Source organism: Apteryx rowi, unplaced genomic scaffold, assembly GCF_003343035.1.
Source record: "Apteryx rowi isolate R43461 unplaced genomic scaffold, aptRow1 scaffold_81, whole genome shotgun sequence".
NCBI lineage: Eukaryota > Metazoa > Chordata > Aves > Apterygiformes > Apterygidae > Apteryx > Apteryx rowi.
Genome location: NW_020451105.1, coordinates 1,339,454 through 1,411,542, shown reverse-complemented (window position 1 = coordinate 1,411,542; position 72,089 = coordinate 1,339,454). Strand labels below are relative to the sequence as shown.

At 38.8% G+C, this 72,089-nt stretch overlaps 1 protein-coding gene across 2 annotated transcripts; it reads left to right on the top strand.

The window, feature by feature from the left end:
- The first annotated feature begins 13,637 nt into the window (after positions 1–13,637).
- ANO1 (anoctamin 1) lies at positions 13,638–64,347 on the top strand. Of its 2 annotated transcripts, XM_026089368.1 has the most exons (26): positions 13,638–13,745; positions 18,001–18,327; positions 20,559–20,657; positions 22,270–22,421; positions 23,744–23,798; positions 26,787–26,838; positions 30,056–30,111; positions 31,709–31,750; positions 36,976–37,040; positions 38,292–38,426; positions 39,951–40,111; positions 43,856–43,938; positions 45,784–45,795; positions 46,642–46,713; positions 48,953–49,030; positions 50,167–50,241; positions 51,869–52,070; positions 52,787–52,898; positions 53,620–53,677; positions 53,783–53,883; positions 54,347–54,492; positions 56,452–56,604; positions 58,580–58,632; positions 60,751–60,935; positions 62,737–62,842; positions 63,826–64,347. In XM_026089368.1, exons 1-26 carry the CDS (start codon positions 13,638–13,640, stop codon positions 64,084–64,086), a joined length of 2,949 nt encoding a protein of 982 aa, XP_025945153.1. In that variant the 3' UTR covers positions 64,087–64,347. The 2 variants fall into 2 exon arrangements, with proteins under 2 accessions (XP_025945153.1, XP_025945154.1); XM_026089369.1 differs by lacking the exon at positions 48,953–49,030.
- Positions 64,348–72,089: the final 7,742 nt, after the last annotated feature.

Sequence of the window (72,089 nt, the reverse complement as noted above, 5' to 3'; positions counted from 1 at the left end):
AGTGGCACCTGGCTGTGCTGTAATGCCAGGGAGGCAAAACGGTGGTGGTGACCGTCCTGCATGTCCTGGCGCGTGGGACGCAGATCGGCGCTGCCGCGTGCGCCCGGCCGTGCTGTGAGATGGGACAGAGGTGCTCGCGTGGCRCCACCGTGGGAATGCAGTTGGGCTCGCAGCGTGTGACTGCGTCTGTATGTCTTGACAAGGCAGCTAGTGTAAAGATGCCTTGATCTTGAGTTGGGCTGAAGAGTGACAGTGTAAAAATAATAATTTACACTTAACCCCTTGGAATTTTTTCAACCACTGTGACTGGTTCAAATATTTTAAATATCGTATGTCTCCCAAATTAATGCACTGTGCAATAGCTGATCCAGCGTTATGACACCTGTTCACTCTAAGTGCCGTTGCTCTATCACATCACTTCACAGAATATCTCCAATACATAGCCAGTCGTAATAAAAAATAGCAACAGTTATGGGTTCCAGAAATCCAGAAGGTTAATAAAACAAACAGTTCAAGGACGTTACTAGCAAACTATCTCCATTAGACTTGAAGTCAGTCAGAATTGCACCACCTTCATTTATATTTATCTAGTTGCCATCTAATCCTTTAAATACTGGTATTGACATAATTATTGTGGCCAGAGAGAAGAACTTTTTTTTTTTTTTCCCTTAAGCAACACCAAATTTATTGCAGCTTTAAAAGCCTTCGTGTCATGGTAATTTCTGGAGAGCCTGAGTAATTTTTTAATCTAAAAAGCAAATATTCATGAGAATAGAAACCTAGCTGGCAAAAATGCATCATGCTTTTTGTAAACCATTTAAACTTACCAACCAACTTAGTGTGTGTTATAAAGAGTGATAAAGTTTGCAGATTGCAGTTTACAATATATTTTTGAAATGTTTATGGAATAACAGATATGCTAAAGGACAGTATCCAAATAAATTTCTAAATATTTTGGTAAAATAAAAACTTTCTTTTATATGGAATATTGTTTTTCTAAATGTTTCTATGCTTGAAGATAAGCAATATATTAAAGTTTAATTCCATTTTATTCCACTGTTTAGTTTTTTTCACTGAACTGATAAACATTTACCAGATAAATGAACAGAACATTTTCCTTTAAAAAAAGAAAAAAAGACAGCAAGTGAATTGTTTTTCTATTAAACAAAACAGAAAAAAAACAATAAAACTTTGCCTTAAGCTTATAAACTTAATCACACATTGGAGGAAAATAAATTCCTCTTTTAAATGCTAGAATGAAACTTTGGCCCTCTACGAAAAACAAAGCTACAACATCTTCAACGTCTTCGTCAGGAAATATGAAAATAAATTATGTTTTCTCTCCCTCTTTGTATCTGCATTTTTGTCAAATGCTTGCTCTTGGGTGCAGGTACTGTTCCCTTTCTCACCCAGTTTCTCTCCCTTCAGAGGGATCATCACAGTGCTCATGGCTGTGGTACAGTTTGGTCTGCTTCATGAGTACATCTCAGTGAAGATTTGTGGTGGTTAAAATACCTTTTGACCATTAATAATTTTGAGTGACTCCTTGCTCTCTGATGGGGAGCAGTAAGTTTTCTGTACACTGTAAACATTGTTTAAACACTTTGTGTCAGAGATGTAGAAATAAAATAAGAGAAAGCCATATTTTGGTGAAGCCTTACATTGTACCACATGGGAGCTACTGATACCATTTATTTGCTAAGGACAAACTGTTCCATAGTGGAAGAGTTACAGTTTGGGAATTAACGAAATCTGTGTCTACAAAAGAGATGCACTGTTTGAAATTGAAGGCATCATTTTTAGTTTGTGTTTCAGTGGGTCATATGTTTAAGGTACCCACAGTTGGTTGTTTTCTCAAGGAAAGATGATTTGCTCGTAGTACTAAATATACAGAATATTGAGAATATGTCATATGAAGACTGATGTCTCCCTGCTGATACTTGTAGTTGTGGGTCTGTCTCTATGGATAATTTCTTAAAGAATAATAAGCAAGATAAACAGCAATAGGGAGAGCTGCTTTTATCTGGCACTTTTTTGAAATAAAATACTGGACAACAGTTGCCTTTTATTAGTTCTGGTTTCATTAGTGTTCATATAAAGTGTATAAAATGATCATCTTGCTGACTACAACAATTTTCTTTTTTTCTTTGAGGCTATCGCTTAGCTTCTGCCCAAAGATGTCCTTGTTTATACACAGATTGAACATGACGATCTTTCTAAATATGATATCTGTCTTATGTTCTGATTATGTGAACTCACAGGGTTTTTTGCTGGGGGCGGGTGGGAATGTTAAGTGTCTATATGCTGGCTGTGGACAAAACTGCCTTAATGCAGAAATATGCTTCTTTAAGGGTCATACATTTTGTATGGATTCTGATCTCCTTTTGGGAAGGTACTGCTGCGGAGCAAACAAATAAGGGCAAGCTGGGAATAGAGCCTGGAGATGTGAGATTTTTGGCACAGTTGCCTTTAGCCACCTGCAGCCCCCACAGAGTCCTCCATATCCTGCTGGCTATACTGCTTACAATTTTACTGGAAACTTCATGGCAGTTTCCTCTCCTTTAATCTTTTCAGTGTGGATTGAGTAGCATCCCTTCAAATAATCCAGGCTTTTTAGTGAGTTTGTCTCACTAAACCTAACAGGACAGCAGTGTACACTTAGACTGGGTCTTGACTGCTCATTTGCTCTGAAGATGTAATACAAAGATTGTCAAAGGCTTGTTAAGGAGGAGACCTGGTGAGTGCAGGCTTGTGTCTGCTGTCACTCTCAGCTACCCAGGAGAAGGTATGAAGAACATACCTGTCTGCTCAAACATGTCAAGTGTGCCTTTCACTGGGGGTCTCCAAATGCCTTACAAATGCGCTGGCCCGCTCCTTGCCCTTGCCAGTGCTGAGGCGAAGCTGGCTATGGTGACAGATTCGTTTTCTGCTCCACGAATTTTGCTGCCCAAGACGGGACCACCAAGAATGCCAAGCAGGAGTATCTGGTTTTCCCGTAGTGCGTGTCACTGTGCCTTCTGGGACCAGGCAAGCTCGTTGTTGGCGCAGGGCACCTTACTGGAGCATCTCGTCTCTGTGGCAGTCAAATACCTCAGCACTGTCCTAAAAGCAAAGAAGAGATGGCCTGGTTGCATAGTTGCTTCATAGGTCTTCTGCCTCCTGTGAGCCTAAGCTTAGTCTGGTAAGGCTGGAGAATGCAGAGAATGGTCTCAGACAGACAAGACTTAATAGTTCTTTTCCCCCTTACGGTTTTATGTTTTCTTCCTCAGTGAGAGATAGTGAGAGATCATTTCAATCACCAGTGAAATTTAAAAGTTTGTTATTATATAGGAATGCTGCTCTGCATCCAAATTAAAACTGCAGGCCTGTGGAGAAAACTTACTACAACTTGGGCAGCATAACATGACTAAAACTCTTCCCCTTTATAAAAGTTACTTTCAAGCCTTGCTTAGCATAGGATTTTAGTTTTATTTTCTGTGGAAAGGTACCTCAGCACAGAGCTGGAGACTGCACCAGGACCTGGGTTGAATACCAACTACCGCCATCTCCTTATCAGATCAGCTCCACCAGTTCTGCACACCCAAAAACCATATATAATGTGGAACTCTGCCAGACAAATCCTGACGCCACCCAGACTGGCAGAGGGCCCTGGCTGTTGCCATGCAAAGGTAGAGGAGCTGCAGTTCCTGCACATGGTGATTCTAGTCAAAAGTCTCTTCAACAAGTTAACAAAACCTTCCAAGACACTGGGACTTGTGATGAGGTCCAAGGAATTGTAGCATCTCAAGAGATGTCCTGTACAGTAATGATTATCGTAAAAGTATCATTTCTGATAAGACCTATCCTCTATTGGTAGGTGTCCTCAGACTTAAGTCTATGCAGTCTGAATGCCCTAGTGACTTTGATGTGTGGAAATTTAAGCAGGAGTGCGAATGTTTGAAGATTAGAACTTTAAATTGGAAACCTCTTGGATCAATAACAGCTTTACTGGTCAGTATATGCTATGACTTCAAACCCAGATTGCTGTCCATGACTAATATTTTAAATTTATTTGGATATCTTTAAAAAGCAGCTGTGAGAGTTTAGCTATGCATTGCCCCAATGTATACCTCAAATCTGCTGAAAATAACTTTCCACTACAAATGACCCATTATTTTTTTCCTTCCTTCTTACTGCACCCATTAGGAACAACAGCCTTCCCTTGGAACATACAAACAAAAATAATTAACATCAAAACGTCCTTCATAATGTACCTAACAGGATTCATAGAGCACAGATGCTTCCTTACCTAATCCATCCTTTTGTTCCCATGGTATGTGTATCAGGACCTGACATTACAGAGTGCATTCAAGAAGGTCATCTTTAGCTGTTTTGGAAGTCAAAGGTAACTCACATAAGTCAGAGGATTACAGCCTTCAGTTTCAATGAATTTTGTGTTGAGACTCCAGTGGTTCTGTTTTCATTACACTTAATATAAATACAAATAATGTTGCAAGAATTATTCTATATGTATATCAAAGTAACTAGGAGCAGGATTTGGCTCATTTTTTTCTATTTTGTTGTAAAGTGCAATCAAGTTATGGAAGTAAAAGAATAATTTATGATACTGTAATCACGGTTTGCAAAGAACAATCTGCCATGGATTTTAACATGGCTTTAATGCTACTTTGTGTGGAATGGAAAAAGTAGCAAATCTGAAATATTTTCCCAATGTCTGGCGATAGAAGAATGCTTCACTTTTATATTTTGCACAGTTACAGTAATTATCTGAAAACAGATGTGCCTAATAAACCATGAAATAGTTGTTGGTAATTGGAAAATATCAAATGTATTTGTCTTAGGTGCGTGTGGGGGAGTGGGTTTTTTTTTTGATCTTGTAAAATATGGAATTTTGCTGAGTCTAGATAAACTGGTAGTATGAGTCCTGTTACTTACATTAGAACTTATATTTGCAGGTCCTTTATGTCATTCCACCCAAAATGTGAATTAAGTATCATTAAATTTTTTAGGTAAAGTGGCTCTTTGTTTTCAGATTTCACATTTCACAAGCTGTTGCATCATATTACAGATGTGTTCAAATCTAGGGCTTAATACTGTAAACAGGGTAAATTAATCTTTAAAAACAAAAATAGAAGGGCAGAAATAGAAATGATGTCATAGCTATGTGTCCTTCTAGCCTTCTTTTAACATGTCACTGATGATAATAGATCAATAAGTTTAAAGCTGTGGACAGCCTTCCGGGAAAGCTCTAGTCCCACCCTAGAGACCTACTGTTGATAAGGCAGTACTGAGAAATAGAAGCAAGTAAGCCAATGTTTCAAATAATCCTGCCAGGAGCTGGATTTTCTCCACCTATGTGTCAGGAGTTGGTTTTTCAGGCTCCCAAATGCTGGACACAGTCTCTGAATGGGCTCTGCCACTGAGTATAATTTGAAGGGCTAACAGAGCTGTCAGCTTCAGCTATATTAAGGTTGTCCTCCATTAAAAGTATTTCTGTTCTGTAAAGAAAACTGTCCTTGGAATCCCATTTTATTTCACTGTTTGATACTTTTTTTAATGGATTGGATCATAACTTCCTTTCTGTTCACTTCATTAAGGTAATATTCTGTACAGATCTAAGCTACAGCCAAGTTTTAAAATAAATGCCAAAGCAAGGAGCTGGGCAAGTTCTGTAATGTCCTACGCAGCCCGTTGCTGCGAAAGATCAAAGGGCCTGGGACCCGTGACGGCAGGCGGGCGACAGAAGAGGTCAGTGTTGCTGGAAGCATTAATCATGTCTGGGGGTAGATCAGTTGTCTTTTACAGCAGTCCTGTGCCTTCCAGGTCAATTAGTGCTATTACTGCAACCTCCTGCATCTACCAAAGTAATGCAACTCGAGGGAGCATCTGGCTATTAGCAAATGGAGATGCAAGAGAAAATTTAAATCATATGATCCAGATGTGGATCTAATCAGTTCTTAACTTCTGGACTTCTTACAGAACAAAGTTCAGGACATGTAAGAGTGCCCCGAGGGGAGCACTGTAATTCCTGACCAGGCTGCTGGTCTCAGGCCAGTGCCTTGTAAACAGGTGTCAGGGTCCCAGAAAAGATCTCCGTGTTTGCCAGCAGTGGGTATCCTCGCTGGCATTCTCCGTGCAGAATTTAATGGGTCAGGAGGAACGACCCATAGGTCAGAGAGGAGGCGCACTGGTGTGGCGGGATACTGAGGTTTCCTTGAAATTTGCCTTGCCTTATTTTTCTGAGGGCAAAGCAGGGATTTTAGGCTCCAGATCTGACAACCTAGGCCTTTTTATGTTTAAGAGAAAGCAAAGAAGGGAAGGAAGTGATAGGTGAATCACTTGTGAGAAGTGTTTTTTTTTCTTTCTTTTTTTTTCTCTCTTTAGCCCAAGAATTAACCTGTAACTTTGAATTTAGAAGAGATATAGAAAGTAAAGAAATGGTAAGAATGTGCAAAAGGAGGATTCTGCTGCTAGGGGGCAATATATATTAAGCAAAAGCACACCGAAGAGATTTTTCTCAGTATCTAGCAAAGTTTAAAAAAAAATCAAAAAAGCTGACATTTTGCTACAATAGTGTTTCTTCTGCAGGAACAGCATAGTTGCAAAACAAAAAATGCTTTATATACATATTTACATACATAAATACATACACACATATGTAGGTATGTACATACGTATATGTGTATGTGTGTTACAGGCTTCCAGCAGCTTTCTTAATATGTTCACTCCCCACCACAGTAGGATCATAATCAGTTCTGGGGCCTGTGCACAGCACTTTTCCGTGATAATTGATATGAAACAAATATCTTGAGTTTTAGGATTCTAAAAAATAAATGCTAGTACTTCAGAAGCTTTTGTGAAGTACAGGTTCTATGACTCCTTTAAAATGGTTAGCTCATATAACTAGGAACATCTCTTATACTGCATGATTCTCAAATTTTCTAAGTTCTATCACATTTCATATAAGGCAAAAAGATAACTCTTTGTTTGGAGATTTTAAAGTCTTCATTTGCATGGTCATGTAAATGTCCTCCTTTTTCCTCTCTGAGAACAACTGGGACATCTAACTTAGATGTCTTTACGAGTTTTTTGTTCCAGCTGGTTTCTTAAACATAATTCTTAAAAAGAAAACAAAGGGAGTTGAGAGAAACCAGCTTCAACTAAACTATTGGTTTCAGGTTGAGGAGCAAAATAGCTGTTGGTTTGTTTATGCATACTCATGCTGACTTTATGATGCTCATTTTAGTGCTGGTGGACATTTCTGTAAAACTGCATTGTTTGAATGCAATTTTCCATTTATTTTAAAGAAAAACCCATTGCCTGAGAATATTCAGTAGTTGTAAGTAGTTATGACTATAATGTTAATAAGCTGGTTGATCCAGTCTGAGACTAGGGGTGGAAAAAAATACCCAATTGTAGAGCAGATTTGCAGTGCTTGTTCACATGGTCACCTTCAGACCACCAAAGTCAAATGAAGAAGCATTACCTAAATAAGTAATGGTCACAGCACCATGTGCCAGGTTTCTGTGGTAGAAAAGCTGTTGTTAATTAGTGTTAATTATTGCAAGAGGAGTTTGCCTGAGAATGTTTTACAGCTGCATCTGAAGACTGAACAAAGAAACAGATATTTGCCAGTTTGTTTGGTTTTTTTTTCTGAATTGAATCTTGTTTCCTGTATTATTCAGAGAGAGAGAGACATATTGGAGATTCAGGAGGAGAATTAACTGGAGAAAAGACACAAGACATGCACACACCCTCCTACTTATTGTTATAATGCAGTTGTCTGTTCTGATCTTCGTATTCACCAGTTTTTGCCCTCAGGTTCCCACCTTTGTGGTTCATATAAGTTTATCTCTTTCAGCTGAATATAGAGCTTGCTTGTTTTCTGTGTGTGTTTTTGTTTGTTTTCATAGCAACTGTTTTTTTTTACTTTTTTTTTTTTTTTAATGTAAGTGAGTCCATCATCCCTGTGGGAAATCTGGGAGAACTGATAATTACCTGTATGGTATTCTTTACAACAATGTGCACCCTACATTTGCTGTTAAGCTTGGCTGTATGGCAGATTTGGAGGATGATTAGGACATCACATTTTCTTTCCTTCCCATCTTTTCCTTTTGAAAGGGATGGGGGGGAGGGGGGGGAGGAATTAAAAAAAGAAAACAATGAATTAAAGGATGGGGTACAACCTCAGTTTTGTTCCACCTTTTATGAGTAATGCAACTTTTCTCCGCATGTGCTACTCTCTACTGGTAGTCACTTTCTTGAGAACAAATAATTGCTGGGTGTCCAGAGAATCATAAATTTACTTCAGGTTAGTGACTAAGGGCTTTTCATGGGGCTAGGATTACTGAAGGATTCTGCTGTGGTTTTTTTTTTTTCTTTTTTTCTCCCCCCACCTCCAAACAGGTCAGAACTTGTCACAGTTTATTAAAGGTATTGGGTAACATCTCTAGAGAGTAAGGTTGGAGTAAGACAGCAGATTATGTTTAATGGCTGGTGCAGGACATTGGCAAGTTCCTCCCCAAGCAAAAGAACCAGAAGAGGACTTTGCCCAAAAGATGTGTCTCACTGCCAGGCGTGAGCTGGCTGTAAGGTTGCTGCCTGGGTGCTGGGAGCAGTACAGGGCTCATTGCAACTGATGCGTCCTGCAGAGAAATAATTTCAGACTGGCCTGGGTATCCCTAACTTGTCTGCAGTTTGCAAGGCCATTATGGCTCCTGAGCCGCTGCACCTCTGGCTCTGCGCATGTGCAAAACCCTGTGCTCAGCACGGTAACTGATGGCTCAGTCTTGTCCATCGCATCCCGAGGTCTGTGGGAAAACTCCAAGGGAGGGAAAAGAGAGCAGACAGGTAGCTTGAGAGCTGCTACAAAGATCAGTAGCAGCTTCATCTTTTTTTGCTCTCCCAAGTTACCTCACTCCTAGCAAGAAAGGGACTGCTGTCAACATATGCGTGTGATCTGTTACCCTGTGGAGCTGTTCCTAAACGTAAGGGCTGCCTAAGAGCCTGTCCTTCTCTACTAGCTGTGAAAATACAGGGTTGTTGATAGGTATTGGAATTAGCTGGCAATGCCTGACCTAAGGTACGTGGAAGTTATTCACGTATGACATTAACCAAATACTCTCTCAAGCCTAGTTCACCAATACTATTGAAATCGGTATCAAATGCTGTTTAGCCACGTGTTCTGCATGCATACAGAATCTGTATGCTTCAAGACAGGCAAGGAATACTTTGAAGTATTTCATTGTATTTTGCATGCTTGGTGGGTTCTTTGAGATGCATACCAAACATTAGGGAATATCAAAGCAATAGATAATAAGGTGTAGAAGAAGGATTGGGTGGGTCTGAGTTTACCTTCCATGAGTATTAGGAACTTCTTCTGTCTTGAAATCCACGGGTTTCAGAACAACATCAGTTGTGAATATAGAGAGGAAGCAGCTGGTTGTTTATATGGCTATGTTGAGATATGCTGAATACTTCTTTAAGTCTTTGTCTTAGTGTTTTCTGCTAAGCAAATAGAAAAGAGTAGGTTAGCTGAAGGACTTTGTGGCTAGAAGGCAGCAAAGCTACTGTTTTCACAGTATTCCTCCTCTCTCAACTCCCAGCAAAGAGATGAGCATATGTCTGTAGCTGAAACAGGATGTTAAGATCCTGTTTGTGCTCTTCATATTATGTCTACTAACTTTACATAATTCTGAATATGAATTGTTTTAAGATTAAATTATTTTCCTTGTTTAATATGATTAACAAAAAATACAGTTTTACATTTTTAAAGTCTTTAAAATACTCTATTCCATACCAAAGAAAGATGTTTTGTGTTCTGCAACAGAATGCCCTTACCTTCTCTGCCAAATCAGCATATGTGAACTAGTTATAATCTCTATATGTTTGTAATTACCAAAGTGGCTTGGATTGCTTTACTTAGTATTAAATCCTGACATCATCTTTAAGTAGAGAAATTACTTCAAACTTGTTGTAATTAAGATTGTATCAATAAAGCTCTCACATTTCACATCTTTTCCATAGTCATCATAAGCTGGAGTTTTATGATTCATTGCCTACCTTATGTATTTGTTCTTCCAGATATTGCCACGATACTGATGTGTAAACAGAGATGTAAATATATACTTGCAGATGGGTGATTGTTTGAGCTTGCACAGTAGCACTGAATCATTTGGACAGGTCTCCTTGCTCTGTACTGTAGACTTAACAAATGCTGTTCAGAAGTGCAACTCCGGAGCACACAGAGCTCTTTTGGACTCATTTAAGCATGTGTTTTTCTGTACCAAAACATCTTCTATCCTAATTGTAATTTCTAAACTAGCACTTTTTGGTTCACAGGCCCATGATGAGGTATTAAAAATTATCAGATTCATGAAGTCAGTAATTGGTGCTTGTCTTCTAATATCCTTTGTAATCCAGTAAAATAACTAGGGTTTTATTTGATGCGTGTATGAGAGGATGGGAAGGGAGAGAGGACTTTTATAGCACTTAAGGTGTTGTTACTAGAAAGTTGTTTCAGGCATTCTTCCAAATCCAAACTTAGGTTGTTATATGTAAGAGGTATAGAAGTTCCAAAAGTTGCTATATGATTCTATGAGTGTATTACAGTTAGAGAATAAAAGCTTGAATACCCTAGGATTCTGCAGCTGATCACACGTGTCAACTTCCATGTGTTCAGGGAGTGTGTGTATGCATGTGTATGTTGGGAGAAACAGTGTGTATATTCATAGGGAATTGGTACAAACATGCTGATTGTTCCTAAGCTGATCTTCCCATTCAACAGCTGATTTTTGGTTGCATCTTTACCTTTCCACATAAAAAGGTTCTTTAACTATTAGAAGTTGTTATCTGAGTTTGAGGATCCTGCCCCAAGATCACAAGTGCAGTATCAGTTATGAAATAACTATCTGAGAATTTTAGTGGCAACCACGGATCTGCAGAGGTGTGGGCATTGCCTGCTGTGTGCATGTAATATGCAAGGATAATTACAGGCCAGATTTTATGCAAAGGTGATGATATGCATTGGACAGGAGATTGAGGAGGGGATTAAAATTTCATGCCTGGTACAGGAGTGATTTGCTAAGTTTATAAAGTTACACAGGAAATTCATCTGAGCTAAAGACATCAGATTTTTGAGCACTGACACTCTAAGGGAGCCCAGATATCATGCCTCAAACTTCTAAGGAAAAGTGTAGAGTATGTAGGAAGTAGCTTGGGGTGGTAGATTTCCCAAATACAGGAACTAAAGTGAGGTTCCACAAACTCCTGGCACTTCCTAATTCCGAAGAAGCATGGTAATAGTCTGAGATCTCTGATAAACTCCAGAAATGTGCAGAGGCGTTGGCCACACCTTCCTCCTCTCCTGTTGCAGGATGTTGTCTGTGCTAACTCCTGTACGTGCCGCCAAGAACCTGGGCTGCAGATTCGTGCCATGCTCTCTGAGCCAAACCTCCACCTTTAAAGCTGGGTCAGATTGCTCAGGGCCATGTCCAGTTGAGTTCTGACCATCTCTGGGGATGGAGACTCACAGCTTCTCTGGGCCCTTTTTCCATCATGTAACCACCCTCACTGTTAAAGAATTATCTTTTTTTTTTTTTTTTTTTTTATGTCTGGTCATAATTTCTCCTGTTGCAACTTGTCCATTGCCTCCCATCATTTTGCTGTGCACGTGTGAGAAGAATCGGGCTCTGTCTTCTCCGTAACTGCTCGTTACGTAGTGGAGGACAGGAGCCAGATCCCGTCATTTGCCTTCTCTTCTTTGGGCTGCATAAGCCCAGTTCTCTCAGCCTCTCCTCATGCATCATGTACTCCAGCCCCCTAACCATCTTGGTGGCCCTTCCCTGGGCTTGGGTGGTTTTGTCAGTGTCTTTCTTGTGCTGGGGTGCCAAAAACTGGACACAGCACTCCAGTTGTGGTCTGACAAGTGTCAAATAGAGGGGAAGATTGCTTCCCTGGACCTACTGATTTTGCTCTTTACTAATACAGCCCAGTGTGCAGTTATCCTTCACCACTCAACACTTCATCACTCACTTTCAACTGGTCCCCCAGGACCCTCAGGTCCTTTCCTGCAAAGCTGCTTTCTATCCAGTCAGTGCTCATAGACTCTTGTGTAAGAGTCCATATACTGTTGCATGGGGTTAGTCCATCCCAAGTGCAGGACTTTGCCATTGACTTTGTTGAGCTTCATGAGGCTGCTCTCAGCCTATTTCTCCAGCCTGTGGAGATCCCTCTGAGTGGCAGCCTTGCCCTCCAGCATATCAACCATTCCCCTCAATTTGATGTCATCTGCAAACTTGCTCTGGAATGAGGTTTTCCCTGTTTCCCCTCTCCATGTCATCCCTGAAGTTTAACCAAATCTGGAAGGAGTAACATTCGCCTAGGCTAAGACATAGCTGATACCTATGCTCACCTCAGCATAAGCTTAGCAGCTGCCCTAGCTAGAAGGGAAGTGTTTTCCTAATGGGCAAGCTCTGTCCAAGGACCAGGTACATTACACGTAGTTTGTTCAACTTCTGATCATCTGCTCCAGAGAGAGAGTACTGAACTAGCTGGAGCAACAGACTGTTCTAGTCTAGCTGCTATTAGAGTCTGTGTGTTTTTGTTGTTTGGTTGGTTGGCTGGGTTTTTTTTTTGGGGGGGGGGGGGGGGGAGTATGCATTTAGTATCCATTCAAGGCTAAATTCTGAAATTCTTGCTTTATCTTCAATCTTCAGACAAGCAAATTCTGTTCTGATTGGTTTCTGTTCTGCAAATTCTGTTCTGAGTGGTTTAAAACAGGCTTTATACTGCAGCATTTTACTTCAGTGTCAAAATGAACTAAATGTTAGAAAACTTTGCCTCCTATTGAGCGCATAAATGCATATGTGCAAACAATAGTTTGTATTTCATCAATCATCCGACTGCTCAGTTTGTAGTGAAATTTTTACATGAAATCCTTTAACTTATCTATGTACTTATTGAACTAGAAGTGTAAACAGTAAGGGCGTCTGCCAGGTCAAGAAGGAGGAAAATAACCTCTGATTTTCAAAAGGCTACTTAAATAAGGAGCAGAATCACATACGGTGGTTCAATACATCATATGCAATACATAGGCACTTGAAGGGAACCACAGTATTTAGTTTTCCAGCATGAACAAGTGAAGCTGCTTGTTGAAGGAGCAAATGCCTGTTACAAAATGGGAAAGCATCATGCCGCCTGCATTCACCTGCTAATTTTCTGACTATTTTTCTTTTTTTCCACTCTTTTACTAAGAAATATATTCAAATCTTTGAGGCTAAGAAGTGGCCATTAATTAAACAAATCCTGAGACTGCACGTTGTAGAAAAGCCGCTAACTAAGCGTACATCCAGAGGAGAACTAGGTAGCGGTTAAAAGGGTGGTGGGCTCAGTTTGGTGGCAGGAGGGAAAGCGGAGAAGGGTGGCGTGGGCGAGGAGTGGGAGCGCTGCGTGAAGGCTCATTGGCAGACAAAGGCAGGAACAGGATATGTTTCAGCTTGGGTGCCTCTGGGAGGAGCAAGTGTTGGGATTAAAGTGTCCTGATGAAACTGCTCCTTTTCTTTGCAGACACAGACAGTGAGTTTCATGGGGTGGAATTTCTGCCAGAAGATCTCAGTGAGGCCCCAAACAAGACAGGAATGAGGGTGAACGAAAAATATTCCTGTCTACCTGCCGAGGAGAAGGGGATCCACATTATCAACATCCGAGCTATTGAGGATATCGGATATGTCCAGCATGAAAGTACAGTGAGTAAAGGACTTGCCAGATGTGTAATAGCTGACATACTGCACTTTGCTCCATACCTTATTTCTATTTGCTTCCACTCTCAGAACTCTCTGAAATCCTCTCCCTTCCTTTTTCAGGGGTAACGAGGAAGACTATCACCTCCCACCATCTATGCTAATTTAGTGGGTTTTGTTGCTTCATGTATGGACTGAAGAAGGAAAGCAAGGGCTCCTGTTCAACCTGTAGCCTAAAACAGGGTTGATTAGTCTCAGATTAAGTAATTTGGCACTAGGATTCTGGTAGCCTTTAAATCTCTTTGTCCATACAGAGTAGAGTCCACATGTCTAAAATTTCATACAAATCTATTGTTAACATAGGTAACATTAAACGAATAGTCTGTAGCATACAACAGAGGTTTTTTTCCTGGATAGATTTTCACTGTTATTAATTGTGCCTGGTTAAATACCTTAACAGGAATTTTAAGAAAAGTCAGTGACATGAACACCAACGTGATTAGGAGTTGGTTATGTCATAAGCATATAAAAATGAATTTATTCAGGTGAAAGAATTGAGGTGGAGTGGGCTATATAACAAATCTTGCTGAGGAAATATGTAGCAGAAAGGCAATACTTTCCTCATCGTGGAAACTGATGCTTAATTAGGAATGAGTGGGGAGGAACAATGCTGTCAGAACATAAATACTCCTCTTCCTATTTTAAAACTAAAATGTCCTTTCTGTGTCTTTCATTTGCAATCAGAGAGACAGGGGCCTTACATGGTCTAAATCAATGCATCTCTATATATTTCAGTGCAGCAGCACTGTAAGAAAGGATGTGGCTGGTGAGTACCTTTCAGCATTAATACCACATCCTTAAAAAAAACCCTCACCATTATTTATTTAAAACAGGACTGACAGGTTTCTTTGGACTCTTCACCTCTACCTCTTTAGCCGTGGGATATAGCTATTTTCATATATTAATAGATTTATTGAGACTATATCTTTAGTATCCACAGTTTCCTAAATTTTCTCTCCTAAGTTAAGTACTCAGTGAGTCCCTTTGAGGGTCAGCTTTTCAACAGGAAAGTTCAAAGAACTGCGAAGACCCTCATTCAGACTCTGTAGTGTAACCTACCCTCTTCCTGGTGGTAGTGGCTCAAAGAAACCAAGAAACTGAAAATTTTCAATGCTGCTTTTTTCAGCCTCCATCAAAAGAGTCCTTCAGGACAAGAAAAGTTGTGGCCAGAATGTACTGATCTCTCCTGATCTCTCTGAACAATTATAAACATCTGGCAAACTTACTGCTGTAATCTTCAAGAGCCATCTTCAGTCCTGTCTGCTTCTGTGATTTATTACTCTCCAAAACAGACTTACTAATTGGTGCTCACTGTCCCTCCTGAAGGCAGGCCAATGAGGATAGGAAGCGCTTGGGATCTGATTTGTTTACCTGTTTTATCTTCCTGCATTTACCACAACATCTATCAGTTGAGCCCAGTTTTTCAGAAATTGATCTTTAATTAATTAATAAGATCAACACATCTTTTTAAAATAAATGCAATTAGTTATCTTAAAAAAAAACCAAAAAAACAGTGTTCCCATATCTTGTTTACAGCTACTGTTCATTCTGAAGAAGCTTTATATCCTGAAAATCCAGTTAGTTTCTATTTCCTAATATTTTGTTTCTATAAAAAAATCACACAACTGAGTTGCCTGCCACAAGGAGGCTGTCAGCTTGCTTTAAAAATCTTTCTGAATTCACACATTCTTGCCATTCATCATGAAGCAATCAGAGAGTAATAAATATTAATATCTTCTTTATTGTAGTAATGCATAAGAATTAAATGGAAGGTCTGGATTCAGCAGAAACACAAGGAGTCTGTGCCTTGTATGTATGTTTGTCTGCCTTGAATGTAGTGTTTTCATGGATAAATAAGACGTGGAGCACAGGAAAGAGGGGATGGTGTAAAGACTGAACCCTGTGGTGGCAGCAAATGCTGTATTTGTTCCATGATTTTATTATGTATCTATATATTTGGAGTAGAGGGCATAGGTTAAATGGAAAAGAAAGCCAGGTTCCTGAATAAAAAAGAGAGAGCAAGGGATACTAAAGGCAGGTACGGGACAAAGGTGAGATCCAGGGGCCAACGGGACTGAGGAGATGGGACCTAGAGTCCTGCTGGCACTAGACAGATGTGTCAGGTCAAGCTTCAAGAGCAACGGATGCTCAGGTGTCCCTGCCTTGGCAGCCGCTGCTCTTGCGCTGACCACTAACCCGCATCTTGGGCTGGTTGCCCCCCGTCGCCTTCTCCCAGTGACGTGGCAGGGAGGGGAGGAGAAACACCCTTCTAAACCTAGAGCCCTGGTACATAAATTCTCAGCTCTAGTGCCAGTCTGGGACCTGGGACCGTTTTGCACAGCAGAGCAATCCTTGTTGTGGCTACTGCTGCAGCCTCTCCCCTCAGCTGGAGTCAAGCAATGGAACAGCGTTTACTGCACCTCCCAGAATGAAGGCTCAATCCCTCCAATGAGTAAATGGCACCTTCCCTTAAACTGTGTTATCCTTATGCTCTCACCTGATTGCACTGGTCTGATTCCTTCTTTAGTGTCCTTCACCTCTCCTTTTCAACTGAGAAAGATAGGATTGGTTGCTTGAAGAAAAACCCAGTGGAATTTGTTGTCTGATGTGAATGTTGCCCGAGTGAAAATCACTGGAGGTTCAGCCATATCTAGTAGGCAAAATGGCAGAATAGACTGTCCCTTAAAGGCATTGATTTATAGTTGTGGTGGTTGGGACATGTCCTCCTCAAAGCAGCATTTGGAGAAGCCTGCCAGGCTTGCGTAACATTAGGTTGATATTGCACCACTGCAAGTGGGACCTGCCCACTGGCACCAAGACTCATGTGGACTGCAGTGTATGGGACGCACTTTTGAGGAATCAGGTGGAGATGGCACAGTGCCTGTTACTCTGAAAAAATATGACTTCTCATTTATCAGAGATCACCTTTTCTTATTATTTTTATAAGCTCTGGGGATGCTGTTTTGATGAAGTTTCAGTCATGTTGGATCTGATATGCTGTACAGTAAGATCATAGGTCGCTCTTTTCATCTGGGTTTTAAAAATTGGGCTTAGTGACAGCTGTTTGCAAATAACCTACATTCACAGCTTTAGTTATGAAACGAGCAGGTTTATGTATCCCAAATGGATTTTGACCAGTATGATTTGCAACTGGTAGCCAATTGCTATTATTTGGAGCCGGAGTCCTTTTCCCTGTACAGAAGCTTAAAATTCTTCTGTGAGATTAAAAGCCAGATAATGTCTCTGATCTCTGAAAGGTAATGATAAGTTAATGATAAGCTGAGATAAGTGTTTAGTGTAAAAACAAATGCAAGTTAGTAGTCAATTTGCACTCTAAAAATGGTCCATGCATCTTCAAGGGTAGAATTAGGAATTATGAATGAAAAGTGTTATTGCAGGCAGAAACCAATATTTGTTGGTATTTTTATATGTTTCTACAGTTGTCCTGTATAGTTTTCAGATAAATGCTTGAAAGCGGAGTTGTGTTTTAAGCCTTACATTTCTTGCATCTTGCAACACTGTAGAGCAAATTTACACAGCAAAATTTAAGACTGGAATATAAAGCCTTTATCAGCATCAGATTGCAAAGAGAAATGGGTTTTATAGGAGGGGAAGAAAGTGATGAACTCAGTAAGCAATGAATCCCCTTCCCTGGCTACAGCCCATTTGCATTTTTGGCTGTGCTTCGTGACCAGCTGGCTCCCTTCAGTCTGCATCTAAGATGATCTCTTTCTCAGATGATACAAACTTGCAGCTATAGATAAGAGAAGTGAGAAATGCTTGCACATGATATTAATTTATTTGTCAGAATTGAAACACAGATGGCATGGGTGAAAAAGGACAGATGATCTTAGTGGTGATTAACCCACAAAGGAGAAAAACAAATCCACCAAGTAGCTGACTTATGAACTAGCATGCTGGTAATTAGATTAAATCTCAGTCATTCTATCTATTTGTTTCTGGCCAATAAAATCCCAGGTGGCTAATCAGCAAAATCGCAGGTGTTAACTTGCAAAATTGTTTTAAGGAAGTTGCACATGGGGCCTCCTCCTGTATGCTTGATATTTGAAGATGGATCATTGTGTGCTCACAGCAAGGAGGAGTACTTAATAGAAATACGTGGTTTGTTTGGTGTCCGTCAGCATGTGCACTAATTATTCTTCTCCTCTCTTCTTCTCTCCACGCATTCCCTGGCTTCTAGTTGTTAAATTCCCTATCCAGAAATCCAGATGCGGACTGCAAATATGGACTCTACTTTAGAGATGGCAAGAGGAAAGTGGATTACATCCTAGTTTATCATTACAAGAAGTCCTCGGCAGGGAGGACGCTCACCAGGCGAATTCATCACAATGATTCAAGTGCCCGAAGCACCAAGCAGGATCAGCCGCTTCCTGGGAAGGGAGTGCACCTGGAGATGGTGGAAAATGAGCCTCACGTGGACTACCACGAGGACGACAAGAGGTTTCGCCGGGAGGAGTACGAAGGAAACCTCATAGAGGCTGGTCTGGAACTGGAACGAGATGAAGATGTAATGAACCATTTCCAGTGGTTAAAGATAGGGGAGATAACTGATGGCCAAATCCTGGGAGATGCTGAGCAGGTCCTGTGAACCTGACTCTAAACGAAGTTGTGCAGGCTCAACACTGCCAGGATTTGCTTTCAGTCTTGCAGTGTTGTCCTTGCCCACTGATGAAATTCGCTTCACAGGAATAGGCCCAGTGTTGGTAATGTCCCAGCGAGGTGAGGTTTCTCTCCTGGACATCTGCTTGGCTGTGGCAGGTTGTGGCACATCCATTATTGCAACACAGGTTGTTGACGTGTTACTGTATCTAGAAGTGAGACTTAAATTGCTCTAAACACTAATCTAAGTTTGGTCGGTTTACAATATGCTGTGTTTTGGGTCCACCGGTAATTCTAGTTCTGCTGAAAAAAATCTGATAAAGACACTGGAATTTTTATACCTCAAAAGAATGAAATCTGTTCAGGAGGTTTTAGTAAATGCTCTAGTTTAAGTGCATGTCTCCATTTGTTTCTCCATTCTTAGACACCAACAATGCAGTATATAACTCCTTTCACCTGAACCCCCAAAACAGTATATTCTATTAAAAGACCATTAGACTATACAAAAAATGGTGTGTGTGAAGTACTGCCAGTGTGCGATTAGCAGAAATAGCCACAGCCATATTAATTTCAAAGGAAGCTATTACACTTAAGTGATCCAACCAATATGCCTGGAATTATTGTGAGAGAGGGTAAAATTTTTGTTAGTTTTATTAAACAGGATCCACAAGTTGAGATTAAACATCTAGATCTGATCGGAGTATTTAAAAAAAAAATAAGGTGTATCTGTTACCTATTATTCACGAATTACAGTTAAAGCCAATGGTGCAATGTAAAAAAACTTGTACTTCTTGTCCCCAGGTGTAAATAAGAACTGCTTTCTGTCAGACTTGAAAATTGTTGTAGTAGGTTGGAAATCCCCTTGTGCCAAGTCATAGAGATCTAAAAACATTTACAAGATGGGAGGTCCCCACTTGTGACAAGCAATATGATTTCAAATGATGCAGAAAGCTTCCGAGTTCATGCCAGGACACTGTAAACACCTGTTCTAGGGAACACTGTCCTTTCAGTACAAGATATCAAAACAGATCAGAAATGTATGGAGATCAAAGCCCCGGGGATTTGCATCAGCTTCCATGTCCAGCACGTCAGTGTAGGGAAAAAACCTACAATCAGTTGAGCTTGAAAGGAATGCCATAAAATTGCATTGGAGGCCTTACTCATTGCAAAAAGAGCAACTGTTTCTTAAACAGATGATGTTTACTAAGTCACTTAAACTGTCTTTGATTAAGTAAATTCAAAAATGGTTTTGAAGCTGTGCCATGTTTGAGGGCTGACAGGTATTTATGGCCTCTGAGTAATGGATTTCTAGAAAGGAGGTGCAGAATATTGGTGTCTGAAAACCAGTTATTATAACTGCCTGAATTTGTAGAACAGCAAGATTAGAAAGTTTCATTAAAGTTTCTTACTCTTCTGTTTGCTGAATGCCTGCTGGTTTGATATCATTTGTCTGGTGTCTTTGAAATGATTACTCCCACGAGACTGGCAAACAAGTACAGGTATATTGGAGAGTGCTGGAAGCAAAACCCCAGACCCATGCTTCTGGAGCAGAGCTCGGATAAGTTGTAGGATCCAAGCATACTATTAATATTATCATTATTATTTTTTAAATTCTTCCTACTAATTTTCCCAATTAAAATGCTTAGTGTTTTAACATAGATATTCCTGTCTGCATATGAAGCATCTTTTCTTCTTTTTTACTGCAGTTCTGATCCTTTGAGATATGGGCGACTTAGGCAGTAGGGACTTTCTCAACTCCATTAATTACAAAGCACTCAAGAAATCATGTCATTTGGCTGTATGCCTGTGATTCAAATTTAACTGGCTGAGTCTATATTTGTGTCCATAGACATTAGTCTGTGTTTCCCAAACAGTTTTTATCTTCTCTGTTTAACCTTGTGATAATTGTTTTGGAAGACAATGGTATTTGTGATGGGAGCATTTTATAGCGACTCAGCAAAGAGAGGTGTTTAGTGATTGTCCTGTTGTTAGAAACTATAGTTGTTTCAAACAAATGAGATTGATAGCRTTGTCTGCAATAGACCCTTTGTTCCTTAAATATGGATGTAACACAAGGGGGAGAAAAGTGTTTAATTTTCTCTTATCAGTAGCATTGTCACCTTTTTCTCTTTTTTTAAGACTAAAATCCATGGGGTTGGATTTGTAAAAATACACGCACCGTGGAATGTGTTGTGTCGAGAGGCAGAATTTCTTAAGCTCAAGATGCCCACAAAAAAGGTGAGTGCTGCTTTTCTTTACTTCCCCCCGACCCCCCCCGCCCCGAAAGCGTAGTTCAAAGGTATACACCTAACAAACAGACTTTTCTTCCCACAAGCATTTTTAAAATAGTGAACTAATCTTCACAGATGATCTGGCAAGAAGGTCAGTATTCCTCTTGTATTTAACGAGAAAATGTGGCGGAGTCACTAAATTAGCTCAACAGAAAAAATAACTAGAGGGAGGAATGGATATCAAGAATTCTTGGCTCCTGCACTGTCTGATTTTGTACAGTACTTCATGAGTTTTATGTGTGCGTTTTGGTGAATGTTTTTCTCACCCATAAGACTGGACCTCTGAAAATGAATGTAACTTTGTGTGCACTGGGTTTAGGGGACTATTCATATACATCATTAGTCATATTTGCAGGAATTAGGACTGTGCTACCACAAAATAAATTACCTTTCAGAATATTTGAAGTATCATTAAAGAAACTGTAGTATATTTTCATCAGAGGCTAAATTCTCAATCATCTGTGATAGATAGCTACCTGTTCGGTTAGCATAGCTTAGAGATGGATTAATATTTGATGACATACTAAGTGCATGTCCCAGACTGCAGAGAGAAGTCTGTAATGGAACAAGAGACAATCTCAAAGCCCAATGTCATTTATTACAAAACTAGAACTATGCTTTTGGTTTGGATTTTATATCAGTGTCCATTATTGCCTCACTTATCACCAATTGTGATCAGAAGCATAATTAAAGTAAATCAAAAAGGCCTGTTGTGCTCATGCAGTTAAAGCTGTTTTGCCGCAGAAGAGAAGTTAGGTTGGGTGTTTTGTCTGTTTGCCAAAGAGGCTGCTGGGCCTTGGGGCATAGCCCAGGAGAAGCGCGACGTGAGCCTAGTGTTGTGCCCGAGAGACAGCTCAGACCTAAAGCCTTTCATCGGGTTATTTCCCCACAGTGGGAGTCCTGCCCGTGAGCTGCAGGTAGGTTTTGTTGCTCACACTGTGAGGCTCGTAATTTTCTTCTGCAACCTGTCACAATTCCCGTGTCTTTGGTACTTGTCTTAGCACTGCAGAACTGCAGTAGACTTAGTGTCTTCATTGTTGTTGAAGGATATGGAAGATATTATTGTTCCTTTGGGGAACCATAATATGGTTCATTAATTTTCACCCGTAAGGGGTGAAACTCCTGAAATCTACACAGTATTCACAGGAAAGCCCCCAATACACCATGGAGAGGTGACCACTTCTCTTGTTTTGCATGGGGTGTTTCTGTAACTCCTCCTTCCCTTTGTCCCAGAAAATACTAAATGCTAGAGGAGCTGGTGCCTCAGGAGCAAATACAGAGTTTGCCTCTGTGCAGCACCCCAAACTAATTAGCTGGAAGTGAACAAGGGCCAGGCTGTGGCTCCAAGAGAATAAATAGACTTCTTGTGTTTGCCTCAGTTTGACTTTTTCAATCCATCTTTGTGTTTCTGAATGTTTTCAAAAAGGTAAGCTACACTTCTCATTACTTTGTTGTATTTATTTAAGTGATGTTTTATTCCTTACAGCTCAGTCTCTCTTATGAATAACTTGAAAGCAATAAAGTTTTACTGTTTTTTCTCTTTGTTTTTACCCACTCAGATGTATGAGATCAATCAGACCCATGGTCTTCTGAAAAAGATCAATTCTGTAATTCAAAAAATAACAGAACCCATTCAACCAAAAGTAGCAGAACACAAACCGCAGACAGTGAAACGCCTCTCCTACGCATTCTCTAGAGAGAAACAACACTTGTAAGTGAAAGCTTCATGTAAATATTCGTGTCAACAGGTCCTAGCCTTTCTGATATCAAATGAGGCATGAAAAGGTGAAAGAAAAATGAAAACCAACACTTTGTTAATGATTACTATAAAGAACATTTTTTTCCATTTTGCAATAATTTTTTTTGTCTCACTGGTGAAGAATGAGCCTTTGTAGAGCCACTCTCTGAAATCTGTGTGCATTTTAGTTGCCATTATGGTATAGTATGGTATATATTACATACATATATAAGGATACAGATATACTTCTAGGCTGCAGAACAGAATTAATAACTTAATGTGTTTTGCAGTGGTCTTTTTTGGTGTAAAATAAGTTTCTCAGTAAAACTTGTAGGCAGAGGTACAGGTTGATAAATTGAAGAAGAATCTCATACATCTTGTACGAGCACTCACCCCGACATATTACTGCAAACCAGGCCTTCTCTTTGTACGTGGTATGAAGTCAGTGGTAGCTTTGTCATTGATTTCAATGATCAGATCAATGGAATAGCTATAAATGTGGGTGTAAGACAAAATCCTAAGGCGGGGCCCGACCAAAGTTTTGCCTGCCCTGGATTGCTTTGCTGCTGCTGTTCCTTGGATAGCATCCCAGAGGAGAAGCTTTGAAGATTGTGTTTATGTATGTGCCAGCTGGAACAAATAGCAGTCCTAAGGCAGGATTTCTTCACTGTACATATGTTCTTTTTTTTCTAATAAAGGGACACAGAACACTAATGGAGTTGTGTATTAGATGCATGTTAGAGGGGCCAGTCAATGCACATGACATTTCACATATTCTTAGACTTGCAGGAAATGCATCTACATGTTTTTTGCATAAAGGGTGTTCCTACAGCAAACCAGCCTGATGGCTCGGAGAAAGCCCAAATGACGTTTCTTAGCTTAGGCTAGGACATGCCTTACACGGTTTCCAGCGCTGGCTGTTTTCGGTGTGGCCCCCTGTGCATTTGCTGAGTGAGGGAGGACAGAGTGGCTTCACGCGGCTGCAAGTGCAGCCCAGGTGATGAGGTTATGAGAAATTCTAGGCCAGCAGCGGCAGGAGTTCAGCTTAAATGAGCATCAACAGCCTCTTTGTGCAGAAAAACCTAAATATATGAAACCGGTGAAACAGATAAGCAGCCTCTTTAAATTACAAGTGTTGCAATGGACTTCCTTTTTAATGAGGTTTCTACAAGGTATTCTTTAACGTTAACAATGAGAGATCCCCGGGAGAGATGAAAATATTGAAGAGGTCAACAAGAGCAGGAAATTACTAGCATTTTTTTAACCTAATGAGCCTCCTTCTCATCTTTTAACAGATTTGATTTGTCTGACAGAGATTCCTTCTTTGACAGCAAAACTAGAAGCACTATAGTAAGTACTGTATATAAATAATTTATGGTGGATAGTGTATTAATCATGGTGTTAATAGCCCCTTTGCCAGCTTTAGTACAAGCCCATTACAAGTTTGTCTTTCTTTACCAAATGCCAGGAATTGACTATGACATCAATTATTTAGATGCTAAGAAAGCATTTCCAGCTCTAGCTTATATGACAAATAGTGTTTGATACAAATAGGTTGCCATCTTTTGTAAAATAATTTGGATCCTCTTTCTAGTTCACAGTTAACTTGGGACCTAGTTTCCCAGTAGAAATATCACTAGAAAGGAATAGATTTAGATTCTACCACTGGTTCTGCCATTAGCTAACTGGGAAAGCAACTGTAGACCTCTGTGTCTTGGTTACCCTTTTCCAGCTATACATTGCTGTTTTTATAAAGTGTTCTGAAATCTCCCAACAAAAAGTTCAATGAAACAGCAATGAAACAGAGAATAATATTTCTAATTTTTAAGCCAGTTTGAGTTAGAGAACAATGTTAAATATATTGGGGTTTATGTGTTAACATCAAAATTTACATTAAGCAAACACAACAAGGACAGAAAACTGCAGCTTGTTCTGATTACCTATTTATATATTTGTTAAGTTGTATTACGTTAGCTAGTATGATGTACGCATACCCAGTACTGAGACTGGGTGCTGAGCCATTCCTGCCTTCATCTTAGAGATTCTGTCTGTTTGTTCAATGCTAGTATGGGACTTTTACTCTCGTAATTAAACTTCTGCAGTTCCCTTACAGGAGGGAAGCCTAGTATAGCAATGTTGTATCGCAGACTGCATTTGAATACTTTCTTATGACTTACAGAACACAAAATAGAATGGGAGATAAGGTTTAGTCTCCCCTATAGTCGTTGAGGGAGTAATTGTAAAGAAAGCTCATGTGACATCCAGGGGAGTTGGAAGGGGTTATGCCAAGTGCTGCAACACTATTGCAAAGTAAAATATGGCACCTTTGCCCCATTCCTCTGCTGCTTATCAGTGCATAGGAAGGTGACTGTGAGCATGCCGTTATCTTATTAACTAACTATATTCTTTCGGATGCTAAGTGGTTTTGAGAACTTATATCACCTTATGGCTGTCTCTTATTCCTTCAGTGATAACGGATGTAAGATTTCTAGCTTCTTTTTCCTTCTTTGAAGCTCCAGYGTACAGGCCACCGTGATGTAGTTCCCCTGTAGTTTGAAGTACAGCTTTTGACTTGAATGCAGATTATCATAGCTAGGTGAATTTGGCCAAGGAAGGCAAATTTAGCAGCATAGAAATGGAAAGAAGATGACAAACGTTGAATTGATTTATTTGTAATAAAACATTTCATTTGAGATTGAAAAAAATAGCTTTTGTTTGTAGACTTTCTCTTATACACCTAGAAATATAATTTTAAAAACTTGAAGGAGTATGTACTGGTAAGAAACTTAAGGGAGGAAGTGAAGAGTTAAAATTCATGAGAACAAGCTGTGTGAGAAAGGCAGCAAGACAAAATGGCACCGAAGGACAAAAGGATGAGCCACCTAGACTAAATGGGCACTGGACAGAAACACTGGAGCTAGGAGCAGAGGGCAGGAGGGAGATGAGGGATTCTTTTATTTTATTTAACCACTAAAGGAACACTGACGCATAACAATAATAGCTAGTATGTTGCTTTGTTGGAAATCCCTGTAGGTAACCTAGTACTAAAAGGCACGTTGAGTGTTTCTCAGCATCACTTTATTCTGCGTGCATTTTTCTTTCTATTCTTCTTTCTTAAAGTTTTCTCCTGCCTTTCCAATATGTATTTTTAAACCATAGTGCAAATATTGACCCTTCCGCCTACTGCAAAATGAACAGGAATCTAGTCGCTCCCTATGAGTCTGTTGAATAGAAACTAAGCCAAAGACCTTTTACTTATTTAAAAAAAAAAAAAAATTGTGTAACTGAAAATCTCTCTGTGACAGCCCTTTAGCTCACCCAAGGTAAAAGATAACACAAGGCAAGCCATGAGGGGGATTGCCTGGCAGGCCCTGGTCACTTCCCACTGTGCTGTTGGCCCATAGCTGAGTTGCCACCTGGCTGGAAAGGCGAGAAGCGTCTCTCGTCCGTTCCTTGCCCGCTTGGTCCAAAGTGGCAGATGTTTTGGATGAGCCAGGCCAAGTAAGCACATAGATTAATGAGCATCCCAAAGCTGTGAGTCTCCGGACAGAGGAGGCAAAGGGCGGGCTGTGCATTTACTCACATTGAATGCCTCCGTTTTTCTTCTGCTCCCACCGTGACCCTGGGCTGGCGCAGGTGGCATTGCCTAAGAGCACATCTCTTCAGCAGAACAGCATGGGGTGAAAGTTTAACCACTCAGGCAGTGTGATAAAATGTGCAAAGTTTATTTGACAATAAACGAAATAAATCGTAAGATATACATATCCGTGTTGCCACCAAGATCATGCAAACTAAGAGATTTTAAGGTCAACTTGTTTTATTTAGTCCAGTTTCTGATAAACTGCTGCATACTTAGAGACATGCATAAACATTGTGGGCCCGAACCGCTGGCAGTGAGATGTGTTTAGCTCTGTTGAAGTTAGTGGCGTGAAGCCAACTTGCACCATCAGAGACGAGCCCGGTACACCGCTTACAGCTGAATGCCGGATCCTGCTGGAAACGTGTTTCTGGGCTTTGATCAATGTCTTGTCTAACAGGAGTGAAATAGCATTTCTATTAATTGAATGGTTAAATGTAATCCTGTTTCTCTCCAACAAATGACAATCAGATATCTTGGTAATCGGCTATTTAGTTAAGCCTTTCTCTCTTGTACAGTGCTGTGTATGGAAATCTTTAAACTCTGCTATCCTGAATGCCATGACTTTTATTAAAGAATGATGACTTCATCAACATCTTGGTTTTGCCAGTACTTATATTTGAGCTGTACACAGAAAGATTTTGCTTTTCGCTGGCAGTATCTGAAGTAACCCTTTCCTTTCTCTTATTTTGTTTGTGTAGGTTTATGAAATATTGAAAAGAACGACATGTACCAAAGCAAAATATAGCATGGGTAAGGAACTTTATTTAGGTTTAAGATCGATGTCATTTCAGGTATTGAAATAATTACAAGTTGTAACTGGCTGTGGAGTTTAGGGTTTTCCCCTGCTCTATAATTTGATATATATGGATATAATTGTTTTATTTAGAAATTTAATCTAATTAATGTAGCTAATTGGAATTTTTTTCAAATGTGAATACAGATTCAACTCTAAATCAAATGGTAAGTGAGCATAGCCCCTGCAGATGTTAAGTAGGTCCCTTACAGCAGTACTGGATGATAATATAAAACAGTAAGATATGCCTTAGGAAGTGGATATGTGCTTTGTATTGATTCGGTTTTACACTTGCTGAAATATATGAGAGCATTACCATGGATTTCAGTAACTGTGATGAAAGCATATAGGTTGGTCCAGTCCCTTCAGTAGTGTCCTAAAATTTTAATCACAGGATGTTTTTTCAATCACTTGAGTGAAGGAGTCTTAATAGATGACGGTCCAAAACACCATTATATGTTGAACTGTGACTAACCCAGTAGAACAGCCAGGGACTGAGGTGTCACTGAAATTTGAGTGATCTCTTTGCCCTCGAAACTGTTGTTGCAGATCGGTGGATGTGAAGTTAGTACTGCCATGGCCCAGAGTTGCAGGATTTCAGCCTTAGGGCTTGAGTTCTAACAACTAAGTTCGTAATAAGGGTAAACATGAATTGCAAGTCAGGTCATCTGAAAGAGTTGCTAGCCAGTTTTCCTATTCAGCTGTTCTACAGTTTATTTTAAACATGTTATGAGTTATAGGTATATATTTGGTTGTGGTACTAAAGTTAACAAATAGTTAATAGTAAACCCAATTATATAAGGTGGAAGGCTGATTTCCCTCGTGTCCAGTCTTAACGACAGACAACCAATAGAAACCAGTGCAGATGAGAAAAGCATGAATGTGAGAGAAAATATTTGATAACTTGGGATCTGTTAAAGTGTTTATTTGCCTACAAGCAGTTAAATAAAACAATGGAAACTTGAATTACAGGTAGTTCTGTTCAATATTGACCCATAAGCTGCTTAGAAACCCATCAAATAATAGAAGAATAATTATGCCAGAAATTACTTCCATGCTTTGACTTTTCTGATGAAGTAACAACATACAATGTACGATTGTTGAGTCCTTATATACACTAAATTTACTTGGTGTTCAGCCAGTATTAACAGAAGTACTGTTTCCTGTAGCATGCGAAATCCAGTTTAATTTGTGACTTTCAGGACCCTGTTTTGAGTTCGGTGCTGGATCATTTTCATTGGAAATAATGTATCTGCACTCCTGAAAGGGGAAGGTCATAGAGCTCAATTTGAATTCCTGCCTTGGAGTTGGTTACTCACTCTCTTTTTTTTCGGTCCAGAAATGGGAAACAGGTCTGCTGAATAGGGCAGAGACTAAAGGAAGGTAAAGCATTAGGATTCCTGGATCATTCTTTTTCCAGACTGGCAAGGTCACACAGTATACTTAATAAAAATGTCATTAGGCCAGAATGTCCGTGGGTATAGTCAGCATAACTCAATCGGGTCCTTTGTGTTCCAGTGCTGGAACGCTGGGTTACAACCCAACAAAGGTTTCAAACAGATTTGAGCAAACACAGATAATGCTGCTACATTTCTGTCCAGCAGGAAAGAGGCAGCTGCACAGTGAACACTACAGTCTTTGTTATTTATTTTGCAAATTTGTGAAAATGCGAATATGTCTTAATCTTTTAAGACTGATATGTAGAAGGGTGTTGCATAGCTCTTTGGTAGCACAGCCCTAGAAAAATAACTTATCTGCTCCCCAGTTGGTTCTGTCAGGCATGTAGAAACACTTGTAGGCAATTTGTAGTACTGTATAATCTTAAGTAGGACTTTCAGAAATAAAGATACTGCAAGATTCAGAGCATTCCTGGAGCAATTCCACCAGCAGGTGCTTAGTATCTTGAAAATATTAGTATATTTGAAAAATCCTCCCTTCAGGAATAACCAAAATGTCTTCTGAACCTACAGTGACCTGTTTCCTGATTCATACTCACTGTTCCTTCAAATCTAGTCCCATCCTGTTGTTAGCAAGAAGCTGACAAGCAACATGAAGCCCACCGTAGCACATTGGTTTTGTTTTCTTTAAATTCTCCACAGTGCCAGCAGCTAAATTTTTTTTTATTGGTGTTAATCAGCTTAGCTTTGCTCAGATGGAACTACTTGACTTTGCTCTAACCAGCCTGAAATAGCCCAGATTCAGTACTCAACGCTGGTAGGCAGAATCATCAAATATATCTTCATAGATAACATGGCACCTTGAGACGTGGGTCATGCTCCATAATTGGCAATTAGTGCCAGTGGCTCTAACGGAACGTTATTAGAGAAGTTGCGTGCTGCAGCCCTCCAAGGTCTAGGTCCAGTCCAGCAACCTGAGGGGTTTCTGCAGCAAGCTGACATTTTCTAAGTGCCCCTCATTCATTATGCTCTCCCAGCTGGACACACGACTTCTCCTGGTCCACTCTCACTTCCCTTACTCTGTCCTGAAGGATAAGGAATGATACCAGACCTGGGAAGGCAGAACTCTGCAGAGTCCATTATGCAACATACCTTTTGTAGATGAAGCATTTACTGCTTTCAGGCTCATGCATGTAACTAATAAACGGATGTGTAAACAGGGAAAGGAGAGGGAAGAAAGAAGGAAACTACACTTTTAAATAAAAGACGAAAATGTGGTAAATATGGTAAGTAAGCCAAGGTCTTTGCAAAGGCTTTCCCTACAATTTCTCTAATCAATCTGAAATCTTAATTCAAAACTTTGTGTGTATGATGAGTTTGTATGTGTGTTCCCATATGCCATCAATTCCAGCCATATTCTTCTCATGATCGAGCCTTCTGCTACACACTTTCAAATCTGCAGGCTTGCCCTTAAATCAAACTGACTTTTCAGAAAATGTAATTTATTATAATGACTAATTCCAAGTCATTGGCTTCTAATTCTTGATTCTCAAATATATGAGACTTCCTCTTGCTCTCTGCAGTTTTCCATTCCATAAAATGAGTCATGTTTAATAACCTATTTGATTAAAAATGAAACTACATGGAGAGGAATGAGATGGCAGAAAAATCATTATCTGACCAAATGACTGTTATTTTGAGGGAAATCTCAAGGAAGGAGGATAAAGAATGTCTGACCTCGAAAATGCAAATAACTCTTATGTCTTTATTTTTCAAGGGATCACCAGCCTGCTTGCCAATGGAGTTTACAGTGCTGCATATCCTTTGCATGATGTAAGTGATCTTGGAATATATTTTACAAGTCTACTATCTGACACCAAGAAATCCTTAATGTGTTATGTATTAATGGCCTCATCCCAAACAATAGTGTGTAGGAGCCTAATTTTCTGCTTGCTTTTATGATGACTGTAATAACTTCTGCTGATTGTTTCCATCACTATGCTTGCTTTTAATGAATTTGCCAGCCCTGCTTTATCCTTGATGATCATAAGTGATGTTTTACCAAAACATTAGAAGAGTTGTTTTAGTGGCTTAGCAAATAAAATGCTTGTGTTAGTTTTTGACCTTTTGTTCCCAAGGACTCTGGCATCATTGCTACGATACGTATTTATTTTTGTGGCACTTCTGGCATTTCTGTGGCTAGTTTCCTGATCTGAATCTTCCTGGCATTCCCTTGCAAATAGGGAGATGTCAGTGACTGGGTGTTTGTGTGACTGGTTGCCACTGGGGAAAAAACATGAGCTAGAATTCGAAGTGACACTTTTCATGGAGCTGGATGTTACTCTAGACCTTGTTAGTGTTGAAATCTGCTTTTGATCAGTTGAGTAAGATGTCAAAATCTGTTAAACTGTAATGTTCATTGAGACTGAGAGGATTAGAGACAAGCAGGGAATTTTGGTGGCCTTCATACCTGAGTTTGGGATCCCCATCCTGTCATAGTAGAGTGGTAGATGGACAGCAATTGGGTGCTGATGAAATTTTACTCATAATTTCAAGGTGTGGCTAGGACTGGAAAACATGCCCTCTCAGCTAGACCCTTACAGAAAGGCTTAACAGGTATCAAGGGGATGTCACACTAATGCTGCCCTTAATGTACTGTTTGGGAAAGTGTATAAAGAATACTGAGCCTGATGCAGATGTTACAGATGCTTTTCCAGTGTGTGGAAGTACAGGAGTGCAGAAATGAAGTGTATCTTTTCAGTTTTCTGCTCTTCTCATTTTCACTGATTTTATGCTGGAACTTTTACACTAGCCATAATGTTTCATCTGAGAGTAATTGAGATCAGAACAGGCTCTTTGCCTACCCGATGTTTATTGTGAATGTCAGGCACTCTTTCTTAAACTAAAATGATAAAATTTAAAAATCCAGACCAGTTAAATAAACTGCTCTGCATGTGCTTGTCTAACATCTTTAGACAACTACTGATGTATAGCTTATTTATTGTCTTAGTTTACTCCTTTATTGTATTTTAAAATAGCTCCAAATTAAAACCTCAAATCTAATCAGCCCTGAATGTTTGGAGAGTCTGGATATGGATGAGCTCCCTGCTGGGCTCTTCTCTTTAAAGTGGACTGAGCTGAACCTCAAACGCCACGGAAATACCACATCCTTTCCCTTGACATTTTTAGGCCACCTTTATTACTTATTCATTCCTTTTTCCCCCATGACAGACATTATTACTCTTTCTTAATGTGCTTGATGACAGAAGACAAAGTGTGCTATGACAAATGAACTCCTAAAATACAGCATTATTTTACAGATTACTTTTCTGTTTTTGATGCATTAAGTGAGTAGGATACATGGGTATGCAAGATGCATAGCAGCTCTGGGTGCGACTCATTGGATGACGCAAATTTTCTTTTTTTAAAGGGTGACTATGAAGGTGAAAACGTCGAACCTAATGACAGAAAAGTAAGTTGATATAAGGGATTTCTGCATGTTCACAGATGTCTCAGCCTGAAGTCACCTGTTGGAATCTGGAAATTTGCCAAGGTTTCACAGAAAATACCACGGAAAGGCACCAAATGCCGTGCAGTAGAAGTACTTAAGTACTTTTCAGTGTTTAAATCTGCCCCAGCATGGAATGCAGTATTAATATGTATAAATTACCAAGCTGATAATGATACTTTTCTCTCCATATTGGTAAGAGTATTAATAGCATTTGCATACAACTCCTCCTAAAGTTTGGGTGGTGTAATTTCAGGCCAGATCTGATAAGATATACTCAACCATAGTATGATATCCATATGTGATGCAAATCCTGCTTCACTCCACAGAGAGCTCTGATTTAAGCACTCCAGCTTCTGGTGAAATAATGAGTTGCTAATTTGGAGTGGGAGGATCAGAATCAGGCTGGTGGAGGAGCAAGGAGGGAATTGAAAACATAAACAAAAAAATTATTGGGAGGGATAACGATTGTCATATTTCTGATAAGTATTCATTCTCTTGTATGTCAGCTAAGTTCTAATATGTGCTGTTCAAACAGAGCCTGCTCGATGGATGTATATGATACATATGTATCACTTTTCACATAAGTCTGTGGTTTAAATTGTGTGGTTTATGGGTTGTTTTTATTGTCGTATACTGAAAGACATTTGTTTACTGTAGTAAAACTAGTAGGAATTACTGTAAGGAAATGCTGTTCATCAGAAAATGCCAATTTATCTATACTTTGCAGAAAGCTTGATTTCTTAAATTCAGGGTGGAAGTACTACGTACTTCTGATCACTCTTCTAAAGAAGATGCGCATTTTTTTCTGGTTAGCAGACAAGACCTGAAGCAGAGAGGTTAAGACCACTTCTCTCAGGAGAAGTTACTAAATTTGGGTGCTATATGTGCTGGGCTCTCGGACTTGAAACACACTAACTTTGCCTTTCAGACTTGCTTCATGGTCACATCTCCAAAGAAAGTCCGTAGAAAAGTGTGGACTCAGGTCATATGAAAAGCAGATCTAAAGCCTTCCAAGTTGGTCATATAAAAATAGACACCCAAAATTAAAGGCCTGTTGGACCTTAAGGTGTAAGTGGCTCACCAAAAGCCAGCTACTGTTGTCAGCGGCAAAGCTAAGCTCCAGGTTCCTGGTCCAGGTTCCTGATTTTCAGGTCTAGGAACAACTTTTTTCATTCTTTCTTTCTTTTTTCCTTTTTCCTCCCTCTGTTGATTTACGTTAAAAATACCACATATGTGTCATTTCATTATTAAGCAACACATTGCTCAAACAAAAATGGGATGGAAGTCCACATTTTCTCAAAGAATCTGGATTATCATCTTTGTTACTAACTTTCAAAACCTCACAAATTCACTTATTTCACAAGTTCACTGTGTGTTTTCCAATGTTTACGTTGGCTTTTGACTTCTAGTTCCTTCAAATAATCTTTTGGCATGTTTTGGCATGTCTCTTCTGGCTTCTTGAAGCTTTTGTTAATCTAATCAAGTGCTAGGCCAGGCTGTGCCTTTTTTACAGCAAAATTAAAGATTTGAGGCATAGAAATGAAGTAAATATTTAGGGTTAGTGTACTCATCTCCTATAATCATGTCTTTGAAGCTGTGCTTTGAATATCAGGCTGATAAACGTCAGGATAAATGAGATAATTCATTTGTATTTTAACTACAAACTTCTATGTTATCTTTATGTTTGAAGTGCCGTACAAAACTGAAAAATGGCACGGATGCAAAATCTCCTTAGTTCAGTATTTTCCTGCTATACTTGACGAGCTTAGGTCACAGAAAAAGGATCTAATTTTCAGTGCAAACCTAGACTGTAAAAAGGAAGCCGGTAATAAAAGGATAATCTCAGCTAGTGCACATGAATGCTGAGGTGTCCCAAAGCATTAATTGTTTCCCACACATCGAGAGTTGATCTTGAACTGTAGGAAACATGGTTGAAAGAAATCTCAATATATTCTAAAGCAAAGTAAAAATAAAATTTTCAAGAATGTTGAAGTTTATTAAAGGCCTGCCTTTCAAGCTTCGGTTTCTGCTCTTACTGTTGTTAGGAAACTAATAAAGATTGATTAATTTGGGTTGCAGAGAGGAAAATGCATAGTTCACTCTATTTTTGACATCATATTTTTATAAAAGTAAAAATGCAGTTGTGTTTTTGAATGGTTTAAACCATTTGCTTGAGAAATATAGCACAGCAGTCCAGCTTGGAAAGTTTGTATTAACGATTTGGCAAGAGAATTGCAAAACTGCTCTAAGAACACTGTTTGCTGTATGACTTTTTTGTGACAAAATGCCAGAAGTAGGAATGCATATGGGCAGAAATTGGAATGGCAGTATGCCTTTCTTTTTCTTTTTTTGGATATCACTGGAGAAATGTAGGAGGCTGACATATGTTAAGTTTCTCCCTATCATGATAAGATAACCTACTGACTTCGAGCACTATCATCCTGTTTGATCTGTCCTTCTGTGTCCAGGATGAATAATGCTGGCTTCCCTGGTCATAGCGGTGATTAGTGGAGCATGTCATGTTTCTTAGGTTGTGGCTCCATGTCACAGTTTCCTCCACAGCAGGCCTGGCCATGCACCCTGCAACCACCCATAGAGGTTACCATCCTCTCCATTGTGCCAAACCAGTGCTTGGTGTAGCTCTGAAATTTTCTGCTAAGTTATTTGGTTTGAAACGGTGGGTTGTTTTTTTTTTTTTTTTTTAACTTGACTCCGTCACAGACTCGGCATAGCCTGAAGCTGTAGAGGCATTTTCACTGCGGCAGGATGGTCTCTATGGTGGCTGCAGGGAGCAGGTGTGATGGCTGCAACAGGTAGCGCTGAAACCACTTAATTTAAGTTTGTCCTTAAAAGGAGCATATGGAGCCGCAGCCCACAGCACAAAAATTTAAGAATGACCCACTTCTTGATTTTGTAAATAGGCTAGCATTCATATATCCGCCTTAACTCTCCACACCTTAATGCTTTGCTTACTATTTTTTGTTAACAGTTTAGAGATAGCTTTAGGTTTAGAGTGGTGTCAGGAGAAAGCGGTGTGCCTGAGAGCATGCCTGTGCCGTACAAAGAGCGATCAGATTTTCCCTTGGGTTCTCCCTGATTCAGATGAGGTTTGCTGATGGCCCGTGCTCCCCGTGCCAGTCAGCAAATCATGATCTGTTGAGCCCGCTGATAGTCCTCACTCACCTTTTGACAAGGTAAAATGAGTAAGCATCAGTATTCACTTGCTCCCACACATTTAGGTCCAAGATCAGATAGTCCAAGCAAGTAGGTAAAAGAGATTATTATATCTGGGTAAGACATTCCCAACTGAGACGCTCTACCTATACATGGGTAGGTAGTCCATCCAAAACTTACTGCTTTTCCAGTTATTTCATTCATTTCCCTCTCAGAATCTGAGTTTTATTTATTTATTTATTTATTTTTCAGGGCAGTCTGGGTGGGGTTTTGAACAGTATCTCGGTGTTTCAAATCCCATTAAGGGTGACTAGCCTCGCTTTTGAAATTCTGCCATCTGGCATATTTAGTTTTGGAAGCTCCGTTGCTTCACTCTTATTTACATAAAATTCCCATGATCTTTCATGGGAATTACAGATTTTAAAAAAAGGAGCATGTTAAAGCACAGCAATTGTAAATGTACAGTAGATGTGGCAAAGCATTATTGCCAGTAGAAAACTGGATTTTTAAACATTGTTAGAGTAAGGGATGACTGAGACTCAAAAGCATTGTACAGTTTACCCACTTGTGAGTCAAGCAGTAAATATTGGCTCTGCACTGTTGTACCTTTCCCTGTTAAGAATATGAGACCATAGCAGTTTAGAAAGTGATAACCCAGGAATAGTTTCTGGTCTGTGAAGTTTCTTAATATTATTAATCTGTTTGCATTTACATGATAAATATTGAAGGATTTATCCATTGTAACACAGTATAATATTAAATATTAAATGTGATTGCTGCTAGAAGTAAGCCTTCCCTTTGCTGATAGCATTTAGAATAGGTACACTGCTGCTGAATATGATTAAAATTACAGATAATCTTAAAAAAAGTGAGAAGAAAAAAGACCACCTGACAGCAAAACTTAAGACTTTTACTGGCTTTAGAACTTCAAAGTATTTCCTGTCTAACTTGTTCTAATTCTCCATAGTCTATCTGCTTTTTACTTTTTTTGCCCAGCGTTCTATGAAAAGAAATATCTCAGTAATGATGAGTTCATGCTTTTATATTTGAGCGAGAAGTAGAAGAGAAAGAGATCATGTTGTTGCCAGATGAATTCATGAAAACAGAAGTGACCATCAAAGCATATCCTTTAATTATTAGTAATCTGTCCAGGAGCATCCTGTAATCTAGTTCATGTCACTGGGTCAAAGCAGGAAAAGAAGCAAAAAAGGAAGAGCTGCATTCACAAGTAGATCCAAAGCTTCTGTTCTCTCTTATTCCATAGAAGCTGTTATGGTAATGGGAGAGTATGCCTGGTGGTCAGTGAGCACTGTCTATTTTATCCAATATTTTTTGTACATACATACTGATTTCTTGCTCGATCTGTTGACCTGAATTAAAAAAAATTGAATCTGAAAAGTGCTATTTATATATTTTACAGAGTAAAGGATAAGTTGAAGGTCTCAGAAGAACCTATTTTTGTGAGGGATTCAATTTTATAAATGGCTAATGGGGATTGTTGTTTTCCTTGGCCCATATTCTAACCAAAAGGATGAGCGGAAATCATCACGTTCATCTGAACAGCTCTTAAATGCAGCCTTCAAGGCACTTCTGCACGTTTCCTCTTGATGGATGCTGAATATTAGTATAGTGAAAACAAACGAGTTTATTCTAGTTTGTTCTGTCTAACAACTCAAAGCATATTCATCCTTCACATCCATTCTGCTAAATACCTGCTACAAATCATAAAATCAGGACTACCCTCCCTGTCTCTCCACTGTAGTTATCCATCAGCCGTGCTGTTGAAGAGTCTTTTAATGCACTGGAACTCATCACTGTATTACAGCATGACAAATCATCAAATTTGATTTTAATACTTAATGCAGACTGCATGTATTGGCAGACTGGGTTATGTGTTGAAACCACAAAGTGGTGAGACGAGATCACAGTGTGAGCTCTGTAGTTTGTTTGAACAAGAGGAGAAACTGGTTGTTTGAAGTGCTTTAGCTTTAGCCTTTCTTTCTGTTTTGCAGCTCCTGTGTGAGGAGTGGGCAAGCTATGGAGTCTTTTATAAATATCAGCCCATTGACCTGGTGAGGTGAGAATTGCCACTGTAATGTTGTGTTTCCACAAGGAAATTCTGAAGTTATGTAAACTGATGCTTTATTATACATGCTGATGTACCTGCACGTGATTCTGTTCTTGGGTATTGCCTGGTGGGACTCCTGAGAATGGAAAGTTCCTTGATTTTTTTTAGAGAAAATCAAAAATTTTCCACATGTTTAGAAGCAAGTTGCTGTGTCCCACGTAGTGTACAGGCTTTCAGGGGATGGGGCAGAAACAGGCAACCGCTGCCTGCGGGGACTCTCCATCTGGAACAAGTGGTGGCCTACCCACAGGGGAGTCACCAGGGAAGGGAGGACACGTCTCCACCAGGCCATGGCATGCGGTGCAGAGCTCTGCCAACAAGCGTGGCCCAACAGGACCTGGCAGAGACGTTAATTTGGGTTCCAGAGAGACTGCAGCACAGTACTGCAACCAGGCAATGGTGTTTGATCAGCGTAGCTGCGATTAACCTAGTGGAAACAAGGCAAATTGGGCTAGGCATAGAAGAAAGCTGACATGCCACCTCTGGAGCTCGGGCAGGTAGGGCTAAGTCAGGGATCCTGCGCCGTGGTATTGCACAGGATATGCACACCCTCAGGATATGCTCCTCAGTTCTGGCACTTCATCACTTCATTGATTATTGGATATGCAGCAAATGCATAAGAACCAGAAAAAAGATGCATTTATTGAGTTGTGCTATTGCAGCATCATACTTGAGTGATTTCAGACAGAAGGTACACTTGGGCTGGCAGTTCTGTTTAATTAATAGCCCCACGAGAAAGAAGTCTCATTTCTCTGTTCTAGATATCTGCCTGCTTGCCCCACACATCTAAAATCACAGCACAACTCAGAAGTTTTAGGTGCTCAAAAGAGTGCAGGATTTCAGTATTCTCAAAGAATTCTGTTTGCTCATGATGAGAGTTAAGACCCTTTGGAGTAAATATGTTAAAGAAAATGAGATGCTTTTTTAAAAGGATTAGCTCTCACAGATGATCTAAAGATACTAATTTACACAGCAGAAAAGCAGAAACAATTGACAAGTTGGAATGACTGGCTTTCTTGGTGCCTGTATCACTAGATTAACTCCAAGTATCATGAGAAAAAGAGTCTTCTGAGGGGAAAAAATTCCCACAGGTCATCAGATCTTACTTTCTCCATGCTTAATCCAGCTGTGATTCATAATTTTAGCCATGTTATATTTTAAGAAATAGGAAACATTGCTCTTTTTTTTTTTTTCTTTCAGAAAATATTTTGGAGAGAAGATTGGACTATATTTTGCCTGGCTGGGAGTTTATACACAAATGCTTATTCCAGCTTCAATTGTAGGGATTATTGTTTTTCTTTATGGTTGTGCAACTGTGGATGAGAATATACCAAGGTAAAACAACAACAGTAAAATGCTTCTGTAGGCTAATTTAGGCCAATTACAGGTGACGGGAGAAAATGATTTTGGGGGTTTGAACAGAGGGAGCATTAGCATTGTGGATTATGCGGAGCTTCAGCTTTCAGCATGGGCTAATCAAAGGATTTTCTGCTGAACAACAGATTTTTCTTCTATTATTTGAGGCAACTAGAAACTCAGAATAAAATGTTACCTGCCAGAATAAATGTGTTGTCAGTAGTGTCTAGGGTGAGCACAACTGAAGCTGTGGCTCCCAATTTCTAGGGCTAGCCCTGTGCTGTTCACAGTGTAACAGACTGCCTTAATCTGTGTTTGCTGGCTGTGGCTTCCAGGCGTCTGTCTGCCAGCAGGCGATTGCCAGAGTACAGTGTGCTCTGTCCACTTTCTGTCCTCGTGCCCTGCATGCTTCATCTCTTGGAAGCTGTGCATAAAATGAGGCAGCTCCACAAAGATGGGCTGTCTTGCAGTCCCACTGATTTCTGTTTGCAGTAAGTGGTGGAGCTCTACAAAGGGCTGGGAATGGGTCTCAGAACTGAACCACATTTCTAAATTGTTGATGATGCTCCTAGTGTTGCACTAATGTACTAAATAAAAATAACTCTTGGCTGGTTGCTCTTTTTTTTTTTTCCCCTAACTCAGATCATTATGTAAATTAATGTTAAAGCAAACTAACAAAATGCAGCTAATGATAGGTGTTGATGCTTCCCACCATAAAATGGTGAGGAGCATATTGGGAGTCATAAAGATAAATCAAGACTATACATGTCTAAAATAGGCAATTGCGGTCAGATTAACAAAATCTTGATGTCATACTTTCAATTCTTTTTGTAAGTTTGTATTATAATATTTTAACTCCCTATGCTTTTGCGTTGTTAGTCCTGCATCCATCATCAGCTGTAGATGAAAATAATCTAGTTTGAACAACAACCTATACAATCAGTGGCAAAGCAAATTAATGGATGTCAGAAACTAGATGCTTTTGTTTATTAAGATTGCTTCATACCACTTCCAACAGTTGGAGAAAGTCAAGGGGAGTGTCACTATTTCGATTGCGTGGATGGAGTACAGAGACGTTGAACTCCAGAGTCTTGATACTCCACGCTTCCTTTGTACCTATAAGTTTCTATTCTATAATTAGTATTCTGAAACAATTTTTTTTTTTTACTGTAAGATCCTGTAATAAAAAGTATACAGTCTTACACATCTTCTAACGATATCTCTAAAGACACTATTACTCACTGGAATGCAAGCTGGAGCAAGAAATCAGTCTTGCTTGAGGAGTCTGACCCCTGTGGCAGTGTGGGTTACAAACAGGCCTGTTCACTGGGGGCAAGATGTGCAAAGCATTATGAAAGTACTATTTGATGGTCCTGCAGACCAGATATGCATTCAGAAATGGATACTGTGCAGAGGAGAATGGTCTGTCAGAAACAATTGTCGGAGTATGGAAGATGAGCTATGCTGACCTTGCTTTTTGCCTGTCTTGTTGCTTCATTGCAGTATGGAAATGTGCGACCAGAGAAACAATATCACCATGTGTCCCTTATGTGACAGAACATGCAGTTACTGGAAAATGAGCTCTGCTTGTGCAACTGCTCGTGCAAGTCATCTGTTTGATAACCCTGCAACTGTCTTCTTCTCTGTCTTCATGGCTCTCTGGGGTAAGAAGATATATGACTTGATGTTAAGTTTTTAATTATTTAAAGTACAACAGGAAAAAACAAAAGAGATAAAGCAGTATATTTATACTCAGACAGTTAATTATATAAAGAACCATTCTACTTTTTTTTTTTCCCCCTTCCCATGAAACTGTCACCCCAAAATTTATTTTCTGGACTGAAGGCTAAAAATTCAAAAAGTTGCTCAAGATGAATATCAGATGAAACTGTTAAGCATCTGTCATAAAACTGCTGTGTGGTATGTCAAAATTTCATTAACAGGATTGCATAGCTTTCCAGCAAAATCTATTTGCAGAGCCAGCTTCCACTTTAGAACATTACAGAAAAAATGTATTAATGTACTTTGGGCCTGAGGAGAGGGCTCAGCAGGGAAGTATAATGGCCTTTAACGTCTCAGGACAAATCATGATTGATTCTTGAGTGAGCTCTGAGATGCAATTAAGTTTATCAGGAAACAGACCTCGTGTTTAGACTGTGAACCTAGAACTGCAGCATTATAGGTGTTTTTCTGGTGCTGACTGCCCCTGTATTTTGAGCAAGTCATTTAATCTTTCTGTTTCTTTTCTCATCTGTAAAACTTTCAAAAAATATTAATGCCCTCCCCATGAAATCTTTGTGTGTTCGGGGATGACTATGGAGGGCTCAGGGATGGTTATCAAGGGCTGTGTAAGGGCCAGGTGTCACTGCTGTTGTCCTGGTGTCATTCCTTACTGCAGACAGGAGATTGGCTCTGTTGGGAAGCCACCAAGCAGCAGATTCCCTTCGAGGGGGACTCGGTGCTTGGGGACTGCCAGGACTCCTCCCCTAGTCACATACTGCCAGTATCAGTGAGAGCAGCACAAGAAGATTTTTGCCCCTCCTGTAAACTTTGCTCAAAGAACCTGTTTTCAGTTATATTTAATCCTAAAAACATAGCTCAAGTTTTCATTTGTTCTGGCTGAACTAGACCAGCTTTGCAGCAGAGTCTTAAAGATCATCGCTGTCTTAAAGATCATCTTGCCATGTTACATGTATGGAGAAATGTGATATACCTCGAAGCAGGATGCCATGTCAGAGACTTTAAATAGTCTGATTCGCTCATGCAGAGAATCAAATATCAAATATCTCTCTCTCCCTCATTTACTATTGCTGTGAACCCCACGTGGATCTCAAAACATAATATTCTCTTGTCCGAAGAGTAATGCTCTTTGGCTCCTTTTCCTTAGCAGAGAGTTATGGGTCCTTCCTTCCATTTTTGACATTTTTGGGCAAAGGAAAGCAAACTGGGAGAAGACAGTCTTTAGGCTCTGTGCAGAATAAGGTTTAATATCTGAGATAGCTTTGGAATGGGAATCACATCATCTTTAAGTGCAATTCTATGAATATGTTCTCTCCCTGTCTGTAACAGAATGAAAAGAAATTCTTTTTTGGGGAAGCAAAATACCTCAGGTTCTTCTGGGTCAACATAAAATTTTATTTTGGTGTAATACCATCTAAAATAATTATGGTTTCAAAAAAAATGTCAATCAGAGTTGAGAAAATCCAAGACTTTTTCCAAAAAAGTCCAATGTTATGAGTTTGCATTATTGCAAACTTCATTTCCAAAGGATTTGTCAAAACAAATTTTTAAATTAATTTAGCACTTTATTTTTTTAAGGAAATGATATCCAGAAAAATTGGTTATCTCTAAATGTAGGTAGATGTATATTCTCCGGTGCCATTTCTGAGCACCTCTACATCTAACGGAAGGTTTTATTATGTTCATGTACAGTTGAAGAATTGAGACAGAGGGAACGTAAGTAACCTGCTAGGCTGACACAGGGAGTCCTTAACATAAGAAGGAACTTATTCCAAGTTCAAAGGTATCATTGCGAGCAACCATTTGGCCAGGCTTTCTTTTTATGATGGAAGGACTTTGACATTCTGGAGAACTACACTCACATGAGAGTTAAAACAGCTTTAGCACTGAATTGGACCTCTGTCACAAGTTCATCGCTAAACATAGACCATAGCACAAAATGCCATTCCCCAAAAGAGCAGGCTCTCCTGGGCCCAACCCTGGATCTTACTTTGTATTGACTGGTACCAACTTTTTCTCCTAAGGAGTAGACCTGAAGCTTGGTATGAAGAGACATTAAAAATCTCAAAGAATCCAGATGAGATGATAATCTGGACAATAACCTTCTGGAATTTTTCAGCTCCATTTCTGTTTATAGGCCTAGATAAAATATGAAAATGCAGGTATACTTGGCAAAGAGGCAGTGCTTTGCTACTGCATTATGCCTGGCACGTTCACTCACTGCTTTTCAAATGAGCTAACAGCTGGCTGTGTTTCAGATGTAATATTTTCATTTTACATTTTTGTAAGTCAATGCCATAAAATGATTTCTAGTAGTAGTGTTCTAAGGAACAATATACCTTTTGTTTTTTGTATTTCTCACTGACATGGAAACTGTAGACCACACTGCGGGAACTCCCAGGGGTGAGAAAAGGGGAGGGAATTCCAGGATTGTGACACAGACTCTTTTAAGATACAGTTATGACAATACTGATTTACAGGAAGCATATGGCTCAGTTATAAGTTTTACACATGAGAGTTTCACTTGAAAGACTAATGAATGCTATGACCATAACCTGGTTCCAGTCATCATAGTGTCCTTTCCTCTCAATTCAACTTTGTTACCCTCTTCCTGCCTCCAGTTTTTCTGAATATGATGGCAAATGTTTCTGAGCACATCTGTTTATACTCACTGCAGAGAACTCCCCTGGGGACCCCATTTCTCAGTAGACTTGCGTCTTTCATAATCGCTTATTTATTATACAGTACTGGTGTATTCCCAGCATCTAAATATGTCCTCTGAGAACTTCCTCAGTCTCATGCAGAGAGACTGATACAGGCTGGGACTATTTGTTGTGACTCAAGAATTGCTTTAATGGTGTTTCTTTTCTGTGTCTTCCCCAATGAAAAAGAAAACGTCAGTGTTTCTAATTCTAAACACACTTTTAAAGGTTTCCTCTTTAATCATCTGCCCACCTGCAGCTTTTACACTGGCATGAGTGTGTCAGTTTGCATGTGAGTATTAGAGCTAGCCAGACCCTTGTAAGCACTAGATGGATGTAATTATAACAATATACAATGCTTTATCTTAATATAGTTGAGGGAATAACTATACCACTAAAAGCACACATACAGAAATATAACTGCTTTAACATGCTAGACACAGTATAAGGCTTTAAATCAGCTATATTTTGTATCCATAAGAGCCAGTTTTGTTCAGATTTATGGACAGATTTATATACAGATCAAGACCAACCATATCATTAGTGTGCAAATTTAATTAAGTTTGGGTGTCTGACTTTCTTAGACCCCTTAAAAATTGTATGTATCTTCCCACATGAAGACATGGATATAATAAATGCCCTTTCTTTTAGCTTGCATTAAAAAAAAAAAAATTGGCTCCCAGAACTGATTATCAGTATTTCCCAGACAGACACTACTGCTGAATAAAAGACTAACAGAAATGGAGTAAAGTTAAACTGACCCTGTGTACTACACAATATTGTACCTGCTGAGACCTTCCAGGGATCAGAACCTGCAGATTTACACCAACCTAAGTGAAAATGAGTTTGGCCAGCATGCCTATTCATAGCAGTTACAGATTTAAGACAAATTCTAACCCAGGCTGATACAATTCAAAGACTTCTTATAAAATGTCCAAATAATTGTTTTAAAAACTGTTGTTCCAGCTGCTACGTTTATGGAACACTGGAAGAGAAAACAGATGCGTCTCAACTACAGGTGGGACCTGACTGGGTTTGAAGAGGAGGAGGTTTGTCCCTTAAGTTCTGACTTTTTGACTTCCATCTTTGTATTATAAATAGTTTTTTTACTTTGAGCTGCTAGACATTGCTTCATGGAATACTACTCCTGCAGTATTCTATCATGTAAAAGAAAGGAAAATCCTGTATGTGAACTATTTGAGATTTTTATAGCAAGGGTATGACTAGTACGCATTGTTGTCATAGAAACATAATTGTATAGCCACAAAATCTATTTTTTTGAATATGTAGTCAGGTCACACCTAGCAGTGCAGGCATGGAATATACAGCTCATGCATTACTCCCTGGCTGCCGTCAGGGTGCTAACAACCAAGGACCTCGTTTAGCTCGCACCGCTGTAAATCAGTAGTGAACGTATTGAAGTTGATAAAGTTACAGCATTGTAAAAGAGCACTGAAAAAATCCCATTAACTTTAATGATGCAGGATCAAGCCCTGACTTGGCAAATATCTAAGAAAATATTGCCAGACATGTGGGTTCGGGGCACTGGGAGGGACACAAATGTGGAGGTGGTATTTTTTGCATATGCCAAAAAAAAAAACCCAGCCAGATTTATATTAAATGTGCTAAACTGTGTGAAAGGAAAAAGGGACGAATCTGTATGAAAAAGGGTATTAAGAATCAATGAAGTTCTAGAAAGAAAGGAGAGAAAATATTCAGTCAGTTGAGAATCTGTATTAGTCACCTTTTGATTTTAATTTTGTCATTTTACAACAAGTAACCTCTTCCCTAGATCACAACCAAGTAACAGCCATGGCAGTCCTGCCTTTGACTTTAATGCATTTCAGAACGGACTGCAGCATGCAGTGCAGGTCTTTTCTATTGTCCCATCATGTTCAAAAAGCTATGACAATCCCACCACAAGGTCTGAGCAAGAACTTACACTTGGTGTAAAAGCTCACTGCCTTGCTCTCTGTCTGCCTGGATTTTTTTACTATTGTTATTGTTAAAACAAATACAACTGTACCTGTCATATCATTAGATGTTCTAAATAGGTGCACAACAAATGTTGTTTAATTTGTTGAAACAAATACTTCACGGGCCCTTTGCTATACACTGTGCCGTGCAGCTTGGTGAGCCTGGTACAGTTATTGTTCCCCTCCCCACCAGAAATCTTTTTGCTGGAATTGTCTTCTCTTAACATATACATCTCCTCCATAATATACTGAGGCGCACTGTAGAGGCAACCTCTATGCCATGCACTTTGCTAGAAAGTATCTACTTTACTGAGAGAGAATATGGGGATTTACTTCCTGGATACTGTATTGCTCTTTTATTTTTGGTAACTTGTTGTTAGCATACGTGAAAGTGGAAAGGATTAACTGTATCTTTCCGATGACTATCTCCTTCATGTCTGAGTTCAGAGCTCTACACAGCTACAATGTTGCGTGACCAAAGGCAACAGCTATTAATAAAGTATATTCTATTCTTTGCTTTGTATAATCAACTCTAGACAATACGATCTTGAGTTCAGCAAAGAGTTTAACCACCTCCTATTTCTGATTTTGGTGATTAAGTTGGTACCCTGTGCTATAGAAAATATCTCAAATGATATACTAAATGATATACTAAAATACAAAGTAGCTCATCTTCTGGATTTTTTTTTTTTAGGAACACTTAGTTCATGCAATGTTTACAATAATGTTAGTAAATATCATTTTAAAGCATGAGTAGACTGAATTCCTCTGGTAATGGCTAGCCATCTGCTGTACCTATGATTTAATTTCATGTGATTTTAAAATATAACTGCAGTATAACCTACAACAGTTCAGTAATCAAATTTTTGTGTTTTGTTTTTTCTTGTTTTTTGTGAAATTTTTTCTGGTTTCCTGAAGGAGGCAGTCAAGGTTTGGAAAACTTTTTTTTTTTTTTAATTGCTCCTATCTTTTTTATCACGTCTGCTGGTGAAAACCATCTTTTGATCTCAGCCTTTTCTTTTTCCAGCATCAGATTTTCTTTAGAACTCCACTGATTCTTTTTTTCCTTTACACCCTTCCCCTCTCCACTTCTTCAGACTTTTTTCAAGTCCATTCTATTTTCCATCAAATGCATAATTTTGAGCACTTTCTGAATCTTTTAGCTGTCTCTTTCTTTGTATTTCTGAGTGTTTCCTGTATCCTCTCCTCCAATGTATATGGGCAATCTGTGGGTGTTGTCAAAGATAGGACTAGAACATCTAAACTTGGTCCATCTGAAGACCAACTGGCAATTGTGTGAGTTCCCAAAGCTGCATACTTTGCATATTTACAGCAGATAAGTTTCCCTCATGAGCTGAGAATCACAGAAATTACAGTCAACAACTTGTAAAATCTAATTTTTATCAAAAAGAAAAGTCATTGAAATCCAAGCATATCACATGCTTTAAAGCGTGCTTTTTGCAGGTTGTGCTGTATACTCTTAAGTATTAAATTTAATCTACACAGGGTAGACATATCACTTGTACACCATGTACAGGTGTTTGATAGGGAGTGCAGATCTGTTGTTTCTGCTGTAGAATTTAGAATGGTACGGTATTCTTACATTTTCTTTAATCTACAGTCAACTATCAATTGACATAAATGATGTCTCAGTTGAATTAGAATTCAATTAGAAAATTTGGAAATTATCAGGAAATCAACCTGCCACTCATTCATATGTAGCTCATAGAGAAGATAGATAATTTTGCTTTTTGTTAAATATGACTTACTTCACAGGATCATCCAAGAGCAGAATATGAAGCTAAAGTTTTAGAAAAATCACTGAGAAGAGAATACAAACATAAAGAGGTATGGTAAAAGTATTTACTTTTTGACCTATAAAAAGCTTTGAAAAAGGCCAGTTATAGCAGGCAGTGACCCAAGACTAGGGGAAAAATAGAGACACTGCATATTGTATTTAAATTGCAAGTATTTTCAATCCTAGCATATATGTAATAGAGTCTAGAAATATATATAGATATAACATATACTTAATAAATATATAGCATATATGTAATAACATCTAGAAATGTCTTCAATAATAGTGTACAGAAGTGTATTTTAAGAAAGTTACTCCAGCCTGATTGAATGGGAGTTCCTGTTAGGCTAACAAATAAAGTTGGAGAAAACTGGTAGAGAACAACTTATCCTGTGCTATTTTAAGTAACTAAAGTGTATCGGGAGAGATTCTTCTGTCTTGCTAGCATGCATCCTTGTGACATCCTCATTTTAATCTTGGGGCTAAAATGTGAGGTTCTGTACATATTCTAGTTGAAGATTTGAATACGTGCGGCAGCCTCTCATGGCGTTCTTCTAATTTTTCCGGTAGAACTCTACGATTTGCTCTTGCCTTCTCACTGGAAACCTACATCAGCCTAGACGCTGTTCCGAACTTTGAAATTGCTCTGAAACATGAATGTTCTGCTACTGAATTTGAGTGTGGCTTTTTTAAGCTTAGGTCTTGAGGTCTTACTGTTTTTGTAAATTATCTTTTTGCTAGAGTATTAATTAGGAGTACTAACACCAATTTCCGTGCCCAATTCCAGCTTTGGTAATAACTTTCCACCTTTTAAAAACATAACTTCCTTTCTGCTTCACTGAATAAGGTATCCCTCACTTGTGCATTTAATTTGTTCTTTTCCATTGTCATGACCAAGGTGCTGCCTGTCTCACTAATGGGCAGTGCAGTTCCTCTGAGGAGCTTCTATACCCTTTCACTGAAGGCTGTAATTCCATATTGCTCTTTGTCAGCAGCAGACCACTTTGAAAAAGCTCCCGGTCTCCCCCATATGCTCATTTCAAGGCTACTTCCCCCTTACTTGCAAGAATTCAGCTGTTTGTGTGACCACATTTTTAAGCAGAGAAGTAAATGCTCTTGCTTAAACAAAATCTGTCAAAAAAGTGTTGGCAGAAATTCTTCTTTTGGATCTGTTGCTGGTGGAATAGTAGCATGGAACCATGGCCAAAATTGGGGAGTTATATTTTCATAGGGCTTTCTACCATCTAACTGCAGTAACCATGTTAACATTGAGTATGCTGTAGTAGACACCATACATAGATAAACTGGATTGGCATTGAATTAAATGTGTCTGATTTTGTCACATGCTTATACTTAAGGAATGGTGTGCCCTTAAAGGATGCTACAAAGCTGATACTGATATATTCTAGTTTATTTATAGAACACAACGCATAAGCCTTTCAGTGTAATGTGGAATACCTTACTTGCAGCATTGCTTTAAAATCCCTTGCAGAAGAAAAAGAATTTGGGTTGCTGCCCTTTTACATGATAGATAAACAATGTTTGAATACAGATTCTTTGTATTTAACTAAACATCTGTAACTTGCTGTACTTTTTGGTATATTAGGAATTCAGACCTTGAGTGTAGAAGACTATAGGATAACTGGACAATTAATGAATCATGACCTCAAAATATCAGAATATGAAAGCTGAGCAATTAGGAGAGGATTTTTTTTTTTTTTAACAGATTATTTATAACTTTTTGGGCTCTGTTCAATTTGGATGTTACTAATTTGGGAAACATGAGAAAATGAGTCTTTACGAAAGACTCAGTAATTATCTTTCATTGGATCTAGAGCGTTAAAAGTTCAAATTCAACAGTTGTAAGACAGCTAGGAGATCTTCTTAAAGAAAAACTATCTAAAGCCAACTTAGAAATTCCTCATATTTTTTCTTCAAAAGTCACATAAAATAAAAGTTATTTTTAAAGATAAACTTTTCAAGAATCCTTTACGCATCATAAAGAAAAAAGAAGGTTGCAATCCTAAATGAAAAGAAGAAAATCCTTTGCCAGGTCAGCTTGAGCTCCAAACCTTGAGCAAAGGGTTTGGGGCAAGGAGAGGAGTTTGTGTTGTTGGGTTTTTTTATTAGCCTAAAGCTGAAACATGAAGCATTGAGCAAACTAACAGAGCATTCACTTGTTGCTAAACTGCTGTGTACACTGACTCAGTAGAGAACATAGAGATTAATTTGGCAGTGCTTTGTAACATTGTGTTGCATGATCCTTTTTGTTTCCTTAATTGCCATCAGAAGCATCGATATTTTCCAGAAGTGACAGCAAACAAATGGAGACAAACAGTTAAGACAGTCATGGCTGGGGCAAAATTGGTACTTTTTATTCAAACTTATGAAGAAATTCAAATTATGAATTATGGAAGACTCAAATCAGTTGTTTTTCTCAAAAAAAACTTTGGCTGTTGAACCTTTGTGTAATATTCATCTTTAGTTCTGGGGTTTTTGTCGTTCCTCTGCCCCCGCCCCTTCTTCAGCACTCCTTTAGTCACCATTTCTGCATGCTGGGAATGGCACTGCTTGGCTAATCTTAGCTCCACTATATTGGATGGATGTTGCGCTTTGCAATGGAGCATGGGCCATGTGTTTGAAGTGTTGCTTGCTCTTCTCTGAGATAACACRCATGTGCCAAGAATAGAATTTAGAGTAATGTTTTTAGAATTTAGAGTAATATTTTTATGTTCATTATAATGTGTGTGTTGCCTTCTGTAATGTTACTTTGTTGTTTACTTTCTGGTGTTTAGAAACAGTTCCCAGCTTCAAAGTTTRTGAAAGAATCCAGATCAGCAATATTATTCTAAATGAGATTTTCATACCCAAGTAGAGAGTGGGAAAAGCAATGGGTGGTTGACTGCATTTAGGATATTCTACAAAGAGTTATTTTACCTGCCTATGTTAACTTCTATCGAAGCGTGCTGCTGAACGCAGTGTGGATAATCAGGTGGTTCAGATTACTGCTATTGAAGCAATTTGAAGTCCATCGCGCAGCAAAACAAAATCTTCCCTGACCAATGGGCACTGAACCTGCAGGCTCCCAGCAATCTCTATTTCAGTGGCACCAGTTGTGTAAATGCAGACTGCAAATATTATTTGGGGAGGAAGAGGGGAGGGAGGTGAGTTTTTCCAGGGAAAGCAAAAGAAAATATTTAACAGTAGAAGAGATCTTACTTCACAGATGAAGGAGATGTGCAAATACTCTGTCAAAAGGTATTTAGAAAAATCTGTTTGATTTCTGCTCACAGTGCAGATGCTTGACCAATTTGAACCTAGATATGGAGTAAACAATTTTCCTGTTTGGAATTGTAACTGTAAACGCTGCGTCTTTGCATCTTCTAATTGGATGTGTATTTGTAGTCCTCCTTCTCTGTGTTTTTGTCACATGCAGAAATAGAAGATATCTTTTTGGCTGCTCTGTCCTTATTTAATTTCAGCCTTTTTTTTCCAAATTTTAGACCGATAAGGAAAAACTGACATGGAAGGATCGTTTCCCAGCCTATCTCACCAATTTTGTTGGCATTATCTTCATGGTAAGAACATCTGAAATGTACGTTACTGAGTCTTTGCTTAGAATAGAATTGATACACGTTAGTGAAAGCATGACAGACCATCAGATTGATATGGTTTGCAATCCAAACACTTTATTGTTTTATAATCAAAAAACTTTTAAAGAGATTGAATTACTAAATTGCCTCTGCTATCAGTGAAGAAATAACTGTATCTGAAAGTGGTGAGTGAGAAGTGAGGGCGTGGCGATGGATATTACTACCACCACCATCAATGGAAGAAAACTTTAAAAGTACACAGGTCTAGAGAATGGCATAGTTTTTATTCTGAAGTTTTTGGAAAGAAATGGCATACCAAATTGCAATCCTGATTGCAAGGATTTTTACTAAATCAGTCAAGTTTGGGGTTGTACCATACAATGGGAGAACTGAAAACATGTAATTTAATTCAAGAAAAAGGAAAAATAATGATTAAACAACCTTTATTCATTTGCTGATAAAGCCTTTAAGCCATTTGCCTTTAAAACAAATTTTGAAGGAAATAAAATTCAAGATTTGCAACTGAGTGGCAGATGGATAAAAAGTTTTAAGCCCTTTCCAAAGGTAGGATATGCCAGACTACCTTTTGTTTGTTTGTTTGTTTTGGTAAAATATCTGCTTTCATAAAATGGAGATGCAGTAAATCCAATCTCTGTGGATTTGTGCTACATGGAAGTGATTAGTTGAAGGAGGAAGGACTGGAATTAATGTTGTTATTGTAAACTGATGAACAGCCTGGCTAGAAGAGATACTAGTGAAGTCTTTTTGAAGGAAATGCTGGAGCGAAAGCAGGTTCCTTTAGTGGGCTTTCCTCAAGAAGGGGCCTGAAAGGGCCGCGCAGGTGATGGTTGAGTGAGGTTGGGGTGATTTGGGTGACAGACTCCTCGCTTTCATCTGGAAGCTAAGTGTGAGTTAGGAGCAGATGATAGGAACACCCTTGTCACATCACCTCGCAAAGCCCAGGTCTGAGGTATTTTCTGTATCTCCTGCAATTTCACTGGGAGCTGAAGAATTGGTACCTTTTAAGTATCATGTTTTTAATTTATTCCTCTATTTAAGCAATGAAAAAATGAGTAAGACTTTTTTTTTCCCCATATACCTTTTTGCTGTCAGCTCCATGTGTCCAGCATTTGATGTTCTTTACATTGTGCTGAAGCATTAGATTTAACTTCAATTTGGGACTATGACAGAATAGAGAACCTTGATAGGGTATTGGAAGGCTTGTGTGCAGACCTCAACTGAAAAACTCCTGCTTCAGCCTTGCCTTTCCTTTCTTGTAAGGCAAATACTATGTGTACATACTGTTGCTATTAGAACTGAAAGGAAGTACACTAATATTTTAATACAAACATGTAGTTTACATTTGGGTGCCTCTTAAAAAGCCTTTTGCTTGTGAAGGTAGCATTATTATATCTTTTTTTTCATGTGATGGTCACATTAGTAGCAAGAGAGGATTTCCACAGCTCACCAAAGCAACTGGGAGCCTTTATACAGAATCTGGTGGACTTGGGATGTGACCCAGAGATCCTGTTGTTAAGATTATTGCTAAGTCCAACGCGAAGGAATTATAGTTAATTTTTTTAATAAGAAACTATGCTATTCTTAATTGCAGGTTGGGCTGACATTTGCTATCGTGTTTGGAGTCATAATATACAGAATCTCGACTGCAGCAGCTTTAGCAATCAGTTCGACTCCATCCGGCCGGTCAAGCGTTAGGGTCACTGTCACTGCCACTGCCGTCATTATCAATTTGGTCGTCATCATCATCCTGGATGAAGTATATGGCTGCATAGCAAGGTGGCTAACTCAGATCGGTAGGTTCAAATCCTCCAGTCATGTCTGTTAGTGCAATTATAAATGAGAGGACAAAAAATGACTTGCTGTTATAACTAACTTCAAACTGGTAAGCAAACCCAGGAAATTCAAATTTAAGGCTAAAATTCTTGCCAGTTACTTAGAAATATCAAGGTGCACATAGACTCAGCTTTATTTTTAAAGTTTTTCTTTCAGCTGTGGTAGCACTGATCTCTAATCCAGTTATGGGTGACATGGATGCAGCAGAAATTCCTGTACCTAATCTTGAACTTGTACTCTACTATATCACACAATTACTAATTTCATTTTCTAGCATTGTTTATTTGGCATAAGACCTGGTAAGAAATGAATAATAGTGAATGCAAAAAACACTGTAGAAAAAATATTCTGAATGATTTGCAAAAACATCAGTGACAAAAGGCCCAGAAAACTTTTCAGATAAGTATTTGCCCATTCTGCAAACAAATATTATCATGGAGGTCAACCAGATGTGAAATGAAATTGGAATTATTGTTGTAATGCAGCTGAAAAGTAGGATCCTTACTAGATTTACCACTGACCTCAGTGAGGTTCTATTGGTTTAACACTCCAAAGATATATACCCCTTTAAATAAAGGGTGGCTGACAGTTTCCAAAGCCCACATTTATAAGATTTTGAAATGCTCTGGGTAGGATAATCCCTTGAAGTTTCTTATTTATGTCATATGGTTTCCAGAGGTTCCAAAAACTGACAAGAATTTCGAAGAGCGTCTGATTTTTAAGGCTTTCCTTCTGAAATTCGTCAATGCCTATACGCCCATTTTCTATGTTGCTTTCTTCAAAGGCCGGTGAGTATTGGAGGATGTCATTTAGGATTTCAGCTTGTTTTTTGTGAGGCAGTGGTAGCTGGGCCTGAGAAAAGGGCTGGATAATAAAGTAACTGTGGTTTAAAAAAAATCCTCAGTATTGGATTAAAAACCCTGCAGCCTTATGGGATAAAGCAGTGACCTGTGTGATTCTGCTGTTTCAAATTTGTTAAAGCCATTTTGCCAAGTTAACTTTGTACATTCAGATAAAATGCCACATCAGGCATTGTCTATTTATCACACTCTAATTTTATGTCACAGCAAGTAGTATCTCTCCTCTTGCAACCAGCATGAAAGCACAAAGCTAAAATGAACTCCATGTCGCATGTTCTGGCTAATGCAGCAGATGTGAGGTTGGGTGTCCACATGTAGTCTGAACACCTTTAAGATGCACCTTGGAGGATTTCTGCAAAGATGTGTCTGTAATATGAGGGGGCACGTAAACAACTCAGTAAAAACTGTAAATCAAGTTAGCACTTTTGCTTTAAAATCAAAAAAAAAAACAACCAACCAAAGAAATGAACAAAAAAACCCCAAGAAAACTCCAAAATTGGAAATACCTAATTACTTTCCTTTGCTTTTTCAGAACTAAACATTAACTTGTCCCACACAAAGGTATAACATTTCACAATCAACTTCAGGAATCAATTATGAAAAATATATATTATATATGAGTTTTATAATTCTAACCGTTGTGTTCTAGATTTGTTGGACGTCCAGGAGACTACGTCTACATTTTCCATTCTTTCCGCATGGAAGAGGTAATTGCATTTTACCCCATCTGTGATCTTATCACCTGGGAACAGCATCTTTTACTGTCACAGCAATGCAGATGTTCTGATTTATGTTTCCCCTGTTCACTTTAGTGCGCTCCTGGTGGCTGCCTAATGGAATTGTGTATCCAGCTCAGTATCATCATGTTGGGCAAACAGCTGATTCAGAACAATTTATTTGAGATTGGCATCCCGTAAGTCGCAAGGTTTTGTACACGTGGCTTTTTACCATGTATACAATACAGTGTGTATGAGCTGCTTGTTGATATGAATTTGCCTTCTTGGCTAATGTTTACAGTAAGGCTCTGCCTGCTCTATATAGTAAATACTTTTGTTCTACAGCACCGTCAGCCAATGTGTGACACTGAACAATGCTGACATCTTTGAAAAGTGTTAGGGGATCTCTTGATTTCCTCCTGGTTAGCAGTAGGTGTAATACTGAACGTGTGATTCAGCTATGACAAAGTTTGAGTATCTATATATGCTGATCCATGGTAGTTCCTTTTAGTATATTGTAACTCTTGCATAGTTTTTATTAAAATATACATAGAACTTGTTGTGTCTGTTAATATAAAATAACTGTCAATCTTCATCCACCTGAGCAATGGGCATTGTAACCAGAATAGCATGCTAATGGAATCAATCCATTTCTTCCAGAAAAATGAAGAAATTTATAAGATACATGAAATTAAAGCGTCGACGTTCTTTAGACCACGAAGAGCACATGAAAAAAAAGCAACGTTATGAAGTGGACTATAACCTGGAGCCTTTCGCTGGACTTACCCCTGAATATATGGAAATGAGTGAGTGAGGTGGAAAGGAGGCATTTTAAGCCATAATTAATCTGATTAATCGGGATAGAGAGCTGATGTTTTTCGACTGCAGATTTGGTGGGCAGTGGATAAGATGCATGTTAACTTAATTACTGAAAGGTAGACTCTGGGACTGTAGCACATTTCAGCCAACCACTGGCTGCTACAGGGTTGAATTGTGCTATCTCGTGTTCATGATCCCTTGCTATAGCACTATACATTAGGTATTTTCTATCACGCTATGTGGCATGTTACTGCCAAGTTTTAAATGCAAATGATTTAATAACATAAAACTGAGATTCTTGAGGCATATTTTGTTTTCAGTTGCACCTAGGTTGGAAATAACTTATTTAATTTAATTCAGATGTGACAGTTTCCACTGTATTGTCACTCCAGATTGACTCTGTTTTCTGAAGTCTGGACTGAATCTTCTCAGAGATTCGTGCCTGTTGACCAGGTTGTACTTGACAGATCACATATATATATTTTTTTCAATTAATTCATTATGTTGAGCAACTAAGCCGATTGCTTAAATTCCACATTAAGTTAGCTCTGCATTACTGAGGCTCTAAAACTGCAATTCTCCTTCTACCTCCAAACTTGGTACTACTGAAAGGCTGAAAAGAACTGCTGTATATAAAGCTGTTTGCAACAGTATCAGAAGTTCCTGAAGGATCAGTCAAAAGAGCAATCTTATTTAGTATTTTCAGGAACAGCTAGGCAAAAAGATTAGAAAAGGGTAATGAAATATGTTAATACCAAAAATTAGCATGTATAGTAAAAACAGGGGCAGATTAGAATATCAGGTGACCTTGAGTTTCAGCATAGTCAAAACAGGATTGAAATTTAATAGTACAAAATATGAGGTCATGTTGTCAGTTCCTAAGAATAAGAATATATGCAATTAGTTACATCAGCAGCTGGAAGTAATAGAGGAAGAGAATGAYTGGGCTATAACAGTAACAGGATGAGGTTGTTATCAACGTGATGTGCTCACGAAACAAAAGCAAATATGATCCCAGGATACAGCAAGCAAGTTATTTCCAGTAAAGACAGAGAATGTCATTTATGAAGCAGGGGTAAGGCCAAGCTAAGCTAGAGCACTGTACAGAGTTCTTTTCACCCACGCTCAGAAGGGATGAGTGCAAACAGGGACAGGTGCAAGAAAGGCTGCTGAGATGATCAGAGGAAGAGATAGGTTGTTATGAGAGTACCAAAAACATCTTGGCTTCTTTTAGAATGCAGAATGACAGATCAAGGGAGCTAGAGATCATTCTCTTTAAATGCATATAGCGGGTTAACATTAGGAAGGGTGAAGACCTATGTAAACTAATGAACAAGGTTAACAGGACAACAAATAGATATAATCATGAGTAGATTTGGGCTGGCATGAAGAGGGTTTTTGAACTTCAGAAGACAAAGCTTCAAGGGGGATTAGTGAGGGCTCAAAGCCCGCCTGGTGGAGCACATCAAGTTCATTTAAGACCTAATATGGTCCCTGGAGGCAGCAGGTGACAGAACTCAATAACCCTGAAGAGCTGCTGTAATCCCATGTTCTTCACATCACTCCTACGGTCGAGGATTGTTGGGACAGGGTTTAGCCCAGCACTGCTTCCCTGGCTCCTGCCCTGCCCTGCTTGGAGGGCAGCACATGGCGCGGAGCAGATAGCACCAGCTTTGCCCATGCAGGAATGGTATTAGATGCTTCCCCACCTTTCTGGTTACTTTGCCTTGCTTGAACCAGCCCTGGCTTTTGGAAGATGGGCAATTGGCCCTAAAATGTCTGCACGGAGTACCAGTTGCTCCAACTGTGTCTAATGTAGAAAAATATGGTTTAGTCTCCCAACAAGTGGCGTCTTGTTAGGATTTGGGGGAATGGCACTGACATGATGCCGCATACATTTGACAAATACAGACATCATCCATTGAAATTGTTTTTTTTCTTTTCAGTTATTCAGTTTGGATTTGTAACCTTGTTTGTCGCATCCTTCCCACTGGCTCCGTTGTTTGCTTTGTTGAACAACATCATTGAAATCCGTCTAGATGCAAAAAAATTTGTTACCGAGTTGAGGAGACCGGTAGCAGTCAGAGCAAAGGATATAGGTAAGTGCATCTTGCTGTTGTTACTCCCTGTTTGTTTATTCCTAGATTGATGGCAGGATGTTGTTATGCTGAGTTAGTTTCATTAGCAGGAAGGTATTTATAGGACAATTCAAAACCTTAGACTGTGACTTAACTGTGAACTCTCATAATTTATCAAGCTTTTACTTTTAAAATAGAAAGAGCAGTGCTTTAAATTCAGATTAATATTTTATTAAGTAAACAATATCACTTTTCAAATCAAAACAATCAATGCAACAGTGAAATATGTTGCAGGGTTCTGCACATCAACAGTTCTTCCTGGCAATGCAAGTGTCTTGCAGAAGCAAAAATCTCTGCATTTAATTGTTCTGGACTGAGCTGGAGAAATACACTTGGGAAGGAAGGAGAGGAGCCCAGAATGTTGTGGATAAACGTATCCCTTCCTATTCAGCATGAACGTCAAAACTCAGCAGCTTGAAAGCTGCAGCAATTCTAGCTGGAGCCAGGCTCCACAGTTGTACAATGACAGCAAAGCAGTCTGCCTTTTATTGCTGAGGGGCTAAGAACGAGGTATATATGCAGTGATGAAGCTACTTCTCCTAGCTATTGGTTAACTGGGATATTGGAATCTTATAAGTAAAAAGCTCATTAAAATAATTATTCATATTACAGAGGAAGTCAGCAAGAGCAAAGAAGTTTACTATGAGTTACCAAACTCTGTGTTATTTCTGGTATTGTGCACAGCAAGCAGAGTGTTTCTGAGTGCTCATCCTAGCACTCTAGGATTATCCTAGAACTGAAGAACATGTTGTATTTTGTGCTGTTGCCTTCACCATGACATTGCTTCTGCTGTGCTCTGTGGCTATCTTATTTGAAGCTGGGGACAAGGTTTTTTGCATTTTTTTTTTTTCCCCAGGGAGTATTAATTGCAATTTATTGCCTTCCAGCCCCCTCAGAGAATCCCCATAGTCAGAGATCATGAGATGGCTGTAGGCAAACCAGACAAGTTTTTAGGCAGGCACCAGCAGAATCAATAAAAGGAGAAGGCTGTGCCTAGTAAAGGCTGTATGTAATCACTGGCAGTGAGTGGAGGTCTAGCTTGGCTGCTGCTGGTATTGCGATGTATTTTCCTGACGTTAAATTCTGTACTCTGTTCAGGCTGACTTATGTATGCTGTGCCATAAGACCAAAACTATATGAAGTGTGAGTCAGTTATCAAGCGAAGGCTTCTGTCACACCAGAAGAATCTTCTGGAGATGTAATATTGTATAAAGCCTCCTACATTTTCCTTCCTCTTTAGCTCCAGAACAGCAGATTGGCTCATCAGGGCTGTAACTGCACATATCTGATAGCAGCCCTCAATTTTTCTATCACCCATATTTTGCAGACCTCAAAGGTCAGAGATTTACCCTTTCAAGTAGTACAGGATCAGGCCATACATTAGTTTACATACATTACTTGCAAATGTACATGGCAGTTAAGAGAGTATCTTTAGCCCTTGATTTAACAAAGATACCTTCTGCCTTTCCCACTAACTACCAGTTGTTACTACTGATTCTGACCGTGAACAAAGATATGCTTCGGGTGGGTTTTGAAGAAATAATGGAAAAGGGGAATCAAGCTTGCTCTTACTAAGTATATAGTACTGAGTCCTGTATGTCCGTATCTACTCCACCCTTCAAGATGAGTTTCACCAAGGGCCAGAGGAGTCCAGATCCAGGCTGCTGGGTTTTTTTTAGTGAACTGTGGTTACATACATACTTCATTAGACTCTGTAGTTAAAAATTAGGTGCTTAAATGTAGCTTTAGAAAACAGAGTTGGGCTTCCTTTGCTTGCAGGTCTTTAAATTAATCTGTTATAAGTTGTTCTTTTTTTATTTAAAATATAACTACAGTTTGGCACAGTCATAAGCGTTCTTAACATTGTTAACTGAAAATGTCATTTATCTAATTCTAATGACTGGAACAGCATTTACATGTTTGTCTCCTTCCTTAGGAATCTGGTATAATATCCTCAGAGGTATAGGAAAGCTTGCCGTCATAATAAATGTAAGTAACTCTGCATGAATAAAATTTTTAATTCAGGAGTCTGGCTCTTCCATTCTCTTCCATTGGTTTTATTTCAGCTTAAATCCCTTAAATTGAGTTAAATCATGTGCTATAGAAATTTTCTCAAATATTAGTGAATTGGATCCAGTGTTTGTTTGAAAGTTGTGATAGTTTTGCATATTGGTGCATTGTGGAGAGAAAATGGCAAAATTTAATACTCAGAATGATAGGGAGAATTGGCAATCTGAGTAGTAGCAATAATATTCAATAATAAGTAGCCATTGCGGCTTTTTTCTAGAATGTTTTCATAAAACAGTCTTGCTCTTCAAACAATTAAGACCACAGCCATCTGCTTAAATACTTTTTCTTCCTACTTTACTATTATGAAATATGATCACTAAGACTATATATTTCTTAATTTCAATGACAAAACCTATTGCCACAGAAGCTTTTAGGGTCGGATAGTCAACTGGATATGAATTAGTTTGGCTCATCTGAGTGTGATGTCCCTCCATTGAAAATCTGGCCTCAAAAGTGTTACAGTCTACTATCTATCACTCAGCTCTGGAAATCAATGAAAATATTATTGTTTATTTCAACAGTGACTACCCCAGCCCTTAGAAAATTACACACCTTATTATCAGTTTTCATTGGATCATCTTCATTCTTCAAAAAACCTGTATTTTGTGGCCATTTGTAAACAGATTATCTCTCACTTTGCTTCTGTTACATTCATTTATGTAGTTACCTCATATTCTGTATGAATAGACACCCACCCTGGTCATCCTCAAGAATGACAAGTAGAAAACATGTTTATAATGGAGCAAAATAGAGGCCATGCAGGGCTGACAGCCATGGGTCCATAGGCCCCCTCATTTTTTAGAAGTCTGTTCTGAAACTGCCACTTCCCGACAAAGCCCTGGCGGTTGGACACATGTCACTGCCGTGCCTTTCTCCAGCTGGGAGATAAGGAAGCAGTGAGGGCTGCTGAGGCTTTGCAGCCCGTGGGGCTCCTGCGGCGCAGAGGAGCTGCTGCTTCACTCGGTTTCCCCAGCCCCGGGAGTGAGCTCTCGGTTGGAGCAAATCCGGCCTCCCGAAATCAACAGAAACACTTCTGTTGGCATCCAGGGGCTGGATCAAACCCTTATTGCCAAGAGGGGAAATCCCTTCACTTTGCCAACAGGTGTCTGTTGTTCTATGGCCAAACCATTCTTATATATCGGTGTGCCGCCTTAATTTGTCTTTACCATTTCTCTTCTTTTCCTTTAGAAATAATTTCTTTATTTTTCTGTTTTCTTCTGTGTAGCTTCTCTTTGTCATTATCTGGTGTTATTTTTCCCTCTTTGATCTAACTACTGTCCCTCTTTATCATAAAAAAAGTAAAACATTTTGTACTGTGTTTGTTCCACATGTACGTGAGATTTACGCCAGTGAGAATGTTTCATAATAATAATAAATGAGAAGGGCCAAAGTTATGAAGAACTCAGCTAAACTGGCTGTCTTATATTTTGTGGATGACATTTTTATAAAACTTTTTTAAATAACCAAATAACAGGAAATTTTTTGTGACCATAAAAAAAAAAAAAAAAACACTGGCTGAGTCTGCCCATCCTTTTATCTTGATGGAGTTAAAAAAATGCATAAAATAAATTCTCACTACAATGCAAAGGCCCGTTAAAAGGGTCAATTCTCTGTAAGTTGTTCGCAGAACACAGAAGTACATCTAAATGAATCAATCAGAGCTTATACAGTCCATCAGGGACAAGTTGTAATTGGAAACAGCACTGTGTTTTGCTTTCCTCTGCTGTTGGGGGGCACAACAGCCTCATTCTGCAGGACAGTTCAAGTGGTTATCCACATAGAAATCTTAGTCAACATGGACCTGCTCCATTTAATATCCTTCAGCTCAAAAGGATAAGCAGTAAATACCACCTTGTTGCAGCAGTTACTACTCCATTTTTAGGGCTCCATAGGCTGCAGTCTCCCCTTTTCTTTCTGAAGCAGCCCCCTATACAGCAGTCCCCAATTCACATGATTGTTTGGGCAAGATGTGCTTGAATATATTATTAACTAAACACTGTCTGAATATTGCGCTCATTTTTTACTCTTATGGCTTAGGCATTTGTGATCTCATTCACATCTGACTTCATTCCACGCCTCGTGTACCTGTATATGTACAGTGAGAATGGCACTATGCATGGCTTCGTGAACCATACACTATCCTCTTTTAATGTCAGCGATTTTCAAGCAGGAACAGCTCCAAACGACCCTATGGATCTTGGCTACGAGGTCCAGATATGCAGGTATTCTTTTGAATGATAACTAATCTTAAGTGTTTCCACAGCTAAGAATGTGACAAATTTTTTTCATTCCTGGGGTAAATCTAGGTCCCTTGTTTGTGTTTTCAATACCTTCTGAGCAGGCTGGTAGCCTTTTATATCAGGTAGAGCCATTGCCTTAAAGTCTTGGCTTGCAGATAAAGCGACCACAATGCTTGAATATTAAGTACTGCTTATTTGCAGAAAGACAGGTTAGCGTTGTTGTGTTCGGTGTTTGTCAAGGAATTTGCAAAGATTTTGACTATTGATTATGCATTCATTTTTTTTCGGAAAAGGATATAAATAATGACAAACAGATCCTTTAAGGAAACAAGGTTACTGTGATGTCACATCATTGTATCGTACGCTGCTGACATAATGACTGTGACTTCACAGTACACCTCTCATTTTCGTCCAGTTTTATAGTAATTTCTGATTATATTAATAGCAGCTTTATCTGCACTGGAACTTAAGGCCCACTTAAAATGTTATTGTACAGGAAATTTGCATGTGTATAACAAGTCCTACATGTTATTTTCACTATTAAAAGAAAGTTGTTGTTGCATATTTCAGCTTATCAAGCAATCTAGGTCAGTGCTGAAATCCATGCTTTGCCTAGGCTTCCTTAGATATGCATCATCTTCAAAACAAATGTTTTAAAGCTTATAATTGGGGACCAAAGCCAAAAGTAACAGTGAAAGCACTTAGAACAGTGAGGCTGTAGGGGAAAATGGGGGTGAAAAGGAGAAGAGGGGAACAAAGAAGGCAGAGACATTCCAAGGGAGAAAAATAAAGATAATTTTGGCATGCATGTACTGGAAAATTACAGAAACTGACTGGGGGAAAATACCTATATAATTGTACTATTTTTTAATTTATGCTCTTTATAAATCAGAATAGAGCAAGTTAATCTGCTAAAATGACTGCTCAACAGAAAAATCACTCTTATTCTGAGATGAAAGCTAAAACCAACAAGAACTGCTCAAATCTTAGCTTTTGTTCAGTTTTCCTTTTCGTGGTTTTCTCCTGGTGATCTTTGGGGACATGAGAAATTAGTTTGGCAGAAATGTTTTTAGCACAAAACCTATAGAAGGGAAGTCTTAATGTCATGGTCCAATATACAAATGCCAGTTTTTTCTACTTCATAGTCCCAGCCTCTTTCTTCTTTCCATTCCATCATTTATCTCACGTTTGAGGGATTTTTAAATCATATTTGAAAATATGGAGGCGTAATTCCTTCAAAATATTGACAGGATGCTGTGGTTTAAATTTACTTTATTTTTCTTGGTCCCATTTCTAACAAGGTAATTAGCTCATAGATTTTCCGTATGCCATAGCTAAGGCAAAATTCTCCTGTTCTCTCTATACAGCAGAATTTGACTGCAATCTTTTGCTGATCTTGAAAATATAGAACTCCACATAGTATAATACACTCAATAGATCTGAGACCAGTATTTTCGTCTTCAAATTTAGTCTGAAACCTTTTTTTTTTTTACCAATTTTAAAAGGGAATAAATCATCTGAACTTTGTAGTTTACCCCCTCTTTATGCAGAGTTCATATTATTTGTACTAATCAGAGGGTATTAAGATTGAATTTTGATTAAAACTGGAAGGCTGTGGGAGGCTGTCAGCTTTGTCTTGTTTGTGTGAGGTTTGTACAGTTATGCTGTAATAGCAAATTTGCTTTTAGACAGTTCGATTCACTGTTTGACTATTAAGTATTAAATGCTCAGTATGCTAAAATTTCTAAATGACATCACTGATTTACTGAGTCTTGTTTTGCAGATACAAGGATTATCGAGAACCCCCTTGGTCTGAAAACAAGTATGACATTTCAAAGGACTTCTGGGCTGTCTTAGCAGCAAGATTAGCATTTGTGATAGTTTTCCAGGTATGTTATACAGCAGGCACTTTCTATATAAGAAAAGAGTTATCACTTTCTGTATAAGAAAGAAAAAGAGTTATCATATTTCTTCAGCTAAATAAGGCAGGCCACCTTTGGAAATAATTTATTAGGGCAAACAAAATATCTCCTTTCACAGCTGTTTCATGTAATAGCAAAGGAATTTGCCCATCCTTATTCATCCTCTTTCTCCCTCCCACCCAGCCCCAGATAGGTAATCCCCAATGGGTAATTTCATCCGCAGGGACTGCCTGAACTGCTTTGATGCAGAGCAATGTAATGACCTTAGTGAGCAGCAAAGCACAAGGATGATACTGATTAGGTCCCACCAATTTCTCCAGTAGGATATTACATATTTGCTGAAGAAGTGTAAGTTTTATTCCAAATCATTTCTAGATCTGGCCAAGATATGAAATTTCTGAGGTTTCCAAATTAGATTTTATCTCAAATTTGAATGAGATGGCAAAATCTTGTAATTTTTCACTAAATAGCATTGTTCAATCACAACAGTTATGTTGGTTATTGTGATGTAGGTGTTTTAAGAGTCTGCCTTATTTAAACAACTTGTTTCCAAAATTTTCCTTTTTTGACAAAATATGTATCTTTCTGTGAAAGACTTCACTTTCCTTGAATCAAGATTTTAAATTAAAAAATTTCACTTTTATCTGCTTCTGCCTTGCTGATGTAAAACTCATAAGCCACTTATCGATTATAGTATTTCCTTCTAAGTGGCTTTGACAGTATTTGTACATAAATTAGAAAGATCTGTGCCTGCCATTTTTCTGTTCCTTCTAGTATTGATAGGAAATTGAGGTAAATTTGGCTCAGGATCAGACTTGTGACATGCAGTTGAGCCCAACTCAAATGTTGTCCTTCATTCTTCCTTCTAAAGTACACTGAAAATAGCCCATTCCCTCACAGTCATCTTTTCATTTGACCTTGCTGACATTTTCTCACAATTTCATTTTCAGAACTTGGTCATGTTTATGAGTGACTTTGTTGACTGGATTATCCCAGACATTCCCAAGGACATTAGTCAGCAGATTCATAAAGAGAAAGTTCTCATGGTGGAGGTCTTCATGAGAGAAGAGCAAGGAAAGCTGCAAATGCTAGAAACCTGGAAAGATAAGGACATGAAAAAAGGTGAAAACTGTAACAGTCACAGCCCCAAACTCTCCAGGAGCCACAGTGGGAGCTTGTCCTCCTGCCATTTGTATCCCGTTGACATATAGAAGAGGAAGGAGTTGAGCATATTGGGGCATTCCACTGATGAACAGGCCATCATGGAAAGGGCAGGACTTGATTAATACTGGATGACCTGGTGCCATGTTTAAGGATGTGCTGCCGTTTTGCACCCATCTTTGTGAGGAATGCTCTTCTTACAAATATGGAGGACCACGTTCTATTTCTGATCTCTTTTTTTTCCTTTTGCACAAGCAGTAATGCAGGGAATTTTTATATTTCATTGTTAGATAACACTATTGATGTTGGTGTGCATTAATAAATGCAGGTACTTAGTACATCTTGATAGAGATATTCTCTGAGAATTTGACCTTAGCCTATTAATTAAGTAAATAAAGGTAAATTTTAAGTAATAATACTACTAATAATTTAAAATATTTTTTTGGAACCCCAGGCTTGAAGATCTGTGGGGCAACTCTACAAAGTATATGCAAAACAGTTTTAGAGTGTGCTCTAGTATTCCCTTTGGCAGGAAGAGAGAAACGATATAAAGCTTACCAGACTGATTCACTTTCAAAGATATGGTTTAGCTCTGCTGGCAGACTTCTGTATTTGAACCTGCAGGTCCAAGACAAACAAAGCTGCCATTGAGTCAGCTAAGGTGTAGAGAGAAATAAATGTGTGGGGCWCTTGTGGCAACCTGCTGTGTACTTGAGAACTCCACTGGGGCACTGTTCTGTTCAGAAACATCAGAAAATTGCATCAAAATTGAATGCCTTTATCTTCATCCCAGTTCTGCAACCATGGAAAGCTGCTTGCTTACTGGAAAAGCTGCTTTTACCAATGAACAACTAATGTGGATGAAGCTATCTCAGTGCCCCAGCCTGCATCATATGCATTTGAGCATTCCCCTGGAGATTCCCCACTAGTAGCCATGCAGCAGCAGCACAGTTTCTGAGAACCTCCCAGCAGGTAGATTATCACAGCGCATTTTGTTAAATGCCCTGAATTAATGAGCACGTGTAGAGCTCCAGTGTCTCTCACTGCCCTGCTTAGTCCTTGGACACTGTTCCTGAGGAGTTACACATTTTCCCATTATATTAGCACATCTCTTCCTTAGCCAGGTTTTTCTCTGTAGCCCTCTGTTCTCTGCAGGAGAAAGGAGTCTGCACCCATTTTTCACGGCCAGTTGCCCCTGCAGACTTTGTACTATTGAATGGCATCTCCCAGAAGCTATGCCAAAAGGGGTAAATCCAAACCATATTCCACATACTGTCTTCAGTGGAAGTTTTGCCTGCACTGGGGCTACAGGACCAGACCTTCAGTTACAGGACTTTTATTTTTGTCTTAAAATACCCTAGCTTTTGTACAAGGAACTTCCTTAAAGTGTTAGTCTAAAATCCTTACTTATGAAGCCTATCTAAATCTCATCAGTGCAACTCTTTTTATGTATCGTACATTTTAGTTTTGCTTTGTCAATGATAAACTGCACTTCCAAATAATATTGGTGCAATTAATCTCATTTCTTTTATTGCTGTCTTGTCCATGGCACTTACGTAACAAGTATAAAACTGAAGAATAAAATAAAAGCTAAAGATGTTCTTTAAAGTCTAACTACTGTATGGTTTGTTACAAAACCAAATGTCAAGACTGTTTTCAAGAAAAGTTAGTTTCTCTTTTTCCATTTCTTTTTTCTTTGCCAAACTAATTTAAAGATTAATGCTAGAACTTTAAAAATGCCATATTTAGCTTTTGCTATATTTATTTGTTTTAAAGTATGTGATAAACTTGATGTTTTTCTGTGGTCTGTCCAAAGAAGGTACCAGAAAAGAAATTGTGTGGAAGAAAGAGAATGATATTAACCAAATACTCTTAAAGCTAATTTAAAATATTGATCCAACCAAAGATTTTTATTAATAAAGGGCTTCTATTTTGCTAACTCTTGTTTCTGTTGTATTTTGACTTGCAGGAATGTCACTATTTTTAAAATTTGTAACTTATGATAGCTTACTATTATGGGGCCAAATCCTGCCCAGTTTATTCACATGATAAGCATTATGCCTGGTAGTAAGTGTTTACAAGATCAGGCCCATTGACTGCAATAGAACTGTGAATGTGAATAAATTAAGCAGAATTTTGTCCACAAATCCTGTTGGAAAAATATTCTTCCTTTCATTCCTTGGTAGCCCAAAAGTTCTACAAGAAAGCCAAATATGAATTACCTATTCTGAAGACAAATGTTAGGAAACTTCCTCCAAAGGAATTTCATCTGTAAATATTTATCTAAAAGTGTTCCCAGCTTAATACTGACATTCCTGTAAATAGTAAAACTATATCCTGAACACACATGTATCAGAATTTTTCTTTATTTGCTGAAATCATAAAATAGTAACAGTTGCTTATACTTTCTTTTGTACAGTAAAATGTTTGAAATGGAATTTTGTATGTAAAAACTGTATTACTACTTAGATAATGGTAAGACTCTTTCATGGAATCATTTTTTAAGAAAAGTAAATATATACTAAATCTCTTCAGTTGTTTTTTTTCTTTGAAAATTTACTTGAAATATACTTAAATATGCAAAAGTTCCTCCTTTGAGACAGGTTCAATTTCCAGCAATCCTTGTGCTCCAAGGATGCAAACGTGAGTACTAGATCTGAGTTATAAACCAAATCATGTCACAGTTTGCATAAACTGGTTCTTTGATACCCTTCACAGTGCTTCTTATCTACTCAGATAGTAGAGACCAGAACTGAGAGATTTTTTTGCAAATATTGGCTAATTCATTTGTAGACATCTTCCTGACAGCTGAGAGTGCAAATCCTGCACTCTGGCTGCTTTAGACACCCATTTTGAGATGAGATGAATCTGTGTCCACAGAGGGAGGTTTGGCTGCTAGCACAGACAAAGACATGAAATCCTGTCCTGGGAGCTTTAATTTTCTTGTCTTTAGTCTTAAGCATTTAGCAGAATGTAATGGGTAAGAGTTTTCACTAAGTTATTTGAAATGGGCTCCTAACAAGGAAGAATGTTATTTGGTTCATTCAGTCTAATTGAAAAAAATGTATTCGTTATTAGAGGAAAAATGTTGAATGGTTAAAGAATTGAATCCTTCAAGTACATCTTGCTGACCCCAGCTCTGAAGTGCAATAGTGCAGGAGGCAGAAAGGCTCTGCTGCGTAGTTCACAGTCTTACTGGTGTTGTGTGACCGAACAAACAACGCCGGGCTCCGAACCTGCCTGGCAATTCTACTTTTTCGTTTCCTTCCCACCTTTAACTGTTCTGTGAGAAGGCAAAGAGGGACGTTTCATACCATTTCTTCCTTTCTAGCTAGAAAATATTAATGTTTCTAACTCTAATCAGATTTAACTAGAAGGTAGGGATTCTGTTCCTGGATAATGAATATGAAAACCTGTTCCTAGACCACTCTCAAGATCTTTCAGCTGTTTACTTTTAGGGGATAGGTACAAGATATCCGGCACTGGAGCATGAGTAATCACACTGAAGTCAGTTTTGTATTATGCTTGTTTTGTGGTTTGTTTGTTATCCAAATAAAGGTAAGGCCTTAGTCTTATAGAAAAGATGTGTCATCAGGTTAAGTCAAACACAGTGTTGCCCATGTCAAACACAAAATTCTGTTCCTCAACACTTCATCATTGTGAATAACTTTTGTAGAAGCAGATGAATCGCTGCCCATATGGTAACTGCATTGGTTTTGTCACTTCTTAAAGATAAAATAGTAGGTAGGAGTTCATTAGCTATAAGATAAGGGCTTCCATAAAGAGATTTGCACTGCTGTTGTGTAACCTTAATGAAAGTTTTTTTCATATTATTGATGCAAATAGAAACAGGTTTTGCTCTTTTGCCAACAGCAAATTTAAGGAATTATTATGCTAATAAGGATTCATTGGAAGATGAGAAAAGTACAGTGAAAGTTAATTCAGAGGAGCAGAAATCTGAAAGTGCCCAAGAAATAACTGAAGAGACCTGGATGTGACATGCAGCTACTGTGTGGACCAGCTCTTATATCCAGGTTTTGAAGAAAGATAGTTTCTGTATTTATCTTGTCAACTGAATTCTGTATGGATTTGACAGCGTTCAACCTGTTCTTGGCATGCTTCTGGCAAAAAATTATAAATACAAAACTTCATTCCCTCTGCCCTTTGATTAAAAAAAAGAAAAAAAAAAGATTTATTAAACAGGAAAATTAGTGTACTAGTTTACTTAGTCAAAAAGCAGATAAAGACAGAATAGTAGGATAGCTTATAGTTGGAAGTGGCTACATAGGACATGTTTAAACTCCTGCTAAAATACACTGCTTGCTTTACGCTATCCAAAGTTGTGGAAAAGACACAATTTCAACTGGTACTTTTGAGGAGGAGATCACACACACCCTATTGTGTTGACAGAACAAGTCTGAATCTTCTGGATTTCCATGTCATTGTGTTTCTAAGATACTGTATTACAAATATTTTGCAGTCTTAAATAGCTTAAGTCTCAAGTCAAAGCAAAGATACGTTTCTATTTTTAACCCCTCAGTACTTTTTGGTGCTGAGCTGTTAATGATCTTTTTGGCTCTTGTGATCTCCAATAACCAACAAAGCAATTTACTTTTCATCTTGTTACCTCTGAACTGTCCGGAAGTTTTGAAGATCATTTGAGTGCATTTTAATTTTCCTATGAAGTTTTCAAAGTAAACAACTCTTTCCTTTTGCCACTGAAGAAGCACTGTGTCTTAAAACTTAACTCTGGTTCAATTATTTTCCCATTTGAGTACTATTTATTCCATGACCAAACACAATATGCCATTTTTAGTACAGCAGAGAAAAAAAATATATAGTGTTTTCTTTTTCTTTTCATTTCATTTAAAAGCTAAACAGACCTTTCTGAGAAACTATTAAAGTGGCCTTTTTTTTAAATTTTAAACTCTTCCTTAATTTTTAATACCATGAATGCAGCCTCATTCAAAGCCACCTGAAGCCAAAGAAAATATTTTCTTCGATTCTCTTTGACTTCAGTGCACTTTACAGGAGACACTAAGCATTGCTTATTAAATGATTGGTTCCACTTATAATAAAAATTGTTAGTACTTACTATCTGGTACTTTCATAACTTTTAGAGTGTGAGCTAAAGCCAAAATATATCGATTCAGATGAGTTGTGCAAGCAGTAAAGAGATTTACATGCTATTGTGTTAGCTACCATGAAGTAAAGGGCTCAGAAAATCAAAGGCATTGCATAGTCATGTTAACTTAGCTAGTTAAACAAGTCTGAAGGTTTTGAGGTCATAGCCTTCATTCTGCTTAGTACCACAGCATGCGTATGAGAAAATTCAAGCCAACGTGGGAACGTATCCATCAAGTTACACAAGAGAAAAAGAATCAAAATACAACATAAAGCATTTTGAAAGTGCTTGTGCTGAATAAACTTAAAAGCTTAACAGAGTCCATTTTTCAGAACAGGAGTTAAACTTCTGTAGTTAAGCAATCTTCCTGAGTGCGGAAGTAAAGGTTATTCCATATATTTATTTCTAAATGATAAAGAGTGGCCATCTTTTCTACCTGAAATAAAAGAGAGGGATGCAAGGGAAAAGTAGCAAATAGGGAAGGGAGAGGGAAAAGGCTTTTGGCTGAGGTTCTCAGGACCCAAGCTAGCTGGCAGACCAGCCCCAGAAGTTGTTTTTCTGGTCTCTGAATTGCTTCCCAAGGCAAGGCCATGTTGTAGATAGGTTATCGGGTAGCCTTTACTATTCGTTTTCTGACTGTTTGCAATCTCATCCTGCCAAGCAATGCAATACTGTTGATCTTCTTATCAGATGCAAGTTGGATGGCAGTGGGGAACAGAACAAAAACAAAATAAGAAAGGGGAGATGTCTCAGGCAGCAGGGAAGCCTTGGTGACTAGGCATTGTCCGCTGACTGACAGAATTGCAAATAATACCACAGGCCTTGGCAATCAAAATTAAATAGGTGCAGTGAAAGCAACACTTTTCCCTGTGAACATGCCAGACACCTCTCCACTCAAAAGCTGTCTTTATTTCACTGACCCAGAAAGACACAATTACCCAAATAGTATAACCTATCATCATTTTGGTCACAGATTAAGTCTAAATTCTGGCATACCAATTTTGAGTCCTTAGTTTTCAGTCTAACTTACTTTTTTCTCTGAGACATGATCTCTAAGCCCTTGTAGACACCAATAGGCCTTTTTATTTAGACTAATGCAATTATTTTCTCTCTCATGTTCCTTCAGGAACATGCTTATTTTTAACATTGATCAGAGGAATTTATAAACTCTCACACTGTTTCCAACATTGAAGTCAGGCCCCAGTTATTGCAGCCCTTTCAGTTTTGTAGTAGCTAAGTCTCCATAGTTTAAACCCTCAAAGAGAGTATGCAGGTAAGTGGCTAATCTGCCTCTGTTGACTGCTCTGAAGGAGCAAAGCAGCACCACGTCTAGGTAGCACCGTCTTTACAGGAGGCAAGTCCCAGCTATCCTCACAGGAGCCTGTCATTATCTAAGCATCTCACATTTCTTAATGTTTTAATCTTCAATCATTAGCATCATCAGTAGGTAAAGAAATATAATTACTCACAGGTAATTAACCATCAAGTGGGCAAGTAATAAATCTCAGCAGACTAGATTATTCCAGGTTTACTGATAGGAAACTAAGCCCAGTGGAAAAACTAAGCTTTCAGCCCTGTCTGCAGCTTAAAAACCTGAAGAGGCCAAAGTTTCATTCAAAGTAGAAGACTCCTAAAGAACAGGTCTCATTCTTTTTAAAATGGGGACACCCATCTTTTACAGACTGGAACATTCACCCAGCGAGTTGGAGAACCAAGGTCTAGGCCATTTTTAGCTTGAAAGGAATCAAGGCCACATTTCTGTAGAGAGGCTTTCCCTAGGTCAAACTACAGAGTGGTCTTAAACTGCTGCTCTCCCTCCTCTGCTAACCCCTCTGTGCCACCAAGAACACAAGAGTTTGCAGGTCAGAAAGAGCCCATGCGTGTAAGGAAGGGGTTCCATAACCTCGTGGATTCCAGACCCACTCCTAGATTTATTTATGCATTTTACTCTGCACAGGCATTGCTGGGGGGGGAGGGGGTTGAGAGCTGCCAGAGGAACAGTGAAAGTCCTGAGAGTAAATTAACGTGAATTTCAGCTGCATCTTCTTCCTGGCTCCAAAGAACAAAAGTAAAACTGGAGTCAGTTCTGAAATTCTCCTAAATCTCACTACTTTTAATGGTTTTAATTTTAATTTTGAATCCAAATTTCTCCCCATTTTTACAATGTTTGTCTTTTAGCTCTAAGTGAAAAGAGCTGTAGAGCAAAGCTGTTAGCCATCTCTGTGTCTCCATGTGGATAAGGAATGACAATCACTTCCAGGTATTTGGCAAAGGCGTAATGAAGGCTTCTTCTGCTTTAAAAGGTCTCACTCAAAAATCGGTGAAAAACAACATAGCTATATGTGTTTTGCAGAGGCAGAGAAAGTGAGCATGGGTATGATCTTATGTTGCAAGCCACTTGATTACAATTGTGTCTCTGAATGAGAGCTTCTCAGGAAAAATGAATGCAGCATGTTATTTCTTTTGAGGGCAGGCAGATATATCTGTAGTGCATGTAAACTCTTCCTTGCTTTTCACTGAAGTGTATACACTGTAGGCAAAATATATAAATGCTGCATTTTGTATTTTATCGATCCATTGTTCTCCCAGTATGTCACTCCTTCCTAGACTTTTCATCTCTGGAACAAAGACAACAAGTTTCCATTATGTTTGTGTATGCAAATGAATTCCAAATTGTGTCTTAAAACTAATCTGTATCTGGGTCTGAATAAAGCACTGGGGACTAGCTCAAATTATATAGTTTAGAGAGCAGAAAATAATACTTTCTTCTGCCCACCAAGGATCAAGGCAGGGGCATCATGAAAGCAGATTTGCTTATTTATTATTTTTAAATTCCTGTGAGTAACTAACCTAGTCATATCCTGTGTCATTTAATGGTTGCCTAAAACAATTCACATTTTAAAAGGAAATAACTGATCCAGATAATAA

Bases quoted from the DNA above. Each gene is read 5' to 3' on its own strand.
- ANO1 (XM_026089368.1), top strand. From the start codon at position 13,638: ATGAGGGTGAACGAAAAATATTCCTGTCTACCTGCCGAGGAGAAGGGG. The intron at 40,112-43,855 runs GTAAGAAGATAT...CTGTTGTTCCAG, and splicing joins TGTCTTCATGGCTCTCTGGG to CTGCTACGTTTATGGAACAC. The intron at 46,714-48,952 runs GTATGGTAAAAG...AATTGCCATCAG, and splicing joins GAGAATACAAACATAAAGAG to AAGCATCGATATTTTCCAGA.